Raw genomic sequence first — 58822 nt, forward strand, 5'->3', positions numbered from 1 at the left:
AGGCCCTCGAGTGCAGGTGGGGTGCCCGCTGGCCAAGGGCTCTGCACATCCTGAACCCCAGCAAGTCCTGCTCCTCCGAAAGAAGCTTCCTCCTCCTGGGCCCAGGGGGGCCAAGCTGAAGGGTATTTTCTGAGCTCTCCCTGAACAAGTGTGAGCAAAAGCAGCAGCCAGCCCCTCTCCAACAGGTCCTGATTCGTAGTATCCACGTGAGGTATTTGCAGAAAAGGAAAATCTTAAGCAATGAACACCTGCCGTCTCTTCACTCCTGCCTCGGATGTGCCTCAGTTACAGACCTTGCTTGGGGCCCGCTGCATGCGCAGCTGCAGTCGTCGGAATGAGCTACGGGACTCCGTGGACCTTCTAAAGTCTCAGCAAACACGGGGGGGTGGGGGTGGGGGGTGCCGCTGACCTACAGCACGTGGAAATGTAAACTTCAACGTATTTACAAGCTTCTTTAAAAGACCGAAGAAAAACAGTGCTTTGTATTGCTGGGATTGAGAAGGCTAGTTCGAGCGATCTGGACCGGCTACAGAGTTCAAGCAAACACCCTTCACCATCAGATCCAGTGTTTCCCCACCAGCAGTCTCCAGACAGGGGGGCAAAGTGGTTTTCCCACATTGTGTCTGTCTCTTCCCCCAGCACCTTCCTCAGCCACACGGAGGGCGGCTCTGGGGCTTTGATCCCCTACTCCAGCTCTCACTTCTGAGGTTCCAGGATTAGAGAATCACAAGTCAGTACAATTGGGGCTGGGAAACACTGGCTGGAACTACCAAGACTCTATGTAACTGCTGTCCATTCACAAAGTAGTATCTACACTAAATACAAAATACATTTTCCCCTACATTTTCAACTGATGCTTGCTTTAGATCAGCTCCCTTTGTTTGGACAAGAAAGGAACCTGTCTCCTTGCGAGCGGAATCTAGAATCTATTCAGAAAAATCAACCTCTTCTAAGCAATTTTAGTTTAGGGAAAGGAAGGAAACCCCACCAAGTACATCTCAGGTTGAAAGAGAAGCAAAAAAAAAAAAAAAAAAAAATTGCACTGCACATAATTGTGTGACTAACCTTGATTCCCGGGAAAAAAAGTTTTAAATGCTGGTACATTTGTGCAGGTTGCAGCATTGCTCAATGTACTTTGAGGATTGGCAAAGCCTATCTGATAAGGAAGCATCCTGGTTCTAGCTTATTTTAAAACAAAGTGACAGGACACCAACTGTGACTATAAAACAGATAAAAATAATTCTTTAAAAAGTCATGGAAATATATGTCTTTTCTGACCAGTTTCAGAAATTGCCAGATTATGATCTATAAGAAATAGCTGATAAAATCATACTGAAATCTCATCTAAAAAACTACATTGTTGGGGGAGGAAGAGAAGGGACCTTAAAAAATGTTTATTGCCAAAGTTAATTTTCTATGAGAAAAGTTTAAAAATCATTTAGATCTAACAAACCACACAGCAGCATAAAATGGGCACTTTTGAAAACTTTGAAAAATACTAAAAGTTTTTTTTTTTTTTCAGAGAGGTGGGAAACATGAGTACTCTTACCATGGCAGTGTTATTTTGTCACCGTGACATGCATTACATCTCTTTGTGCTACACATTCACAAAAGTCAACCAAATAAGAGAACTGCCTGTCTGGATTTGCAGCCAAATATAGTGCAATTGCCTGGCAGCCTGTTCTTGCACCAGCACAAGTCTGTAGATATCAAGAAGATGAAGTAGGAAAACTAATAAAACTGTAAAACTTTCAAAAATTAATGCTCATTAAAGGCATTTACAGTGGTGAAGTCAGAAATCTCCATTAAAAAGTCTATGGACCCACAGAATTAGAAAGTTACGCTGAACTGAAGTAGATTGTTTGGTTTTTCTTTCCCACTTATGCATACACCCCACTCAATGGATACAGAAAACAAGGAATAATCTTCTAAGACTAGAGGGATGCGGTGAACACCACAGCTAGCAAAATATTCCATAGAAACCTTTCTCGTAAAGTCCTTAAGGAAGTTCAGGCCGATCAGCCTTTGCAAGATGAGGTAAAAATTCAGTCCAGTGCATCAGAAAAGACAATCTAGGAGTATCTATTACTTTTTAAAAAATGGCTCAATTTTGTTGATGCATCAGACAGTGCTGCGAAGTATAGATTCAGTGCAACTATTCCAAGCTGCTGGTAGAGGACCACCTGAAGTCAACTTGGCTCTCTCAGAGGCGGTAGGCATTTGAAACATTTCGAGGCTGCGTGGGTTGCCAGATTGGTTGAGTTCTTTTTCCGAGACTCTCAGGCAAAATACATCGTGTGCTGGGTATCATGGTGGATCTGCACAGCCTTGGCCAAGGCCTGAGGATCCCGGCCGTTGCTCTGTCCTGACACATGACTGCCTTCCGCGCTATAAAGAGAAGAATGCAAAAAAAACAAAAACAAAAAAAGAAAACAAAAAACCCCAAGTGTAACAAACAAGAGACCACTTCAAATTTCACATATTTCACATAGTACAAACTACTGGATTCGAGATCTCAGGCTCTTTAAAAAATTTGTTGTGTCTCTCTAAACATGAGTTTGCTCAACTGAAAAATGCATACGACTTATTGGATGGGCTGTTGCAGTAAATAAATCAAATGATGTCTACAAAGACCCAAATCCTTAACAGTGCTTATGTTAGGAGTTCTATTTTTATGGGTGGCTAATGCCTACTTGTCCTTTAGGCTACAGTCAAATGGCATTTTCCCCAAAGAAATCTTCCCTGCTTCCCAAGTTCAGGTCACAGCCACCTGAGACATACTTTCAGAGAATCCTCCACTTTTCTTGCATGGTACTCAACGCGTGTGAAATTAAGCTATTAACTGGATGGTTATGTATTTCCCCCCAGGAAGTGTAAACTCCAAGAAAGCAGTGACTTTGTTGGTCTTACCCCTGAGCCCTTAGCACCCAGCACATAGTGTAGTCTCAGTAACCATTGGTTGAATGAATTTCCGTGCCTGGCATAGTGCTGGAACGTTCTACTTTGGCTGTGCAATGTTACTATGCTGTGAGTCTCCCCTCGTCTACTCCTCACTGGTGACATGACTTCGGAGAGGGAACATCTCCTTTGAACTTTGGTCTTTTAAGATAATGGTAATAACTTCTGAACATATGTCCTCAGGCTACTATGATATAAAGGGCTTGGCAAACTGTAAGTCACCATCCCTCTTCTGACTTCAGTGGTTACTTTTGCTGCTTAATTATTTTACTACTTAAATTACTATTGCTCTTACATCTAAGCTCACAAGCTTAGTCATCTTTTACTTCATTCTCTTCTCTCCCACTCATGCCCAGTTAATGGCTAAGGACTGTCTGCTTTATCTCCAAAGCAGCTTTTTACATTTAACAAAGAACAACCTTGCTCTAACATACTTTTTCCAGCTTTAGGCCCGCTCTTCCCCTTTCGTGTGCTCCAGCCAAAGAAAACTTGCTATTGTCTAAACATGTTGCTTGCTTTCTCTTTATGTCCATTGTACCCTCTGCCTGGAAAATCCTTTTCTCTTCTTTCTAGAGCCAAATCCCACCCATCCAGCTATGAAATCTTCTCTAACAACCTTTCTTCTAACGTCCCACTGCACCTTCACCTAGGCCTTGGCCTAATTGTCAGTGCTGTTTGCCCGTATCATTTGCCATTCTGAAACAGAAAATCCCGGGAAATAGGTCTTTCTCATCTTCGTATTTTTAGAACTGAGCACAGTGCTGGGCCCACAGTCAATGCCTAATAAATGTGTTGAATGGATGAAGGTATATTACAGAATGGAAGGTATAAAGCCACAGCTGGGCATTTTCCATAATAGTGTATTTTCAACCCTTACAGAAATAGACTTGCGATGGAATGTCTACTATTTAGCAGCTGAATTCAGACTTGGGGAAGAGCCCAGAAACCGCTACACTTCACAGATGGTCATTTGGAAAAGAAAATTAACGCAGAGAGCTTGTTCAGCTATTTAATAGTGCTCGGTAACAGGTCAAAATGTCTGATGCTTCTGAGATCCCTATTTGGGGGTGACAATCGTCTGGCACCCCTCCTCTCCCACACAGATGCCCCAGATTCACTCCAGTGCATTCCTCCAAAGTGTTCTGAAAGCCAAGTGAACTGTGCAGGACTTCCCCTTGCATGAAGTGGAATCCACAGGCCTGTGACTGCACAGACCAGAGCCAGGGCACTGTGGGGGCCACCTTTGGGGCTGCTCACAACCTGCGCAGAACTGAATGCATTTGGCTCTTTGGGAAAACCACAGGCAACTCCAAATTAGACTTTTTTCCTTGGGCAGACTATATAGATAGGCACACCATGCAAGTATGAGCAGGCCTGAGCACTTCTAGAACCAGAAGTCACATTATAAGCTCTCAAAGGCACATTCAATTTTATTCACTTCTTGAAATTTAAACCCTAAAAGGAAGTTTAGCTCCTCCAAAAACTTCTATATAGTAGCTCTTTTTTTTTTTAACACGTTGCTAATTCAGGCAAAAAGAGATTTCATTGCGGCTGAGAAACTTACCTGTCATGATCTTTATCCACCAGATGATACCTTGCCCTGAATGCTACAAGCCGGGCATAATATGCAGGGGCTGGAATGGAGACCGAGCGTGTGCACCGCACATACGTGTGACATAGCTGGTAAGTTAGTAGCTGGAGCTCATCTGCGGTGAAGCAGTTGTCATCCCACAAGACCTGGTAATGTGAAGGACGGCTGGTTCCCTGGAGAGAGACTTTTTATGATTAATATGTTTCTGACATGGGTTCGCTCTCTGAAAGGAGAGAAACGTTGAAATCTACTCCTTCAATTCAGAAATATTCCTGCCTAGCACACCTACAAGCAGACCGAAAGATAACAGTTCTAGAATACAAGCATTAAATTAACAAAGTGATGCAGAGTGTTGAATAACAAGTCTAGTCAAGCCAGTTGCTGAATTTGCAAACATCTCCTTATCAAGTCAAAGATCTGAACCAGCTTCTAAATTACCTGAATTCCTGCATGACTACAGAGGTAAAAGTCAAACTCTGAAGGATGTGTGATGGTACTGTCCACTGTAGTGCCTGCTGGTACGTTGCCACTTTTCCCCACCTACCAAAAAAAAAGGGGGGGAGGAGGCATAATTAGTCACCAAAATGTCAGACGGGGCTCAGGCCAGGTCATATTTTCCTTTTATTTATTAATTGGTAATAAGTTAGCAAACTGCTCTTAAGTGAAGTTTTGAAAATTAGTTTAATTCAACATGTTGAATTTTTCTGTAATGTTTCTTAGTCCAATCACCTTATTCTTTTTTTTTTCTTAAAGATTTTATTTATTTATTCATGAAAGACACAGAGAGAAAGGCAGAGACACAGGCAGAGGGAGAAGCAGGCTCCATGCAGGGAGCCCGATGCTGGACTTGATCCCAGGACCCCAGGATCACGCCCTGAGCCAAAGGCAGACGCTCAACAACTGAGCCATCCAGCTGCCCCTGATGTTAACCTTAACAAAGCATAATATCTTCAGGTCTTAATCTAATCAGCTATAAAACTAGGTGATGATCATTTACACTTTATTTTTTAAAGATTTTATTTATTTATTTGACAGAGAGAGAGAGCATGAGAGAGAGAGACGGGGGGCAGGGCAGAGGAAGAAGTAGACTCCCCAATGAGCAGGTTGCCCAATGTGGGGTTCGATCCCAGGACCCTGAGATCATGACCTGAGCTGAAGGTGGACGCATAACCCACTGAGCCACTCAGGCGCCCCTCATTTACACTTTTAAAATTCTAAATTGTAAGGTTCACTTGCAGCCAAAATGCTACAATCAAACTTCTAGGAAAGCAGAGAAGGGAACTTCAGAAATGCATTTACAAGGAAAGGAACTACACCTGGCTATTTGGTTCACTTTCTCCTTCTTGTGCTATACAGCAGGGTTCCATATGAGGAAGTTTATTTTGTATAGAGACAGGAATTTGATGGGAGTTTATTTGGATCCATTCTAACTACCATTATGCTCGGCTGACTTGTAGCCAAGGCTACAGGAACCTCTATGAGTACAGAAAAGTCTCATTCCATCAAATTCAAATGTGGACTAGGGGACCTAGCTGGACAAGAGGAAATGTAACTGAGTTATAATAGTTCTGACATTATTTCCCAAAGTGTGTTTTTCAGTAATATGAGTTCCGCAGGATAAGTTTAGATATTTTATGGTCAAAGAGATTTGGGAAATACCGAGTTGAACCTAAGTTAAAAAGGTTTTTCATTGAAAAAAAAAAGTTTTTCTACTCTATGATTTCTCAGAACCTTTATTCGATCATGTATAATCTTTAAGAGGGAGATGGAGTATATAGTATTTTCCAAACTTATTTGACCATAGAATCCTTTTTTTAATATACTAATTAATTAGTTAACTAATTAATTTTTAAAGTAGGCTCTATGCTCAGTGTGGTGCCAACGTAGGGCTTGAACTCACAAGCTTGAAATAAAAACTGGAACTGAGATCAAGAGCTGGACGCTTAACCAACTGAGCCACTAGGCAATTTTATTTTTATTTTTAAGTAATTTCTATGCCCAGTGTGGGGCTTGAGCTCATAACCCAGAGAATCAAGAGTTACCAACTGAGCCAGCCCCATGTCCCAGCATGGAATCCTTTTTATTTTTATTTATTTACTTTTTTAAGATTTTATTTATTCATGAGAGACACAGGCAGAAGGAGAAGCAGGCCCCAGGCAGGGAGCCCGACATGGGACTCGATCCCGGGTCTCCAGGATCACGCTCTGGGCTGAAGGCAGCACTAAACCACTGAGCCACCGGGGCTGCCCTATGGAATCCTTTTTATTTTATTTTTTTTTAAGATTTATTTATTTATTTATGATAGACACACACACACACACACACACACGGAGGCAGAGACACAGGCAGAGGGAGAAGCAGGCTCCAGGCCGGGAGCCCGACATGGGACTCAACCCTGGGATTCCAGGATCGCGCCCTGGGCCGAAGGCAGGCGCTAAACCACTGAGCCACCCGGGGATCCCCTGGAATCCTTTTAAAAACAAATCTCTTAGAATCTATAGGTGAGAACAGATGGAGGCGATGCCTTGAGGAAAAAGGGATTCAGGCACGTTCATTTCAACAATTACTGCTTGAACGCCCATGTGAAGGGCTCTGCGGCAGATGTTGGGGATGAGAGACAGAGGCATGGAGAGAACTAATGAACTTGCACTCCTGTCCTTCATGAACACCATCTACAATGAACTGCAATGCACTGTGATAAGGGCATTATGGAAGGCACTCGAACAAACTGGTGGGAGGAAATAGTTGAACCATCCTTTATAGGATAAGCAGGAGCTGAAAGAGGGGGATGGGATGAAAACCAGAAACACTCCTCAAATCCCCTAAAGATCAAGTCCCGCATCGGGCTCCCCACAGGGAGCCTGCCTCTCCCTCTGCCTGTGTCTCTGCCTCTCTCTGTGTGTCTCTCATGAATAAATAAATAAAATCTAAAAAAAAAGAAAAAGGAAAACTGAGGGAAGAATAGACTTTGGATGAGGATGAAACAAAAAGGAGAAGGTTTAGACGTGTTTTGCTTGAAATGCCTGTGGTAGATTGTAGGACTAGTGCCAAATATTACTGTGCCCCTCCCTGGGGGAGGATTATACATCCCCACCCAATTAACTCAGGAGTGGCCATGTAACTCACTTTGGCTGATCAAGTGTGGCCTGAAATGTGTAACTCCTGGGCACAAGCTTTAAGAGCCAACATAGGGCTTGTGTGGATCCTTCTTTCCCTCTGCCATAATGACTGGTGATGTTCCAGATAGACTCTTCTCTGACAGCCTAGGTTCCAAAAGGAGGACAGCAGGGTCACAGCTGCAGCAGAGCCACAGAGAACATGAGCAAGAAATGTATCTTTGTGAGCCCCTAAGACTTTGGAGGGCCTAGCCTATCTCGCTGATACAATGTCTAACGGAGCATCTGAGTAAATACCTCTGGTAGACAATCAGGGTTGCAGCTCAGGAACTGCACAGAAATGTTTGCAGTTGGGAACACAAATTTAGGACTCTATAAGCAGATCAGTGAATGCAGAAAAGTAGGTGAAACTAGAGAGTTTGAGAAATTCAGAAGAGGAAGAGAAAAGTACGAAATGCCAGGAAATGTCAGCATTTAATGGACAGAGGAGGAGGAAGAGTCAAAGAGAGTCTGATTATAAAGGAGGGTAGTGAATTGGGCAAGTCATATTATTGCTCAGGCAAAGAGGTCAGAGTAAGGACCTGACAAGGTATCACTAGATTCGAAATGAGGTCACTGCCCGAGCAACTTCAGCAGAATCTTTGGAACTGAAGTCAGGCTACAGAGAATTGATGCCAATGGAAAGTCAAGTCATTTTTCTTATAAAAGTTTGGTCGTGAAATAAAAGAAAGAGAAGGTGGCAGGCAGACTGAGGGAGAAACAGGGTAAAGGGAAGCTTACTAGAGGGAGTAGATCTAGGAGGAGTTAAGGGACTTTAGAGGGTAAGGAGAAGGAACTGGAGTTTTGAAAACCAATGGTAATTACTGAAGTGTTCCTTTAGGAGCAAGAGCATAGGGGGAAAGATTAGGCTCTGAGATGTGAGAGGAAGGAGAGGAGAAAACACATTTTACTACACTGGAAAGCAGAGGAGATAGGGGCACCTGGGTGGCTCAGTTGGTTACGCATCCGACTCTTGATTTCGGCTCAGGTCATGATCTCAGGGTCCTGAGATCAAGTCCAGCATCAAGCCCCACGTTCAGCGGGAAGTCAGCTTCCCTCTCTCTCCCCCTCTGCCCCTCCTGCAGCTCGCACTCTCTCTCACACTAAAATAGCTAAATAAATCTTTTAAAAAAAATATAGAAGAGAGGAAGCTGATAAAACTCATGGCTTCTAGGGCAGCCTGGGTGGCTCAGTGGTTTAGCTCCTGCCTTCAGCCCAGGGAGTGATCCTGAGGCCCCAGGATCAAGTCCCACATCGCATGGAGTCTGCATGGAGTCTGCTTCTCCCTCTGCATCCCTGTCTCTGTCTCTTATGAATAAATAAATAAAATCTTAAAAAAAAAACCTCATGGCTTCTAGATGTTGTTTTCTGGGGAAATAGAAGGTTGTTCTATTGCTGGCAAGATAAAGTGTTGCTTTATCAGGCTGAGGAGTTCAGGAGTGAAGGTTTGGAATACATGCTACGGGGAACTGGACAAATGGAGAAACTGCAGCGTCAAAGGCTGCCTGAGATCTGTCATCATGAGTCTGCAATATCAATTCATCGTTCAATGGCTTTCTTCCACAGTAGTGTCCATTGACCTAAGAGTTGAAGCAAAGGAAATGGGTAAGTGGACTGATCCCGAGTTGGAGATTGGCAAGAGGCATGAGTAGAGAACTGGAGATGTTGGTAAGTGTCAAGGGAATGGGGGAGACCAAGGACTGGGATTATCAGCCTCTGGAAGGTTAGGAGTGACAGAGAATGGTAAAGGACAAAATGATGAGGTAGCCTGGGCTTTAGGAAGATAATCCAGTTCCAAGAGCTACATGGACAGCAATTTGATGGAGGGATGGAGAGGTGGCAGAGTGTTCTGTGACCAGAGCTCGGTCAAGAGTTTGGAGAATCTGTATTAGTGGAGGTCTCAGAAGTACTACTGAGTCGGGATTTGGGCAATTCAGAAGACAACACTTGGAACCTGAGCTGACTGGTGGAACCGGAGCCCAAGGAGAAAACCTTAGTGTTCCGAAGTTTCAAAGAGAAACAGCTCAGCCTTGGATTGGAGACAAAAACTAAGGGCGGACTAGAAAATAATGGGAGGGACCCACAAGATGACAAGATTAAACAACAGAAAGAACTGGTACTGGTCTCTTGAGGGTGGATCAGGGAGGGCTTGGAAAAGATGAAATAACGTCATAGAAAATATCATAGAAGCAAAGTCATCCAATATTATATATTTATAATTTAGCAAGGTTACACATAAATCACAGACTATAAATCAATTATACAAAATGCCTCTTAGTCAAATGCTGGGAGTTGAACTCCAAATTAATATTCATTTATTACTTTAATCCTTCTAACAACCCTGTGAGATAGGTATTCTTCTGACTACATTTTACAGATGAGAACATTACAGCTTAGAGAAGTTAACTTGCCTAATGGTTAGTAAGTGTGACATCAAAAGCATTCAGTGTACCTCAAGAATCCCCTGCACTGATCTATGTACCGGTATAAAACCATTTGGAAGAGAAATTCTTCTATATATTCTAGAACCATGTCATAGGCACTGGTAGCAAAAAAGCAGCAAATGATAAATAAAGTTCAAATAGATAAACCACCCGTTTGGAGTCTGCCTGTATCACCATAGTATAATCTTGGCATGTTTGTGGGCCCCCCCCCTTAAAACTCTAGAAGCCAAAAAAAAAAAAAATTCTAGAAGCCAGCACTCTGTCCCGCAAGAGATATACTAACTCTCAAAACCTGTACCATTCAGAAGTGATCATCTATGCTCAACTGGAGTGAGTATATTTATTAAATTATTATTATTATTACACTTCTGGTTTTAGGGAACAAATTGTAGGTAAGCTCATTTGAAAACATATTTGCTTGCACCAGACAGTGAGGGTCCTACGGGTTTCTTACCCTTTCTGTTTTATCTGCACAGAAGAGTCGTGTGTGGTGTCTCTTCTGCACCACGATGTAGGTTATTCCTGGCCGGTAGTCTTCCTCCAAGCTAATACATGCCTTCCGGATGGCTATGAGCTCTGGCCAGGCTACCTAGGAGTCAGAAACAGAATGACATTTAATTGCGAACTCACCTGGCATCTCCCAGATCTGGTTTACCTGGAGTGGCAGCTCCATCAGACACCCAGAAACTCCCCAAGGCAACTGCGGGTAATCTGAGTACCTGCTTCATTTGTCCCTCCGATACCCCTCCTCGGTAGTAGATGATCCGAGTGGGTTTGAAGCGTGTGGATTTGTAGAACTGGATCAGCAGCTCTCGAACCATGTTAGTAAGGTCCTGAATTACCTCCTGGCTATAGAGGAGCTCTTGGGAGATCTCCTGGCGGGAGGTCTGCACCCGGACGGTGGCACAGTACCGGCTGGGGTGGCCGTCCATACTGCCAACAACAGCAGCAATGGAAGGCTTCTTTCCGTCCCCGGCTGGGGGGTGTGTGACATCTGCTCCCAGGAAGATGACAGGCTGCTGGAACACCGAGGGCCTGCTCAGATGGAAGGAGACATTGACACTGACACATGTAGGTGAAAATCTGTATTTTCAAGCTCATCAGATATAATTCTACACCACAGAATAAGGTCTTGTTCACATTGGGTGAGAACTCTGAGGCCCACTGAGTGTCTGTGCCCCTCCTGCAATGAATCGGAATTCACTTAAGAAGTCCACATGGGTGGGGCGCCGGATGGCTCAGTTGGTGGAGTGTCCAACTCTTGGTTTTGGCTCAAGGGACTGGGACCAAGGCCTGTGTTAGGCTTTGTGCTCAGCATGGAGTCTGCTGGAGAGTCTCTCTTTCCCTCTCCTACTGCCTCTCTTCATCTCTCTTTCAAATAAATGATTAAAAAAAAAAACACAAGTCAACATGGTTCTTCTATAATAGGAAGGGAAGAATTTATTTAATTTTTATTTTCTTAAAGATTTTATTTATTTATTCATGAGAGAGACACACAGAGAGAGGCAGAGACACAGGCAGAAGGAGAAGTAGGCTCCATGCAGGGAGCCCGATGTGGGACTCGATCCCAGGACCCCAGGATCACACCCTGCACCAAAGGCAGACGTTCAACCACTGAGCCACCTCAGAAAGGGAAGAATTTAAAAAGAGGACCTGAGCTAAATTTAACAAAATCTCTATGTGTAAAGGGAAGACTTTCCTAGAACAAACTCTCTTGGGATCCTAGGACTGCTACAATGGATACAGTATTGCAGAATTTACAAGGAACGGGGTCAAAACCCCCAATGCTCTTCAAGATGTGAGGCCTAGAGAAGAGAATTGAGTCTGTCCACTTTCCTATTTTACTTTTACCTGTAGTATTCATCCCTTATACCACATATTTTACTCAATTATTATTTTTTTAAAGATTTCATTTATTTATTCATAGAGACACGGAGAGAGAGAGAGGCAGAGACACAGACAGAGAGAGAAGCAGGCTCCATGCAGGGAGCCCGATGTGGGACTCGATCCCGGGTCCCCAGGATCACAGCCTGGGCTGCAGGCAGCGCTAAACCGCTGCACCACCGGGGCTGCCCCTACTCAATTATTTTTTAAAGAATTTATTTATTTATTTATTTATTTATTTATTTATTTATTTATTTATTTATTTTTTATTATTGGAGTTCAATTTGCCAACATATAACAAAACACCCAGTGCTCATCCCGCCAAGTGCCCCCCGCCCCGTGCCCATCACCCAGTCACCCCAACCCCCCGCCCAGCTCCCTTTCCACTACCCCTTGTTAAAGATTTTATTTTTAGTAATCTCTACACCCAATGTGGGGCCCAAACTCACAAGCCCAAGATCAAGAGTCATATACTCCACTGACTGAGCCAGCTAGACACTCCATTTAATTTAACTCGTATTTATTTTCTACACACGTACACACGCACACACACACAAGAATATAAGTTCCACAAGGGCAGGAATTTTGTTTTGTCTTATTCACTGCAGTATCCCAAGTGCCTGGAACACTGACTAGCTCACAGTGGACACTCAGTAAATATTTGTTGAGGGGCACCTGTGTGGCTCGGTCAGTTAAGTGTCTGCCTTCACCTCAGGTCATGATCCCAGGGTCCCGGGATCAAGCTCCGCACTGGACTCCCTGCTCAGGGGGGAGTTTGCTTATCCCTCTGCCTCTCTCCCTGCTTGTGCTTGCTCTCTCTCTCTCTCTCTCTCTCTCTCTCTCAATAAAAATCTTTTATATAAACAAATATTTATTGAAAGAATGAATTCATTTATTTGGCAGTGATTTGTCTAGGAATCAAGGAGAAAAATATCATGTATGCTTCTCTGGTAAATTCTTAACAGTAGGATTTAGAACTGAGTACTGACTCTGAAAACATAATATAAGAGACATCCTAAATCTGAAAACCTCATATGATGGGTACTCAAAAATAGACACCTCCATGAGGGCAGAGGCTGTGTTATATTTCTCTGTATGTATCATGAGGCAACATGGGCCTGGCACACAGCAGTACAGCAGCAAACATAAATCTATAACATACATACACATAAACGGAATAACAGCTTACATATACTATGTACCAGCCACTGTGCTAAGCACTTTCCTTATAGTAACTCATTTAGTCATCACAACAATCCCATGAGGGTGGTACAATTATTATTTCAATTTTTCAGATAGAAAAAAATGAGACATAAGAGATTAAGAAGCTTGCCTAAGCTTACAGTATCTAGGAAGCAGTAAAATAAATAAATAAATAAAAATTTAAAAATTTAAAAAATTAAAAATAAATAAATAAATAAATAAAAATAAAAAAATAAAAAATAAAAATATCCCCAAAACTAGGAAGCAGTAAAGCTGGAATCCAAACCTAGGAAGTCAGACACCAAGGTATGTACTCTAAACTACTATGCTATGTTTCAAATGTTTGGAGTCAAATGAAATGATTTCAGAATTTAGGTCAACTTCCCCTATGGTCTGTATACCTCATCTAGCAATCTTGTAGGAAGGATTTTGTCACCTATAAATTTTATTCAAAATAAATAATTTAATTCAAAAGTAAGTACTGGAATATGACTGTACAAGAGCAAGGCACTCAGTTTCATATTCTTGTCCAGAATAGCAATGATGAACACCACAGCCCTAATAAGCTAAATTTCTCAAATCACTTTCGCATATAGAATTTCACATGAATACACTTTAGAAAAAAAAGAAAAAAGAAAAAAAAAGAAAACACTTTACAGTTAACAAGTCAGATATTATCTCAATAGATAAGGGAAATGCAAATGAATGAAAAGACAACACAAACTAAGAAATGGCCAAGAACTGAACAAGCCTGTCAAAAAAGAGGATATCTGAATAGCCAATAAACATGTGAAATTGTATTCAATATGATGCATTATTGGGGGAATGCAAATTAAAACTACAAGGAGATACTACTGCCCCCAAACAAAATGGCTAAAGTTAAAAGGATTGATACTACCAAGTGTTGGTAAGAATATGAAGAAACTAGAACTCTCCGTGGGAACGTAAACTGGTGCAATCACTCTGGAAAACTTTCTGACTGTATGTATGTACTCTCTCTAATTTAGCAATTCTACTCTTGGATATATACTCAGGAGAAAGAATACTTAAGTCCACCAAAAAACACAGAAAAGCTGTATAATAAATGTACGAAAATATCCATCAATGGTACAATAGTTTAAAATTCGGTGGTATATTCATATAATGAAATAATACACAATGATGAAAAAGAATACACTATACTTAAATACAGTAACACGAATGAATTCCAGACACATAGTGATAGGCAAAAGAAGATGGACACAAAATATTACATGTTATTTGGTTCCATTTATATGAAGTTCAAAAATAGGCAAAACGAATCTATGGTGATAGTGGTTACCTTTGGGGGTTACCTATTGGGAGGGGACACAGGGAAGCCTGACACGGTGCTGGAAACGTTCTAGATCTTCACCTAAGTAGTGGCTACATGAGTGCTTATATACACATAAGAAAAAAGTAATTGAGATCCATGTTTGAGATTTGTGTGCTTTACTATAGGTTACATTACATTTGATCTTAAAGTAGAGAAAAACAGAGTTCAGAATCTTACCTTTGATGAGGTACGAGCACGTTGTTAATTCCTCCGAGCTTTGCATTTATCTTCAGGCAAAGGTTGGAAAGAGTTTGGGGCGAGGTCTTCACCACATTTTTTACTTGGACACATTGTGTGGCCATACCCAGGAGGGTATCTCCAACACGTTTCACCTCCGCTACAAGGATAAATTCATTCATTAATTTAAAAATGTTGAAATATTCTCCTAATTACTAAGAGTAGAGGAAAAAAATCTATCATCTAAAAAATGTGGGGAAAAAAATCCCCACATAAACATTTACAGAATGCCTATACCTACTGTACACTGTGCTAGGTGTGGTTGTGTCACCTGCTAAGCCCCCAGGGCAATTTCCCCTTTTCTTCCCTCCTGCAGGCACTGAAGGTAGCCGACTTCCTTTGCTCTTGGATGCTACCTGCCACCACTAACTCAATCCCTTGAGGTTACTTTTTCCACAGGACTGGTCTGGCAAAGGAATCCATCTCCCTGGCCTTCTCTCTCAGTGTAACACATCAGCTCTTTGACTTCTAAGTATTTCTCTCCCACCCACCTCCTCTTTTTCCTCTAAATGCAAGAGGTAAACAGACAGTAACAAGAGAAATTACTACAGAGGGCAGAGAAGACATCTTATAAAGATCAAACAGCTGGTCTGTAGTTCCCGAATACTTTATTTAGGTGATAGCCAGAAGACCTTTCTATCACTCTTGTTCTACTACATACAAACTAAATAGCTTCATTTCTGGAAGGGGTAGGCTCGCCCACTCTTCCCCGCCCTGATATTCCTAAGTGCTTTTCACCAAACATTCTGAGTCTTCCTGCCTTTGAGGGTTATGGTAGCATCACACCGCTTGCCCCATGCTCATTCCCACTGCATTTCTCGGCCCCCATTCGTGATTCCTGCACAAAAGCTGGGAAGGAGCCAGGTGGCTGGTTGTGGTCAAGAAGCTGCAAATGTTAAGAGCCTTCCAGAGCTCTCTTTTCTCTCTGCCATGGGGCCAGCAACATTCCAAATAGTGATGGCTCTACCAACCTGGGTCTCAGAGTGAAAATGACACGATGGCATCAAACAGAGGCCACAGTCCACCTCAAAGGACACACAGTAGAAGAAAAAAAAATCTTTGATGCTTTGAGCCACTGAGAGTTTGGAGTTGTTTGTGACTACAGCATGACCTAGCTTATCCTTTTCTACTCCTTGAAATCATCCCTCATACAACATTAAAGGGGTCCATACCATACACCGGTGTCTTCCCAGGCAAGATAACCACGATTAGCTGTAGGCCCACATAGGTCATTTTCAGATGTTTGAACATGGGCTCCACGCTGTCTGCACCTTGTGCATACTTGCAGAAACACGGCTGACCCTGGATGGGCATCCCTGCATCCTTAGAGATTTTACGGAGCTGGTCAGTGAAACTCCTGTTAAAATAGAACCAATGGCACAGTGCTTTCATTTCAGAGTATGTGCCTAGCACATATTTTCCACTAAGATACTTCTTTCAGTTCTGTACATTCTTAGCCAAAATTAAAAATAAACAAACAAAAAATCTTTAACTGGTTGCCAAAGATGGGCTGGCAATTACATCACTGTAATTATAATGCACCAGAATCTGTATTAGCAAGCGATCATATCATCATTTTGAAACTTTAAATAGTTATGCCTCAACTGGGCCCCAGGAACTAGGATAGCATTTCTGTTCAAAGATTTTTTTCTTTTTTTTTAAACATTCAAGTCAGTACTTCTGAACTAAAGAAAAGCAAAGTCAAAATCTCAGGTAATGTGTACTTTGGTAAGCCAGGCACAAGAATGGCTGGGTAAGCTTGTGTTCTGAGAATATGGAAACACAAAATTGGTATATTTAGGATTACATTCAAACTTGCAACAGATTTGATTCAATAACAATATCAAAAGAAATCATCACTTTAAAAAAAACAAAATTCATTGTGAAGTTTCACGTTTTGGGTTTGAAAAGTTACTTTAATCTATGCATAAAGCTTTCAGAATAATTTCTTTCATGCATTTGCCAAAATTTTGTAAGATTCCTTTCTTTCATCCAGTTCCCTTCTCCTGCCTTGATTTTTTTCCACCTTTCTCACTAACTTCCTTTCTATAGATAGCTGTATCTTTAAGACACGAACCAATGATCTCAGTCAGTGACCCTGCAGTAAAACAAGCTGACTAGCAAATTATAATGATTAAAAAAATGGACTAGTTTTTATCTTAGCTGAAGAGATACAATTAATACCAAAGGAAGCTTCACTAAGAACTCAAGAGTTTGTCAACTGTCACTGCTTCCGCCTTGTTAATCACAAATTTCTGCTCTAAATATAAGGACATTGAGTCAGATTCTGAATGTCATTCCCAAGTTTGCAATTTACTGTAATACAAGGTCTTTTTCCCTATAGCCAGATGGCATCACTATAGGAGTCAGGGATTTAGTGCCAGTGCACACAGCACATTCATGTAAAGATGGTATTTTCATATCTGGAAGGGATATTACTAAGCTGAAAACATGAAGATACTCACTTTAGTAAATCTTCCCTACATTGTTTCTGAGGCGCAAAACAAGCAACTGCCCAAACTTTAATTTCAATGCCAGCATAAAACTGCTTTCCTCGCATGTCCCAGACACCCTGGTTGGGTGTGGCTACCGTTTTATTCTTTAAAAAAAAAAAAAAGAAAAAGAAAAAAAGAAAAGAAACAAAAGAAAAGAGAAAAGACATTACAATCTAAGGCCATTTTACTGTTGAGGAGGGGATAAACAAAACTCTATTTGGTATTAGCCAAAAGACAAAAAGCAATAATGAGCCAAACTATGGGTAAATTCGGTGTGGTGTAAAGGAGAAACCCTGGATGATTGTCTTTTCGATTGTAAGGAGCGTGCTGAACAGAGTAAGACGCTTACCCGGCCTCCGTACTGCAGCATTGGTGCTGGGAGTACCCTGCCTGTCAGCTCTGTCATTTCATTGTGGACAACAATACCAAATTCTTTAAGGTATGGATCCGGTCCACCCACCATGCTGTTACTCTTCACCTAAAGAACAGGAAAGCCTGCGTATATAAAAACCAAAGAGTAACTGTGTCCCACCAGGAGTTTTCCACTGTCTCGTTTTCTCATCTGAAAGTGAGCTGATCATGAAGACCAGGCCTTACTGACCAGTCTGCTGATTTCTTCCTGTCTGTCAGGAGCAGATCTGGCTGTAGCTTTGATCATCGTGGAAGTCTGATTGTCTGTGAGTTTCTTGATGCATCGCTGTCCTGCCACGATATTACAGACCTGCAGAGAAGCAAAGGGAAATTTATTTGTGTGATGAGTTTCAATACTGTAAGCCTTGGTTGAACTGTACCTTCCATTCCCCCAAAACACGAAAATGCTATTACCTAATGGAGCTATCTGCCTAAAATATCTTATTTATTTTTTTTGAAGATTTATTTATTCATTAGAGAGAGAGAGGGGGAGAGTGTGCATACACACACAAACATGCAAGTGGGAGGTAGCAGCAGAGGGAGAGGGAGAGAGGCAGACTCCCTGCTGAGCCAAGAGCCCAGGGCAGGCTCGATCCCACAAACCCAAGATCATTACCTCATCTGAAACCAGGTCAGATACTCAATGGACTGAGCCACCCAGGTGCTCCTGCCCAAAATATTTTAGAAATTCATACTAAATTCCTACCACTAGTTAGAACAGGATTTTTTTTTTATTTTTTTGGATTTTTTAAAATTCATTCAAGAGATTGGCAGATCTCCCAAAACAAAGTTTAGTTTAGCTTACCTCAAGTGGCAAATATGTATGTTTTTGTTCTTGTCCCACTTGGAGACAGGGAAGATGCGGGTATTTCAGCTGCAGACTATACTTCTGCTTAAAATATTGAGCTACTGTACATTCCATAGCTTGACCATTTTCCAGTTGTAAGGGAAAACTATGGGAGAGAATATCTTTTTAGAAATGTCTTCAGAAAAAAAAAAAAAAGAAATGTCTTCAGGTTCTTTTTTTTTTTTAGGTTCCTTTCTTCTTAAATAAGCAAACAAACACCTAACATTTTCTACCTTGATCATTAAAAAACAAAGGTCAATCTTTATTTGACCAGTTTCACTTAAGTCATTTTAGTATTTAACGAGAACAGTGATTCTTGGAATTTCCATCTTTGTGGACGCTAGGATGAGAAAAATTTTATATTAAAACTTAAAAAGTTAAAAGGAGAACCAGAAAATACAAACTCAGTAGAGGCCAGTGAACACCTACAGATACATATATGATCTCTTGCTGGCTTCTTATTAAATGATTAAAATCAAATAATGACTTGGGATCATCCACACAGGAGTTTTATTTGCTTAAGAGAGCTTTTTGTAAAATGAGTGTAACACAGTTATTGGGACTGCATTTCCAGATTCCTAACCAGGACAAATATATGTGGATTTGGAGGCAACAAGGCCAAATACATGAAACTGAGTCTGTGCCAGGATATTTGATATAAATTGGGGAGCATGATTTAAGAGATTCTCTGTCTTTGGCTCTTTCAGGTGGGTAATTATCTCAGATACTTGGTATAATAATAATAACTTTAATCTGCTTTCTTAACTGTTACAGTCCCACAATATAACAATGCAGCAAGGATCATTTATGTAATATTTAAATACACAGGCTTTTTTTTTTAAGATTTTGTTTATTTACTCATGAGAGACACACACAGAGAGAGGCAGAGACACAGGCAGAGGCAGAAGCAGGCTCCACGCAGGGAGCCCGACGTGGGACTCGATCCCGGGTCTCCAGGATCACGCCCTGGGCCGAAGGCAGCGCTAAACCACTGAGCCACCCGGGCTGCCCAATATACGTGCTTTTAATTTTCATGCAAAGATTATATAAATCTGTAATTATTCTTACAAGGCTATGTGAAGTAATTAATGAAAAAGATACAGTTCTTTTTTTTAATTTTTTTAAGGTTTTTTTTTTAATTTTTATTTATTTATGATAGTCACACACACACACACACACAGAGAGAGAGAGAGAGAGAGAGAGAGAGAGAGAGAGGCAGAGACATAGGCAGAGGGAGAAACAGGCTCCATGCACCAGGAGCCCGACGTGGGATTCGATCCCGGGTCTCCAGGATCGTGCCCTGGGCCAAAGGCAGGCGCTAAACTGCTGCGCCACCCAGGGATCCCAAGATACAGTTCTTGAAACAAAAACTAAACTTCTCAATAGTGACTTCATAAGGTTTCAGTAACTTTTTTCCCCCTAGAGAACGAAGTCAATATTATGATATGAAAAATACATGGACTATCACTTTATAACTCTTAAGAAATTCATATCAGGTACATATGGATTCATACAAAAGAATTTATTCAAATCATACTGAATGCCACATTTATCCAGAGGTCACCCAAAAACTTCTATCTAGAACAAAGCCCTCCCAGGGATTTTGATGTACACTAAGTTTAAAAATTGAGAACCACGGATCTAAAGCAAAAACTAGAATATAAACAAACAAATAAAAAGCTTCTGACTAAGCAAAATAATATAAAGTTTATATATTTAAGTTCATGCTCTTTACTTGGAGGGGCCAATATTTATTTATGTCAGAAATCAGTTTAAAGACCTTGTTTACAAGAACAAAACTTACATATACAGTAAATTAAAAGCATTTTCATATATATTTTCTCATTATGCATAGTTCACAGTGGATCAGAAGTTAGGTGGCTAGAGAAATAAGACTGGAAAATGGAAATGAGTAGCTGCTGGAGGCATGCCATACATACTGGCAGCTGGAAGAAGTGGCAGCTAGCCACAAAAAAAGAGAAAAATCCAAACAAAACACAAAGCAATATCTTCTCATGACAGCCTTATATGACTTACAGGACTTAACAGATCCCATGGGACATGCATAATGATGACTCTACATTGTTATATAAAAGTTGATCTGTGGTTGGCATCCTCCATTTAAGAAGTGAAATGAATCAAAGGCAAGAAATAGGTTTTTTAAATGTCCCTATCAAAAATATTTAAAACGTTTTTTAAAGCTTGGGTACTTAAAAGTGATGACCTCAGTGAAACTTGCAATACGGGCTACCATTTTCTCTAATGATTAGAGCTACTTCCTCTGTTTCCAAAAATATAACGGTACCATTTTAGATGTGGTTAACATACGTTTGATGACTGGCTGGCCGTCTAGTCACATTACAAACTCGATATTTTCGTTTCATTTGTCCACAGTGGGTCACCTCAACTTTAAGACCTGAAATTAAAAAAAAAAAGTCAAAACATCAGGTATTAATTAAAATCATAGTGATGAAAACAGGCTCGAATGTTGTTTTCGGAAAGGCATGGCATTGTCACAGGATGAAAGTTTCAAGGATATGGGAACAATTTCATCATGTAGAGGCAAAGTCTCAGCTAAGAAGAAAATCTTAGAACCCAGAGGACTTAGGATGTGCAACCTACATTATTAATTCATTCAATAAATATCTACCAAACACCAACTATTCTAGTATTTAGTATTGGGTCTAGAGACAGCCCTAATGAAGCTCATGTTGTAGTGAGAGAAGGTACCTAATAATAAGAAGAAAATAAATTTTAAAGGTGAATGAACTTGTGTTATTTTATTAAAATGGAAGTTCAAAAGAATATAATTAAATAATAAATAAATAATAAATAAATAAAATAAAATAAATAAATAAAATAATAAAATAAATGGAAGTTTTTAAGTGGGTAGGGGTAAGAGTGCCTGATGTGTGCCAGCTACTGGGCAAGAAGCCTTGTATATCTCACTGCATTTAATTCTCACAACAAACTTAAAGATACATATTATTATCTTTACCTTAGAGATGAATAAATTAAGACTCATAATGGTTAAGGGACTAACTCGAGGTCCCACTCATAGAACTGGTTGGGATGGGACGGAAACCCAGGTGTGTCAGACTCCAAAACCCTGCTCCTTGCACCATGCTGAGCTGCCTTTCTGAGGCTGCTATAATGTAAATACCTACCTCTGATTTCTTTGGTAAACTTGACACGCTGGGAATCTGTTAGCGGTTTGGTCTGTTCATTGATGTTCTGAATGTCTAAAACCTCACACATGAACTCAATGATAGGCTGAGCCCGGTAGAAAGCAGTTGCAGACACTAACAAACAGAGAGGAAGGGTACTTAGCTTCAGTTCAGAGAAAGGGAAAGCACCACAAAAACCAGCCAAAAGGAAAAAGAGTAAAAAGAGAATTCTATTGTACCGTCAATATTGAGCATCATATTCCACATAGCAGGTCTCACAGACTGATGAAAGCCAAACCAGACCTCTCTGCCCCCTCCCAGAGGGTGGTAATAACCTTCGGGAGGTGAGAAAAAAGAACGACCCACCGGAGTGTACCTGAAGGAATGAGTTGGCATGTTTCACGATCAAAAAGCCGAAAGGTCTTTCATTTTACTCTCAATTTTCTAAACAAACTTGAAACTAAGTTTGAACTGTGATTTATGCAGAAACTTCTCAATGGCACCAATGCAACCTACCAAATAAATTAATCAATCTGACATTTGTGGGAATGAACTCAAACTTAGGTACTAACCTCATGGAGGGAAGGTGTCTTGTGATAACATCAAGTGCTTGTACTGAGTCATCTGGGACTTCATTCAAGTGCCCAGCCAAAGCTTCTAAAAGCAACTGAAGGCTTACAACTGATACCCACTGAACAGACACTTTAAAGGTTTGGTCTTTACCCTCACCTGGAAGGGTCACTTCCATATCAACCTAAAGGGAAAAAAATTGTATTTACATACACATATTTACAGAGAATGAAAGAAAGCTCCCAGGAGTATTCAACATTGTATATTCATAAGGATATTTATCTTAGTACTTGCTGTAATTGCAAAACATTGGAAACAACATAAGTGTCCATCAATAGAAGAATAATTTAATATGAACTATTACATAATAGTTTGGATATAAGATGAATGCTACAACATGGATGAACCTTTGAAAATATTATGCTAAGTGAAAAAAGCCAGACACAGAGGGACAAATATTGTATGATTCCACTTATATGAAGTACTTAGAATAGTCAAATTTATAGGGTCAGAAAGGGCAGAGGAAAGGGAGAGGGAGAGAATCTTAATCAGCCTCCATGCTCAGTGGGAGCCCGACACGGGGCTCGATCTCACAACCCTGAGGTCATGACCTAAGCCCAAAACAAGAGATAGACGCTAAACCCACTGAGCCTCACAGATGCCCCAAGACCTAAGGTAGAATAGTGGATACCAGGACATGGGGGAAGGCAAGAGGAGAACTTATTGCCTAATGGATATGTACTTTCAGTCTGGGATGATAAAAATGTTTTGGAGAACTATAGTGGTTACAATTGCACAACAGTGTGAATACGCTAAATGCCACTGAATTGTACATTTAAAATATTTTATTTATTTATTCATGAGAGATACAGAGAGAGGTGGAGACATAGCAGAGAGAGAAGCAGGCTCCCTGTGGGGACCCTGATGCAGGACTCGATCCCAGCACCCAAGGATCAGACCTTGAGCCAAAGGCAGACATTCAACCACTGAAACACCCAGGTGCCCCATTATTTTTTTAAATATTTTTAAAATTTTAAAAAAATATTTTTAAAATTTATTTATTCATGAGAGACAGAGAGAGAAGCAGAGATATAGTCAGAGGCAGAAGCAGGCTCCTCACAGGGAGCCTAACGTGGGACTTGATCCCGGGACCCAAGGATTACGACCTGAGCCGAAGGCAGATGCTCAATCACTGAGCCACCCAGGCACCCCCAAATTGTACACTTAAACTTAAAAATGGTTAAAACAGTAAATTTTATGTTGTACATACTTAACCACAATAAAAAAGAATTTGAATAATAAGGTACATTGAAATGTAGAGAAATGGAAAAATTTCCCAGACATATTATTAAATGAGAAAGTAAATCATAGAATGATATGCAAGCAAATAAGAATATACATAAGCATATGTATAAATAGCTGATGCACATAAAAATATCTGAAGGATACATACCAAATGATTAGAGTAGTTTCCTCTAAAAAAGGAAAATGGGATGGGGGGGTGCAGGGAGGTAGGGAGGCAGGAAATCACAGTATTTCTAGATGTCTAAGTAAGTTTATAATGAGTATATATTTACATATTTCTTTTTTAATTTAAAAACTAAATTTGTAAAAATAAGTTATTGTGAATATCTTCATAAGTGGGTGTTAGATAATTTTCTATAATTTATAAAAGCTCCATTGTTTATTTTTATTTATTTTTTTGCTCCATTGTTGAGATTCACATAGCACATAGATTAGCAACGTGACAAGCCTGAAATATCTGTAATCAACCTAATCTAATTCTAATAATCAGAGTTAACTTAAATTCTAATGTTTATCTCTTTTTTTTAAGATTTTATTTATTTATTTATTCATGAAAGACAGAGAGAGAGAGAGGCAGAGACACTGCAGAGGGAGAAGCAGGCTCCATGCAGGGAGCCTGATGCAGGACTCGATCCCGGGACTCCAGGATCACGCCCTGGACTGAAGGCAGGTGCTAAACTGCTGAGCCACCCAGGGATTCCCACTAATGCTCATCTCATCTTCAATTATGGATTCACTAAGGGGACAGGGGCATATGGATGCAATAACAAATCTATCATCACTGTGTGAAACAACTCTAAGAATTAAGTTGTCTTTAGAAAGGGAAACATTGGGCAGCCCGGGTGGCTCAGCGGTTTAGCGCCGCCTTCAGCCCAGGGCGTGATCCTGGAGACCCAGGATTGAGTCCCGTGTCGGGCTCCCTGCATGGAGCCTGCTTCTCCCTCTGTCTGGGTCTCTGCCTCTCTCTATGTCTAATAAATAAATAAAATCTTTAAAAAAAAAAAGAAAGGGAAACATTTCTGTCCTAAGCAAATGACCTAAGTCTAATAAGCGTTCCTGGCTATTAACACTTACCCTGTCCCGTCCAATTGGCAGTGGGTGTGCTGTGTACATGTTTCTTTTGCCATCATAGCCAGGCTGCCGATCACCAAATATCTGCATCTTGAAGTGCCGCACCATTGTATCTACTACCTCTCTTAACAGTAATGGAGAGAGTGGCAGTTAGCTTTGGGAAATGGTGAGCAGTAAGGAAACTATCATGATCCCCTCCATCACCTACACGGAGTTCAAAACTACTCAGAAAAAGCAAAAGTCACACTTGGCTTCAGTAATTGAAAAAACAGTCAACAGTGGTCAACTAAAGAAAGATAGCAACCCCTGAACAAAAGCAGCTACGCGATGGTAAGAAAAGCAGGGAATAAAGAGAGCATAAAATGTATGGCATCTTCTCAAACTCTTGCCTTTCATAATCCTCTCCTATGACAAATGTAGCCTTATGAGAATAATCTATCTTAGGTATCTAACTTTAGCATGAATATTCACAATTGAACCACGATAAATTTGTTAGCGAATAAACATCGTCACTCAAATATCAGGGTTTCAGGAAAAAAAAGTAGGCAGAAATTCAGAAATGGTGAGGGCCAATGAATCTAAGATATATTCAAAGGAATAAGTCAACCCCCTTTGCCCTAATGCTGGCAGTTTATTATTCTTTATATGGTCTTGTTTTATTCCAAAGTGCTCCTGAGCAGTGTAGAGAAGAAAATGTAAAATATCTTCATTCCATAAAGATTGCCAATGTAGTTCCTTCCTTTTTAGAATTTTTCACTCAATCAAGCACGCATAGCATTACCTAAGTGTTCTTGTAACTACGTCAGACCACACCATATGCAGGCTCTGAACTAAAGGCAGTTGTAGGGTAACTAGAGTATACAGTTCAAGGTGCACAGATCTGAGTCTGTGAGATTTTGGAATGCTAGAGTCAATGAAAACTCTGCATCTTACCAATGTCTACATTGTGGGAACTGTATCTTAAAAGCCAAAATCTATCACCACTAGCTAAGACATTAATGTTCTGCAGATAAGATCTGCGGAAAAGATACACATTCATAAAATAAATCAAGCAACTGAAAAAAACTGGTGGAGAAATGTAGTATCATATATTACCAATTTTTTAAAAGCTAACTGAAGACAATACATTTTCATATTGGAGGAGTAATTTCTCATCTTACATTCCTTTTTTTAATCTTACATTCTTAAATTATAACCATAAGTAAGTTTATAGTGAAGAGATATTTCGCCTCTATTCTCAGTTAATCTTTGTGAGACCAACGGGCTGATGGTAAGTGCCTTCATATTAAAAGGGGAAAAAAAATTCAGAATAGGCAAGTCATTTTCCCCTTTTCACACAGCGATTAAAGTGCCAGAGCTACATGACCTTTGACAAGGTACTGAATCTTCCACGTATCTGTTTCTTTTCATTTGTAAAATTATAATAATCCTAACACCTACCACAAAAAGTTTGTTGCGTTAAGTGAATAATGACACACAGAATATTTAGAACAGTGCGTGTCATACAATAAACCTACTGACTCTGGTGTGCTCATGGATATGACTCCAGAATTTTCCTCTTTCCTGAATTATATCAAATTTTTCCTCTTTACTGGATTATTTCCTTCAGCATACGGATGTGTTATAATTTCTCTCACCTTCAAAATAATTAAACTTCCCTGACCTGACTTCTTCCTCATTTGAACATCCCACTTCTCTGTTCCCCTTTTGTGTCAAAATCCCTTTAAAGGAGTTGTCTCTAACTGCTCTTTTCCTGTCTCTCTTAAACCTTCTCCACCTTCCCTCCACCAAAACTACTCTTACCAAGGTCTCCAGCGAGCCCCACAATACTAAATTCAGTGCTCCTTGAATACTAGATGATAAATTCTTCCAACTTAAAACATCTTTCCTTGCCTCCTTGCTCTGTCTTGGTCTCCCCTATCCCAATGGCCTCCCCATGCCAGTCTCCTGGCTAATACTTCCTCATCACCCCAATATTAAAATACTGCAGTGCCCCAGGACTCAGTCTTGGGAGTCTTTTTTTTCCTAACCACATACAATCTTACCCAGCTCATGGCTTTACCACCAACATGGTGATGACTCTCAAATATCTGTCTCTAGCCTAGACCTCTCCCCTGAATCCAACCTCATCTATTCAACTTCCCACTCAACATCTCCACTAGGATGTCTAATAGATATCTCAGCCCTAACGTGTCCAAAACAGGTCTCCTGATCTGCCAGCCTTGTTGACTTCTCCCAGAGTTTTCCCCATCCCAATAAATGGCAACTCCATTTTTCCACTTACATAGGACAAAAACCTGGGATCCATCTTGACTCATTTCTTCCCTCATACCCTATGTTCCATCCATCAGCACATCTTGTTGACACTACCTCCAAAAATTATTAAAAGTACTTCAGTGGCTCACCCTACCCTCATTCTCTATCTTCTTTCCCTGATTTATTTTTCTTCATAGCACTTATCCCCAACTAACATGTAATATGTTTTAGGTGATTATTCATTTATTTTCGGTCTTCTCCCCTACTAGAATATAAGCTCCTCAAGGATAGAAACTTTTGCCTTTTTTATTCACATTGAACAATGATGTATCCAGCACCCTGCTAAAATCTGTGGAGGATAACCAAGTATTATACAACAAAGCTGCTATCAAGAAACTTACCATCTTAGAGACAAAACAAAACCTACGTGTTGAAAAAATTTATAGAATATACATGATAAATAAGTTATATATGCATTTAAATGTATAAAAGTCTACTTTTTCTAATCCTTACCTGTTGACTCTCCGAGGCCTTTTTTCTGGTTTAATATCCACATCATAGTGATATACATCTATTTTAGGAATCTGAACCTGAAAATGGTTGGCTAACAGTCGAATTGGTTTTCCAACAGTTCCAAGGCCAGGACGACGAGGTGGCTGAAACAGGCTGGTTGGAGGTCCTGAAGAGATTGAAAGACATTTGATGTGCTATTTGGCCATAAAGGATAATATTCCCTCATGATCATGATGATGATAACAATAATAGATACAATTATTGAGATCTGATTAGTCACTGAACATACCCTGATATAAAGAGTTTGTGATATCTCTTAACCTAAGGTGTTCTAGATTTCCAAATATTTTTGCCATACAGATATCATTTTGAATCTGGGGGACATCAAAATTATATATACAATATGATGAACTCCTCTCAGATGTAGGGTCCTGTAGAAAACCTCTTACGAGCATCAGTAGATCTCTAGCTAGGCTTACAAAATAATATGTATTTTTTAAAAGATTTTATTTTTAAGTAATATGTACACTCAATGTGGGGCTCAAACTTACAACTCTGAGATCAAGAGTTGCATGCTATACCGACTGGGCCAGCTGGGCACCACCAAATTACATGCATTTTAAAATAGAACCATCTCTAAGCTCTAGGGACGATCGCCATGCTCAGGCTTGAGAAGATCCATTAATCCTTCACAAACTAGCCTATATTATAATTTGTACAGGCAGGAGGAGATTAACAGCAGCTATATTTATTAATTTACTTGCTAATTAGATAGTGAAACAATGCCAATAATGTCAGACTTTATTGTTTATGATCTAATGTTTTTAGAATCTGGACAATGTGACATTTCTTGATCATAATGTCTAGTTTACTTACTCAACATTTATTCACTTATTATATGCCTAGCCTGTGCTGTAGATTCAGGAACTTCTGAAGAGCTTCTGCCCTCAAAGAACTTATAGTCTACACCAGTGGTTCTTAACCTGGGGGACATACCGTCCCCCAGGAAACATCTGACAAATGTCTGGAGACATTTTTGGCTGTCACCAGAGGGTGCTATTGACATATAAAAGGTAGGGACCAGGGCTACAGCTAACCATCCTACAATGAACAGGACAGCTCCCTACAAAGAAGTAGCCATCCAAAGTATCAATAGTGTTGAACGTAAGAAACCCTGATCTAGATACAGCAGCAATTCCAAATTATTCCATTGATGGTTCATAAAATATTCTACAAAAAGACAGGATTTCATAAGCCAAAGATACTGTGTATTATCTCTCCTCAAAATTCCAATGTACATTATTACATTAAATTCTCTAATGAGCTTTATAATACATAAATCTGTTTAACTAATCATTTACCCAACTAATTTTTTCCCCTAAACACACATACACTCTCTTTCTCAAATCAAGTATCTACCAATATTCAGCAGATAAGGAATTTGAGGAAACACAGACTGGGAAATACTTAACTATAGAAAAACCTTACTTCATCTTTCTTATGAAGTAGACACTGGCCTAAAAAATAAACATCTTTTCTGCTACAAATAGGTGTTGAGTAAAATGGGCTGTGATTACAAAAGAAAGTTATAGCAGGTTCTTATTGCTATGGCATTTCACCAAGAACAAAGACAATTCACTAAGTAGAGAAAACTTTGAAGCAAGAAGCTATTCTGGTCCAACATCACTTAAGAAAATCAAAGCAAACACTTTAATGAAATGTGTGTTGACAGATCTCCATGTACTAAGTCTTAAAGTTATTGAAAATCTCACTACTAAATTCATTGTTCATTCTTCCCCCTAAATTCTACTCATCCTTCAGAACTCAGATTAGGTGTGACTTCCTTTGGATAGCATTTCTGGAATTCCCCAGACTGGAAGGTGCATCCTTGATGTACCCAAGACCCTCTGTATAAGGGAGCACTTAGCACAAGTACATGGAAACATTTTAATTATTGTCTCATCCACTAGACTGTATATTCTTAGAAGAAATGGATCTCCAGTTCATCGTTATCTCCTCAATACCTCATTCAATAACTAGCACATTGTAGGAATTCAATAAATGTTGAACTAAGCAATACAAGCATAGTTCATTTAATTGCACTTTGCTTTATCGGGCTTTGCAGATATTATTTTTTTTTTAACAAATTGGAGGTTTGTGGCAACCCTGCATTGAGCAGGACCACTGCGCTATTTTCATACAGCATTTGTTCACTTCATGTCTCTGTACCACATTCTGGTAATTCTCACAATACTTGAAACTTTTCCATTATACTTGTTATGGTGATCTGAGATCAGTGGTCTTTGAGTTGCCATTGTAATTGTTTTGGGGTGCCACAAACTGTACTCGTATAAGACAGCAAACTTAATCCACAAATGTTGTATGTTCTGACCGCTCCAGTGCCTGGCCATTCCCCTGTCTCTCTTCCTCTCCTCAAGCATGAGATTCCCTAGTCTCTGAGACACCACAATACTGAAATTAGGCCAACTGATAACCCTGCAATGGCCTTTAAGTGTTCAAGTGAAAGGAAGAGTCACGTCTCTCACTTTCAATCGAAAGCTAGAAATGATTAAGCTTAGTGAGGAAGGCACGTTAAAGCCATGATGGACCAAAAGTAGGCCTCCTGCGCCAGTCAGTCAAGTTGTGAACGTAATGGAAAAGTTCCTGAAGGAAGTTAAGAATGCTATTACAGCGAACACATTAATGATAAGAAAGCAAAACAATCTTATTGCTGATAAGGAGAAAGTCTCAGTGGTCTGGAGAGATCAAAGAAGCCACAAAATTCCCTTAAGTCAAAGCTTAACCCAGAGCAAAACTCTCTCTTCAATTCTATGAAGGCTGAGAGGTGAGGAAGCTGCAGAAGAAAAGTTTGAAACTAGGGACACCTGGGTGGCTTAGTCAGTTGGGTGTCTGACTCTTGATTTCGGCTCAGGTCATGATCTCGGGGTTGTGAGGTTGAGCCCCCATCCATTCCTCCCGCGCCCCCCCATTAAGTTCCATGCTGTGTGGGGCCTGCTTGAGATTCTCTCTCTCCCTTTCTCTCTGCTCCCGCACACACACACTCTCAAAATATTTTTTTAAAGATTTTATTTATTTATTCATGAGAGACAGAGAGAGAGAGAGAGAGAGAGAGAGAGAGAGAGAGGCAGAGACACAGGCAGAGGGAGAAGCAGTCTCCATGCAGGGAGCCCGATGTGGGACTCAATACAGGGTCTCCAGGGTCATACCCTGGGCTGAAGGCAGCACTAAACTTCTGAGCCACCTGGGCTGCCCTCAAAATATTTTTTGAAAAGAAACAAAAAATTGAAGCTAGAAGAGGTTAGTTCATGAAGTTTAAGGAAAGAAGCCATCTCTAGAACATAAAAGTACAAGGTGGAGCAGCAGGTGCTGATACAGAATCTACAGCAAGTTATCCAAAAGGTCTAGTTAAGATAAATTAATGAAGGTGGCTACAGACTTTCAATGTGGTTGAAACAGCCTTATATTGAAAGAAGAGACCATCTAGGACTTTCATAGCTGGAGAGAAGAAGTCAATGCTTGGCTTCAAAGCTTCAAAGGACAGATCAGTTCTTGTGAATGGCTAATGTAGCTGGTGAATTTAAGTTCAAGCCAATCTTCATTCTGAAAATCCTAGGGTCCTTAAGAATTATGCTAAATCTACTGTCTGGGCTCTACAAATGAAACAACAAAGCCTGGATGACAGCATATCTGTTTATGATTATTTTTTAAAGATTTTATTTATTTATTAATGAGAGAGAGAGAGAGAGAGAGGCAGAGACACAGGCAGAGGGAGAAGCAGGCTCCATGCGGGTAGCCTGATGTAGGATTCGATCCTGGGACCCCGGGGTCATGCCCTGAGCCGAAGACAGACGCTCAACCACTGAGCCACCCGGGCGTCCCATATAACATGGTTTATTAAATGCTTTAAGCCCACTGTTGAGATTTACTGCTCAGAAAAAAAAAAGATTCCTTCTAAAATATTACTGCTCATGAACAATGCACCTGATGACCCAGGAGCTCTGACAGAGGTGAACAACAAGATTAGTGTGGTTTTCATGCCTGCTAATACAACGTCCATTCTGCAGCCCATAAATCAAGGAGTAATTTCGACTTTTAAGACTTTGAGAAACACATTTTGAAAAGCTATAGCTGTCATAGATAGTGATTCCTCTGATGGATCTGGTCAAAGTGAATTGAACACCTTCTGGAGGGACATCTGGGTGGCTCCGTGGTTGAGCGTCTGCCTTTGGCTCAGGGCGTAATCCCAGGGTCCTGGGATCGGGTCCCACATCCGGCTCCTCGCAGGGAGCCTGCTTCTCCCTCTGCCTGTGTCTCTGCCTCTCTCTGTGTGTCTCTCATGACTAAATAAATAAAATCTTTAAAAAAAGAAAAAGGAAAAGAAAACCTTTTGGAAAGGATTCACCATTCTAGATACTATGAAAAATGTTCATGATTCATGGGAAGTGGTCAAAATACCTACACCAACAGGAGTTTGGAAGAAGTCAATTCTAAGGCTCCTGGATGACTGAGAGGGGTTCAAGACTTCAGGGGAGGAAGTAACTGCAGATGTGGTGCCAACACCCAGAGAACTGGAATTAGAAGTAGAGCCTGAGGATATGACTAAATTGCTGCAATCTCATGATAAAACCTTAAGGGATGAAGAGCTGCTTCTGTGGATGAGCAAAGAATGTGGTTTCTTGAGATGGAGTCTATTCCTGGTGAAGATGCTGTGAAGATTGTTGAAGTGATAACAAAAGACCTAGACCGCACAAACTTAGTTGACAAAGTGGTGGCAGGGTTTGAGAGGATTGACTCCGATTGTGAAAGAAGTTCTATTGTGGGTAAAATGCTATCAAACATCACCGCATGCTGCAGGGAAATCATTCATGAAAGGAAGAGTCGATTGATGTGGCAACCTTCATCGTGATCTCATTTTAAGAGTTGCCATAGCCACCTCAAACTTAGCAACATCACCCTCATCTGTCAGCAGCCATCAACATCAAAGCAAGAGCCCCCATCATCAACAAAGAGGTTATAACTTACTGAAAGCTCAGATGACAGCTAGCACTTTTTTGCAATAAATCATTTTTTAATTAAGGGATGTACATTTTTTAGACATAATACTATTGTACATTGAGACTACAGCATATTGTAAACATAACTTTTACATGCACTGAGAAACCGAAAAATTCACTGGACTTGCTTTATTGTGGTGGTCTGGAACCGAACCCACAATATCTCCCAGTATGCCTGTACCATCATCTTTTTAGCAGCCCCAGATAAAAACTAAACAGAAACCCAGTCATTCTTAAAACCCAAGAATTGACTATCATTTTTCACTAAAGCAAAAGGCACGCAATTTACACTAGAAATATGATTGCTTGGGGTTGAGCTCCACTTCTGGTGTAGAAGGGATCTGCTGTAGGTGTGGTAAGACATTTCAAAACAAGGTAAGAGGTAAATCATAAATAATATCAGAGGTGACAGTCATACCAAATTAACCCCAATTAAATCATCTAAACAAGTCAGCCCTGCATGGTCTTGGGTACGTTTAGGCAATCATTGTATCATAAATCCAGCTTTATGATAGAAATTCAGAAACAGAAATTTGGAGCAGATGACTTGCCCAAGGACATAGGGCTTTGATTTTAAATTGTGACTAGAATTTAGGTTTCCTGATTCCCAGCCCAGTGCTTTTTTTTTCCCCCAATGTACTTCATAATCCTTTGGTACTTGACACCAAGGGGACAGAAGCAGAGGAAATGAAAGAAGTAGTATCAAAGGTGAGTGGTCTGGTAAGAGAGAAAAATTAGAAGGTGAGTGGTTATTTCTTTGAATAATAAATTAATGAATTAGGAGATTTAGAAAAACCTTCATCTAAAATGTTCCTCATCTATAAAATATGGGAGGTGTGGTAGGAACAGCAGCTATTTCCTAAAGCAATTGTGAGGATCCCATGAGATACTGTGAGCATCCATTAAGCTTAACACGGTGCCTCATAATAGTATGTGCTGAATAAACGTCAGCTCTCACGATTGCATAAATGTTAGAGTCAGTGCTCAGAGGTCCCTGGGCCTTTCTCCAAAATTTGGTGAGAAAGTCAGAAAATTACATCTTCCACAAAGGAAACAAATATTACTTAACAGGCTGGATGAAGTCAGCCTTAAATGAAGAGGAGGGCAAGACTAGGGGTCAGATGACCCAGACTCATCTGCATCTCACCACTCAACCTTGAGACCCTGACAAAGTCACTAAAGCTCTGGGAATCTCTTTTACTCATCTGGAATCTGGGGCTGGAGCTGCCTTGCTTATCTCACAGAAGATCAAATGAGCTAAGAGCTATGAAAGCGCTGTAAAAAAAAAAGAGTTATCATTAATATAGCCAGAATAAATGATAATCTAAATGTATTTCTAAGTTACTATTGTCAGAAACCAAAATAGAGAAAGCACATCGAGACTAAGAATATTTCAGTGATTATTCAAGTGAGGAGGGCACAAAGCACCAGAGCTGTGTGTGCTTCAACAAAGCTGGAATCCTTCTCTAAGTTCTAAAACAGCCTGGATAAAATATCCCACAAGACTACCGACTCCCTTTGCTCCAATTCTATGCTCATCAAGAAACTTATTATTAATTGGGTTTCCGAGGTTGTGTGACACCTGAAAAGGGGCTTGCTAGACAGCAAACAAGAAAATGTTCTGGTCAACAGAAAAGATCTATGTGACATTTTGATTTATACACTTGTGTCTTAACACTGTGGTTAGTGAGAATTAATTTTCCACAATCCTGAGCGAGCTAAGTTCAAATCTGCAAATGCTAAAATCAAACCAAAAAAAAAAAAAAAAAAAAGAAAAGAAGTCTCTAGGATGGTTCTAACTCTACCAGGTTAATCTTTTCCACGAAATACAGTTTGTGTACACAGTTACAGAGTGTCTTCCAGCATCAGCTCGTAAGTGCAACAGTTGCTTCAATTATGAATTACTAACCGGGAGGGAAAAAGAAACATTTGTTGAATATCTACAATGCATTAGTGTCCACAATAAGACTCCTCACATACATTATCTCATTTCATTCTCACAACAATCTTGCAGCACATAATTATTATTACCCTCATTTTATAGATGAGGAAACGAAAGTTCAAAGGAATTAAGTAACTTGCCCAAGGTTATACAACTATTAAACTACTAGATTGAACAGAAAAGTCTGTTACATTCCTAAAAACAGGATCATGCCTTTGGCTGGGGGACACTGCAGAAGTAACCCAGCCTAATACTGGGATTGAGGTTTATCAAATATTACCAATGTCACAAAACCAATTTATTTTTTAAAAAGGCATACGAGGGCAGCCCCGGTGGCTCAGTGGTTTAGTGCCTGCCTTCAGCCCAGGGCGTGACCCTGGAGTCCGGGGATCGAGTCCCACATCCGGCTCCCCGCATGGAGCCTGCTTCTCCCTCTGCCTGTGTCTCTGCCTCTCTCTGTGTCTCTCATGAATAAATAAATAAAATCTTTTTTTTAAAGGCATATGAAATTTGATGGTGGGGGCCTTTAAAAATACTTTAAGCAGCAAATTAAGGTGGGCTTCCATCATTCAGTTATGTAAGCAAGTTCTAAGTAAAAACAGACCTGCAAGGTCTCCAAACTCAAATGGTAAACTGAATTTTCTATGCACTCAAAAAAAAAAAAAAAAACATTAAACGCCCTACCACTAAATCCGCTATGTAGATAAGGTTTGATATTAAAGCTAATTGCATCGTAGCCTCTAAAGCCTGCCCCGCTTAGCCGAGGCATTAGAAACCTGTTGGGGTTTGAGGAGGGGGCCCCAGGTTCCCCATCCGCAGGGCATTTCTTGGAGCCTGCAACTGGGCGGCCTGGAGACGGTGCACAGAGGTGCTTCCTGAAGATGGGGAATCACGTTGCCAAAGCACTTTCTCCTTCCTCTAATCCTCACGGCCACGTCTCTAACCCAGTTAGGGCACTTGGGAGCCCTGGAGCCCGCCGGGCCCGCGCCCACCGCCCGGCTCCCTCGGGGGCTGCCGCGCAGGCTGCAGGGGCGCGGGACCCGGGCTCCCGAGGCTCCGGGGCCTTCGAGAGGCGGGGGGTTCTCTGCCCCCTGGCCTTTGGGGGGGCACGAGAAGTGTTTGCGGGCAAGTTCCGCTTCCCTGTCGGAGGGCTCGGGACGGCGCACCGGCGCCAAGGAAGCCACGGGGGTGTGGGGTGGGGATGGGGGTGGGGTGAGGGCGCCCGAGCAGCGCGGCGGCGGGAGGGGACCCTCGCGGGCAGGGCCAGGCCGCGCACCTGGCGCCCCCCCCAGGCCCCGACCCGCCCGCCTCGGCCTGGGGCGCCCCGCTGCTCCGCGACGCCGCCACGGCGGGCACCACCGGGCCCGCGCCCCCGCCCCGCGCCGCCCGGGCCTCCCCACCGAGCGCGCTCCTCACCGGGTCCCAGCGCGTCCATGGCGGCGGCGGGGGCCGCCTCGCCCCGCTCCCCGGCGCCCCCCGCCCCGGGCCCCGCCGCCGCCGCCGCCGCCGCCGCCGCGTAACGCTTGCTCTCCGGAATAGTGGCGCTGGGGGGGCGCCGCGGGGACGCGGGCCGGGCGGGGCGGGGCGGGGCGGGGCGGCGGGGCCCGGCTCCCGCGGCTCTTCCGGCCTCCGCGACAACAAAAACAATCCCGGCCGCCGCCGCCAGCGGGAGCGGGGGCGGGGGCGGGGGCGGGGGCGGGGGCGGGGGCGGGGGCGGGGGCCGGGCGAGCGCGCACCCGCCGGGCGGGGAGGGGCGCAGGGCGCGCGCGGCCCGGGGTCCCGGCTCGCGGAGGGGGCGTGCGCGGCCCCGGGGGGCGGGGCGGGGCGGGGGGCCCGGCCCCGGGGACGCGTCGGGGGCGCGCGCGGGTGGTACTGCCCGGTGGCCCGGCGCGCGGGGCCCAGGGCCTCCCCGTCCTCCCTCCCGCCCGGCGCCCCTGCCTTCTCCCGCGTGCCTACCGTCCCGGGACCGGGGCCGCCAGGGTCACCGCAAGGCTTCCCCCGCAAGGCTCACCCAGCGGCCCTGCCCGCCCCGGGAGCGCGCCCCGTGCCGCGGGAGCCCCTGGGCTCGGCAAGGGACCGGCCACCTGGGAAGGCCAAGGCTTGCTTTGGCACGGGAGGGGCTCGCGCCTGGGGCTCTAAGCCCGACGTGCAGTTGGAGAGCCCAGCTCTGCAGGCGGAGAAGCAGTTTCTTTTTCTTTTTAAGAGCTTTTATTTATTTTTTAAGATTTTATTTATTTATTCATGAGAGACACAGAGGCAGAGACACAGGCGGAGGGAGAAGCAGGCTCCATGCGGGGAGCCCGACGGGGGACTCGATCCTGGGTCACCCGGGCTGCCCACATTTCTCTTTCTTTCTTTCTTTCTTTCTTTCTTTCTTTCTTTCTTTCTTTCTTTCTTTCTTTCTTTCTTCTTTCTTTCTCTTTTTTTTTAAGATTTTAGTTATCAGAGACAGATAGAGAGAGAGAGGCAGAGAGAGAAGCAGGCTCCATGCAGGACTCGATCCCAGGTCTCCAGGATCATGCCCTGGGCGGAAGGCAGCGCTAAACCGCTGAGCCCCGCCCCCCCGGGCTGCCCGAAGAAGCAGTTTCTAATCAGCTACCCAGGGAGCCTTCCACCCGCCCCACAGGTTAAAAAGGCACAATGTGTATGTGTTGTTGTATTTGGCCGGCGGAGCCATCACAAAGTACCACACACTGGCGGACTGAACAACAGAAATTAATTTTCTGGAAGTTCTGGAAGTTAGACATCTAAGATCAAGAATTGGCTTCTTCCGAGATCTCTTTTTTTGCTCGTCCATGGCTGTCTTTTCGCTGTGTCTTCACATGATCGTCCCTCTGTCCACATCTGTGCCAAAATGTTCTCTTCCTATCATGACACCAGTCATGTTGGTTGAGCGCCCAATTTACAGACGTCATTTTAATTTGATCGCCCCTTTAGAGACTCCGTGTCCAAGTACAGTCACATTCTGAGATAGTGGGGGTAAGGGTTGCAACACCCGAATTTCGTATGTTCAGCACGTAACATGTATAATAAGATACTCATTTGAGCATCTACCTACCACGCGCAGCCAGAGAGCCAGGTCAGTTTTGCACGTCCGGATGACAAATGTTAGGGGCCCACCATGGCCAGGCATTGTATTCGAGGCTTCACATGTCATTTAATCCTCACGACTACTAAAAGGTGGGTTTATAAAAAGGATTTTATTGATTTATTCATGAGAGACACAGAGAGAGGCAGAGACACAGGCAGAGGGAGAAGCAGGCCTGAGCTGAAGACAAGACGCTCAACCACTGAGCCCTCCGGGTGCCCCAACGTAGATATTTTTTAAGGCAACTGAAGCTCAGGGAAGCTAAGGAAGTCAGGCTGTGTGTCTTATGATACTGCAGTGAAGGATGGAAAGAATTGGAGTTCTAAATCCTGCATCCCAGTTCTGGCTGCTTCCATCCCCAACTGCCTATGGAAGTGGGACTTATAGGGACCGATGCTGCATTCTGGGTGCTCTCTGCAGCACCGCGCCACTTCTCTGCTAAGGCAGCTGTTAACTAGGAACAGCAGGAGGGCACAGCTAGCTCGGAGAGGAGGAAGTAGCCACTAGATGAGCAGACTGGTGTGCACCTAAGAGGATAAGAAAAACCAACTCGAGGTCAGGCTTTGAGTTAAACCTAGTAGCTGCCTGCCTCCTTCTCTACCCCAGGCCAAGTCCCTTCCGTAGTGTAAGCAGTCAGTGCCTGTGGCCTCCAGCCTGAGTGGAGGCTGACATTCCCTCTTGCACTTCCTAACAAATTTCCCCCATGTTCTATTTGGTACCCTGAGCAAAGATGATAGCTTGTTTCCTGCACCAAAAATAGCCTCAGAAACCAGAGTGTGAAGTGTATTTACCCTGTATCTTGGGCCAGGACTGCAAAGCCTCAGGCCCCGTCTCTCACTCTCATTCTGGATGCTCTGATCCTCTACATTCTCCTTCCCAAGTTCACTCTGGCGCCCCCCCCGCCCCCCTCCCAATGACCCTTCTGACTGAGCCCTCCCAAACAAAAGCCCTATAGTCAGGAAACTCTCCGAAGCCCTTTCAGCAACCCCCCCACACACACTTCCTGCTGTGGCTGAGAAGTAGCCCTGGCCCTATTACCACTTCCCCCCCAGCTCTCCCCAACGATGGCAGCTCACCCTTCCACACCCCGCACAGCCACGGGACAGGGGGTGGTGGCTAGAGAATTAGCAATAGAGTTGCCCCCATTGCCCCAAACCTTGAGTTCTCATTCTCATATTAAAACCACTTGCTGGGGTCACCTGGGGGGCTCAGCAGTTGAGCGTCTGCCTTCAGCCCAGGGCGTGACCCTAGGGTCCTGGGATCGAGTCCCTCTTCGGGCTCCCGGCAGGGAGCCTGCTTCTCCCTCCGCCTGTGTCTCTGCCTCTCTGTGTGTCTCTCATGAACAAATAAATAAAATCTAAAAAATAAAAATAAAAAAAATAAAATCACCTGCCATCTGGCCAAACCACCAGAGGGCCTCCCTTGGTGGTATAATTAACTCAGCCCCTGGTCTTATGTCTCAGCCCAGGCTTAGCTCCCAAACATTATAAATCCTTGAATGGATTTATTCGGGTATCCAGGTTTGCATGTCTGTTGCTTAACACATGTGGCACCAAATGACTCCTCAAGGAAATTTCTGGGATGAAGGAATGAATGAATGAATGAGCAAGTAATGTGTGAATAGTGGGAGCCAGAAATGGTGCAATGGAGGAGCCAAGGTGAAAACCTCTGGGCGAACTTCCAGCTTCTCCAGAGCACAGACTTGCAAATCCCACGATCCTGGGTTCCAATCTCCGTTCTACAGCACACTAGCTCCAAGCACCCGGGACAAGTCCCTTCACCGACTGCTGAAGGAGTCAGTAGGGAGGAAGCTAAATCACATATGTGCAAGCTCCAGTGTCTGGCCCAATAGGCACTAATTTTCCTCCTTCTTTCCCTGGGCTAAAAGCTGCTCCCCTGCCACTGTCTTACTTTCTTTGAAAGACAGCGAACCCAAAATCTCAGCTCAGTCCAGGAGGGGGAGCAGAACCATCAGGGACTGAGCATGTTTACACATCCTGTGCCTGAGCCACCTGAGGACAGGGACTTGGCTCACCAACCGGGGGGGGGGGGCGGACATGCTCAGTCAAGGTTTATAATGAAACTAAACCTCTCAAATGTGTCAATGCTCCCCTGAGACCAGACCAAGCCAGAGGGAGCCTCGCTAGTGGGTGGACACGCTGCCAAGAGGCCGGGCTCCAGCCACCAGCGCTGTCTGCGACGCTCCAGCCCTTGTCTGGGCCCCTGGCCTCTGTTGATGTTTTGACTCCCCAGCCTCTCCTCACACTGCCTCACACAAGTCTGGAGCTTAGAAGTTGGGGAGGAGCTTCTTGGCAGTTGATCGGTTGGGCAAAGGGTTTTCACTCTTTTTTAGCTGGGGAACCCCTCATTCAGACAGAAATCTTAAGTGGGAGCTGAAGCGGAGCCACCTGGCCGAGGAGGACACGGACCTTCTTTGGACACTATCGAACCAGACTACCTTGCCAAGAGACACCACCTGGCATCCTAATGGGATTTCTGCCCACCTGCTCCTCCTCTACTGGCAGCCCTGCTCTTTTGCATTTTTTAATTGAGATAAAATTCACAGATGATAAAATTCACCATTTTAATGTGTAAAATTTCAGTGGTTTTTAGTGCATTCGCAAGGCTGTGCAATCATCACTGTTATCCAATTCCAGCATGTTTTTTTTAAAATATTTTATTTATTCATGAGAGACACAAAGAGAGAGGCAGAGACACAGGCAGAGGGAGAAGCAGGCTCCATGCAGGGAGCCCAAGTGGCACTCGATCCCGGGTCTCCAGGATCATGACCTGAGCTGAAGGTAGACGCTCAACCACTGAGCCACCCAGGTGGCCCTCTTTTGGATCTAGTTTCTTTCTTACCACAGTGTTTTCAAGGTGTATCCGCGTAGCATGCATCAATACTTCATTGCTTTTTTTTTTCTTTTTTAAAGTAGATTCCATGCCCAGCATGGAGCCCAACAGAGGGATTGAACTCAAGACCTGAGCTGAGATCAAGAGCTGGATGCTTAACTGACTGAGCCATCCAGGCGCCCCCACCACTCCATTGCCTTTAATACTGAATAATATTCCATTATATGTATACACCGTATTTTGTTGACCGACCTTTGGATTGTTTCCATTTTTTGGCTACAATAATGCTGCTATGATCTCTGTGTGCAAGTTTTTGTGTGGGTACATATAAGTTTTGTGTGAATATGGAACTTTTCAGGTCTTCCGGGTATATACCTAGAAGTAGAACTGCCAGGTTATATGATAACTCTATGTTTACCTTTTTGAGGAAATGTTTTCCACAGCGGCTACACTATTTTACATTCCCATCAGCAATTTGTGAGGGCTCTAATTTCTCCACATCCTTGCCAATATTTATTTTATTTCAGGTTTTTAAAATTTTTTAAAGATTTTATTTATTTATTCATTCACGAGAGACACAGAGAGAGAGGCAGAGACACAGGCAGAGGGAGAAGCAGGCTCCACGCAGGGAGCCAGACGTGGGACTCGATCCCAGGTCCCCAGGATCAGGCCCTGGGCTGAAGGCGGCGCTAAACCTCTGGGCCACCCGGGCTGCCCTATTTCAGGTTTTTAAAAAAATTATACCTATCCTAATGGGTATGAGGTGGTAGGTATCTCATTGTGTATTTGATTTGCAGTTCCCTAAGGACAGATGGTGCTGAGCATCTATTTATGTACTTATTGTCCATTTGTATGACTTCTTTGGAGAAATGTTGATTCAAGTCTTCTATTTTTTTTAAGATTTATTTATTCATTTGAGGGATCCCTGGGTGGCACAGCGGTTTAGCGCCTGCCTTTGGCCCAGGGCGCGGTCCTGGAGACCTGGGATCAGATCCCACATCGGGCTCCCAGTGCATGGAGCCTGCTTCTCCCTCTGCCTGTGTCTCTGCCTCTCTCTCTGTGTGTGTGACTATCATAAATAAATAAAAATTTAAAAAAAGATTTATTTATTCATTTGAGTGGACAGCGGCAGAGGGAGTGGGAGAGAAAGCCTCAAGCAGATTCCCTGCTGAGTGCAGAGACCGTGAGGCTTGATACCAGGACTCTGAGTCCATGACCAGAGCCAAAATCAAGAATTGGATACTCAATCGACTGAGCTCCTGAAGCACAAAAGTTTTTAGTTTAGACAGAGTCTAATTTTTCTCTGATTGCTTGAGCTTTTTTGTTATCATATCCAAGAAAACTAATCCAAAGTCATAAAGATTCATTCCTATGCATTTAAACATTTTATACTTTTAGCTCTTACATTTAGGTCTTTGATGTATTTGGAGTCTACTTTTATATATGATGGGAGGTAGGGTTTAGATTCATTCTTTTGGATGTAGATACACAGTTGTCCAAGGACCAGTTTTTTAATTTTTTTTTATTTTTAAAGATGTTATTTATTTATTCATGAGAGGCACAGAGAGAGGCAGAGACACAGGCAGAGGGAGAAGCAGGCTCCATGCAGGGAGCCCGACGAGGGACTCGATCCCGGGTCTCCAGGATCACACCCTGGGCTAAAGGCAGTGCTAAACCGCTGAACCATCCGGGCTGCCCCCCCCCTTTTTTTAAAGATTTTATTTATTTACACCATTTGTTTAAGACTTCTTTCCCCCATGGTCTACAACCCCTGTCACAATCAATCAACTGCAAATGTAAGGGTTTATTCTTGGACTCTCAATTCTATTGTGCGGATCTTTGTCTTTCCTTATGCTGGTATCACACTGTCTTGATTATTATAGCTTTGTAGTTTCGAGATCAGGAAGTGTCAATTCTCCAACTTTGTTCTTCTTTTTCAAGGTTGTTTTGGTTATTCTGGGTCTCTTGCATTTCCAGATGAAATTTAGGATCAGTTTGTTCACATCTGCAAAAAAAAAAAAAAAAAAGCAGTTGGAATTTTTTTTTTAAGCAGTTGGAATTTTGATAGGAATTGTATTCAATCTGTAGATTAATTTGGGGATTATTGCCATTTTAACAGAATTAAATATTAGAATCCATAAATGTAGGATATGTTTTCATTTCTTTAGGTCTTTAATTTTTTCAATAATGTTTTGCAGTTTTCAGGGTGCAAAGTTTATACTTCTTTGGTTAAATTTATTCTTGAGTATTTTATCCTTTTTGGTGCTAGTAACAGTGGAATTATCTTCTTAATTTTGTTTTTCGATTGTTCATTGCTAATATGTAAAAATACAATTTTTTTATATTTATCTTGTATCTACAGCCTTACTGAATCTGTTTATTACCTGTAGCAGTTAAGTTTTTTTTGTTTGTGGGTTTTTTAGCATCTTTATATATAAGATCATGTTAGCTGCAAATAGAGATAGTTTTAACTTTTTCTTTTCCAATATGGATGCTTTTTCTTTTATATTCTTGCTCAATGCCCTAAACCTCCAGTACAATGTTGAATAGAAATGACTCTCTCTCTCTCTTTAAGAAGTAGCCCTTTTTTAACAAACTAATGGTTACCAGAGGGGAGGTGGGTGGGGGGATTGGGAGATTGGGTGTAATAGGTGATGGGGATCAAGGAGTGCACTCGCTATGAGAAGCACCTGGTGTTGTATGAAAGTGTGGAATCACTATATTGTACACCTAAAGCTAACTAACTGGAATTTTAATTAAAACTTTAAGAAGGGGTGTTTTCTTCTGGTGGAGTCAAGATGGAGGAGTATATGTGAGAGCCTTGACCTTGAGAATTGTGGATGGGCTTTTACCATGGGTAGCATAGGTGGTGGTTTCTTTCAAGCACTCAAAGATTTTCACAATTCTCCAGTGGGAGTAAACCCCAGACTATGAGAGAGTTTGACAGCTATTAAAACCAGGGCTCCGCAGTTGGGAGGTAGCTTTGCAGTTGAGGAGATTTATTTTTCGTGACTGACTGCAGTGTGGTTCAAGTGAGAGGGAAAGAAGATCCCTGGAACTCCATCACAAGTGGTGCCTTACCAGGACCAGTGGCCATGGTTGGGTCAGCCGCGATGGGTGGTGTCCTCCTAGCTTTAACTGAAGGAGCTGGCATCTTGTTGACAAGATTTGCCTCTGCACAATTTCCCAATGGTCCTCAGTTTGCGGAAGACCCCTCTTTGTTGCCTTCAGCACAGTTACCATCCTCACCTTTTGGAGACTATCAACATTATCAATAGGACCACTTTCCCAGAATTTCTTTAACAGAGGAGCTGTAGGTCAAGAAGGGATTTCAGAAGGTCTGTTTTTAAAACCATAGGCGGGACAGCTATGGCCACATAGGCTTTGAAGAGACAGCTCTTTTTGTTATTTAAAGGAACGTGGTAGGGTCAGATGTTAAACAATAATACATTTATTTATTTATTTATTCATTCATATTTGGATTGCATTTGTGATAAAAAATAAATATCTAATATCTTTAAAAGAAAAATAATAAATGCTTAGAAGATGAAGGATCAGAGGGCAAACAACAATGAAACATGACCAATCATTTCCGTGGGGACTTCTCTGCCTGGTTTTGTGTGTTCTGTTAGTCAAACAATAAAATACCTCCTGGAACTTAAAAAAAAAAAAAAAAAGTTCCTCTTTTGTATTTTGCAAGCAGGCAGGTTTCTACATATTCATGATCTAGGGCCAGGAACAGAGAGACTTAGCAACTCTATTTGATTTTGCCATCTCTGAGATGGCAGAGCTACTAAGGAGGGCAGTGCGTGAGGCTTTGACAACAAATCAACTAATATGTTTGTTTTTACTTTCAGCATTTGTTTCTACTACACTTTTTAACTGGGACAATTGATTTTTTTTTTCTCTCCTTCAAGATGAAATAAAAGGAATGAATTAGGGAATGAGATAAATCTAGATTTTAATTCCAATTCTATAGTGTGATTTATTTATGCCAAGCCCTGGGCTAGGTAATCGGGATCCAAGGGTGAGCCAGAGAAGTGGGGTTCCTCTCCTCATGCAGTTCAGTCTTGAAGTGAGACATAATAAACAAAAAGTGAGTCAAAAGAATAAGATAATTACGAATCATGATGAGAGTTGTAGACAATTCTAGGGGTGAAAAAGCAGGAAGGGATAGCCTCTCTGATATGCTGACATTTGAACTGAGAACTTCTGGTGGCTTTAAAACATGGCCACGGGGCTTCTGAGTGGCTTAGCTGGTTAAGTGTCCAATTCTGGATTTTGACTCAGGTCATGACCTCAGGGTCATGAGCCCTGCCTAGGGCTCCATGCTCAGTGGGGAGTCTGCTTCTCTCTCCTCCCTCTTCCTCTGCTCCTCCTCCCACTTACCCTCTCTCTAAAATAAATAAATAAAATCTTAAAAAACAAACAAAAAACTTGGCCACAAATTCTCTGACCTTTCACCCATTAAGAGGTGGGGTCTGTGTCCTCTCCCTTTCAATATATGTGGGCTTGCAACCACTTTGATCAGTAGACAACTTCAGAATTGATACCATGTGGCTTCCATGGCTAGGTCATAAAAGGTCATGTAGTTTTTACCTTGCTTGCTGGAACCTTCTCTCTCATAGCCCAGAGCTGCCATACCAGAAGTCTGACAACCTTGAGGCCATCACATCAGAGAGGCCATATGTAGGTGCTCTGTTTCAGCTAAGACCAACTTTTTACCTATTCCTGCTGAAGTGCCAGACACTTAGTAAAAAATCTTCCAGATGATTCCAGGGACCAGCCATATGAGTCACTCCCCTCGATTTGAGTCTTGCTAGTCAAGGTTCCAGACAGTACAGAACAAAGACAACTATTTCATTAGTATTATTTTTTTAAAGTAAATTTTATGTCCAATATGGGTCTTGAAATCATGACCTCGAGATCGAGAGTCACATGCTCTACTGACTGAGCCAGCCAGGTGTCCCTCCACTATTATTTTTTCTGAATTAAAAAAAAAAAACTTTATTTATTTATTTATTTGAGACACACAGAGAGAAGCAGAGACACAGGCAGAGGGAGAAGCAGGCTCCATGCAGGGAGCCCGATGTGGGATTCGATCCTGGGTCTCCAGGATCACGACCTGAGCCGAAGGCAGAAGCTCAACCACTGAGCCACCCAGGTGCCCCTATTTTTTCTGAATTCTTGACCCACAGAATTCATAGGCATTTAAAAATGTTGTTTTTTAAATTGAGATATAATTCACAAATGACATTATATTAGTTTTAGGTGTATAAAATGTGTTCAATATTAGTATATATTGCAAAATAATCACTACAATAAGTCTAGTTAACATCTGTGACCGTACATTGTTAAAAATTATTTTCTTGTGATGAGGACTTTTAAAATACACTCTCTTAGCAACTTTCAAATATACTATATAATATTATTAACTACAGGCGCCACACTGTACATTATATTCTCCGGACTTATTTTTTTATTTTTTTTATTTTTTTTGACTTATTTGTTTTATAACTGGAAGTTTGGACCTTTTGGCCCCCTTTTCCCATTTCACACACACACACACACACACACACACACACACACACACTCCACTTCTGGCAAACACCAGTCTATTCTCTGTCTCTGAGTTTCTTTCTTATTTTTGTTCATCTGCCTGCTTTAGATTCCATATATAAGTCAAATTATAAAGTTTTTCTCTGACTTATTTCACTTAGTGTGATGCCCTCAAGTTCCATCCATGTTGCAAGTAGCAAGATTTTTTATACACTGGGGATGCCTGGGGGACTCAGTGGTTGAGCATCTGCCTTTGGCTCCAGGATCGAGTCCCAAATCAGGCTCCCTGCATGGAGCCTGCTTCTCCCTCTGCCTATGTCTCTGCCTTTCATGAATAAATAAATAAAATCTTAAAAAAAAAAAAAAGATTGGGCAGCCCCAGTGGCACAGCAGTTTAGCGTCGCCTGCAGCCCAGGGCGTGATCCTGGAGACCCTGGATCGAATCCCACGTTGGGCTCTCTGTATGATGCCTGCTTGTGTCTCTGCCTCTCTCTCTCTGTCTCTATGAATAAATAAATAAAATCTTTTAAAAAAAGTATTAATAAATAAATAAATAAATATTTTTATACACTGAATAATATTCCAGTATATATATTCTGTATATAAATATATATAATGAATCACATATGTTTATATATTATATATGAATTATATCCATTGTGTGTATACATAATTACATATATAACGAAATATATATTTATATATTATTATAGATAATGAAATAAATACATAAATATATAATGAAAAAGATAATGGATGCAATGCAAAGTATCCATTCTTCCATCAGTGGGCACTTAGGTTGCTTCCATATCTTGAATATAATTAATAATGCTGCAATGAATATGGGGTATGTGCATGTGTGTGTATATCTTTTTGTTTTTGTTTTTATTTTTATTTATTTTTTTTTAAATCTTTTTATTTTTATTTTTATTTATGATAGTCACAGAGAGAGAGAGAGGAGAGAGAGAAGCAGGCTCCATGCATCGGGAGCCCGATGTGGGATTCGATCCCGGGTCGCCAGGATCGCGCCCTGGGCCAAAGGCAGGCGCCAAACCGCTGCGCCACCCAGGGATCCCCTTGTTTTTGTTTTTAAAGATTATTTATTTATTCATGAGCGAGAGAGAGAGAGAGAGAGAGAGAGAGAGTTTCACTGAGCCCTTCGGGCTGCCTGTATATCTTTTTGAGTTAGTGTTTTCACTTTCTTCAGATAAATACCCAAACGTAGAATTGTTGGATCATATGGTATTTCTATTTTTAATTTTTTGTTAAAGATTGTATTTATTTATTCATGAGAGACAGAGAGAGAGAGAGAGGCAGAGACACAAGCAGAGGGAGAAGCAGGCTCCATGCAGGGAGCCCGAGGTGGGACCCCATCCCGGGTCCCCAGCATCAGGCCCTGGGCTGAAGGCAGCGTTAAACTACTGAGCCACCCAGGCTGCCCTCTATTTTTAATTTTTTGAGGAAACTCATTACTGTTTTCCACAGTGGCTGCACCGTTTTGCATTCCCACTAACAGTGCACAAGGGTTCCCTTTTCTCCACATCCTCACCAACACTTGTTATGGAATGGTTCTTTCCTTATGCCATTGACTTCTGGGGTTATCTGATACCCAGCAATAGAGAAGTATAACAGCAGGAGAGAAGTTTCTTTTCCTTTCCTTTCTCAATTCTGAATCTCACTCCTACAAGTAAAAATGAGTGAAGACATGATGTAAGGGTTGTATGGAGAAGGAGGAAAAGGAAGGCAATAAAGAGAATCAGATCAGGGGAAATAGGGAATCCCTGGGTTGCTCAGTGGTTTGGCACCTGCCTTCAGCCTAGGGCGTGATCCTGGAGACCCAGGATCGAGTCCAATGTCGGGCTCCCTGCATGGAGCCTGCTTCTCCCTCTGCCTGTGTCTGTCTCTCATAAATAAATGAATAAAATTTTTTAAAAAGATTGGGGGAAATATAAAATGTGGAGGACAAAGTCGAGGAAGAACAAAGGGGAAAGAGGAAGAGCATGAGGAAGAAAAAGAATAGGAGAATGAGGAGTCCCTACAATATCAAAGTAACGTGCATTGGGGTGGAGGGAGAAGACAATTAGATTCTCTTCTTGAAGTTGTAGCTAGTAGGAAATATTGAAGGCAGGAACCCTGCCTCATTTGTTTCTGTGTCCCTAATATTTAGCACATGGCATAGGGCCTTTGTACTCGCAGGCTGGGACAGCTAACTAAAGCATCTACACATGGCCTCTCTACCACGGTGACCCCAGGATAATCAGACTTCCTACACGGTGCTCAGAGTTCCCAGAAAGTGTTCCTGTGAGCAAAGTGGAAGCTGCATGGCCTTTTATGACTTGGCCTCAGAAGCTATTTAGTATTGGTCCTATCATATTCTGTTAGCCAAAAGTGGCCACAACCCACGCATATTCAAAGTGAGGAGATGTAAATCCTACCTCTTTGTGTGTGTGTGCGTGTGTGTGTGTGTGTGTGTGTGAGAGAGAGAGAGAGAGAGAGAGAGAGCGAGAGCAAGAGAGTGTGACAGTGAGTGGATGGGGGAGGGACAGAGGGAGAGAGAGAATCCCAAGCAGACTCCATGCCCAGCACAGAGCCCGATGTAGGGCTCTATCTCACAACCCTGAGATCATGACCTGAGCCAAAATCAAGAGTCAGACGCTTAACCCACTGAGCCACCCAGGTGTCCTAGATCTTATTTAAAAAAAAAAAAACTGAGAGAGGAACATCAAAAGTTTTATTTTGGATCTGTTTAGTTTGAAATTCCAATTAGCAATCTGAGAGGGGCTGCCAAAGAGGCAATAGTATATTTAAGTCTAGAGGTTAGAGGCCTTGTCTGGGCTGAAGATACAAAATTGGAAGCCAAAAAATAAAAATATAAAAAAGCTGGGAGCCAAGTTAAAGAGTATTATTCACTGGACATTTGTAAAGATGACAGGACAGGTTTTATTCAAAACTATTGCATCAGGTGAGAGAGTCTGAGCTCAAATTTAAAGACAGCCAAGACAACTTGGATTTTATAGCCAATGAGAGTGAGGGGGGTCAATTAGTGGAAAATTATGAGGAGACATCAAGGGTAGGGGGATTCTCACTAAACTGGCTTAACAGGATGCTTGCTAAAGACAAACCAAGGACTTGGGCAGCCCGGTGGTTCAGCGGTTTAGTGCCACCTTTGGCCCAGGGTGTGATCCTGGAGTCCCGGGATCGAGTCCCATGTCGGGCTCCCTGCAGGGAGCCTGCTTCTCCCTCTGCCTGTGTCTCTGCTTCTCTCTTTCTGTGTGTATCTCATGAATAAATAAATAAAATCTTTAAAAAATAAAAGAAAAAAAAATAAAGGTTGGAGATGAGAACTTGATCTGGCGTCAAGGGTGGGAGGATTCTCACTAAACTGATTAGCAACATTCTTGCTAAAACGAGGTAGGCAGGCTGAGGACAGGGCACAAGGATTAGGACAGGCCTAATCAAAAGAGGCCTTAGAGGAGTCTATCTAAAACTTGGTCAAAGTGAGAATCTTTGTCACCCATCAGGTGTTGAAAACCAAACAACTGGAGGGGTGCCTAGCTGGCTCAGTGGGTGGAGCATACAACTCTTGATTGGGGGTTCTCGAGTTCAAGAGCCATGTTGGGTATAGAGAAAAAGAAGGAAAGAGAGAAAAAGAGAAAGAAAGAAAGAAAGAAAGAAAGAAAGAAAGAAAGAAAGAAAAAAAAGACAAGACAAGACAGGGTCCCTGGGTGGCTAAGTTGGTTGAGAGACCAACTCTTGGTTTCAGCTCAGGTCATGATCTCAAGGTCCTGGGATTGAGCCCCTGTCAGGCTCTGGGCTCAATGGGAAGTCTACTTGAGATTCTCTCACTCTCTTGCCCTTTGCCCCTCCCCGCACTTGTGCTCTAAGAAAGAAAGAACAAAAGAAACAAACAAACAAACAAACAAAAAAAGAAAACTAAATCACTAGAGTTGGATGAGATCACCAAAGGAGTGAGAAGACAAGAAGGCAAAGAATGGAGTCCTTGTCACTCCAATATTTGGAGGTGGGCTTAACAAGAAGCCAGTAAAGGAGACTGAAAAGCTTCAGCCAATGAGGTAGAAGAAAATGAGGAGAGTGGTGTATTATCAAAGCTAATAGAAATAAGTGTTTCAAGAAGGAAGTGGTTAACCGTGTTGAAAGCTTCATAGAGGTCAAGTAAGATGAGAAGAACAGAGAAGTGCACCTGGCAAACTAGAGGTCAATGGTAAGTTTGACAAGAGCAATTTCCATGAAGAGGTTAAACGTTTGGTTGGATCATGATGAAAGGTTAAGAAGCAGAAAGCAGGTATAGACGATCTTTCCATACGTTTTGCTATGAGTAGGAGTAGGTGGAACGTCAGCTGAAGAGAGATATGCTGTCTAGGGAGAATTCTGTGTATGTGTGTTTAAAGATGAGAGATCCCAAGGCATGTGATCTTGGTGATGGGAATGGCCTGGTACTGAAGGAGAAACTGATGGTACAGCAGAGAGAAGGAATTTGATTCTTGGGAAGACAATGTGGGATAAGAGTGTAGACCCAGGTGAGGAAGCAGGGAATACGGGTGTTGATGCAGATCAGAAAAGTTGGTAGATTCGATGGGAGGAAGATGAGTCTGAGTGCTCTCTACTTGTCAAAATGAGTTCTAGATAGCAAGTGAAGGGGGTGGAGTATGTTGGAGGCTCGCAGGGAGCAGAAGAGGTCATACTGGCCAGTGGGAAAACAAAGCTATACCGGGGGGATTATAGCAGCATTACTGGGCAGCACTGAGTCCCCTTTAAGGTTTGTAGTCAGAAATTCCAGTTGTGTGATTTTCTCCAGCCATGTCCAGCTGCTCAGGTAGACAGGGACTACTCAGTTAACGGAGTGTAGGAAGATGTGGAGTACTGTCAGTGAGTTTAATGAAGAGAAAGTGACAGGAGCATTATGGGGATTTATAATATTGTGATTGCAGTGATGTACCGTGGACTCTAGACTGGGAAAGAAAAAAATGAGAACATGAGGAGAGTGGGATAATTAGTGAAAAGTGATGATGTTGATGGATTAGGGGACTCCATGAGGTTCTGATTTAACACTAGAGCTGTTGATTTCATTCCCTAGAGTAGCAGAATAAAGGAGAAAAGTCCTACAACTATCCCAATAGATGCTGCAAAAGCATTCAGTAAAAGCCCACACTCCTGTGAACACACACGAACACACACACACACGACTATTAGTAAGCTGGGAATAGAAGGAAATTTTCTAAGTGAGTTAATATATGAAGCACTTTCAACAGTAACACAAATATATAGTAACTTTTGCTGTATATTTCCATAATGTGATTAAAAGTATCTACCAGAAACCAAAGGCAAATGTTGCATATATAGTGCAGGTTGCCCAGAAGGGGATGCCCACACTATGACCCCTATAAAGGCAATCATCCAGAGTTAAATATGGAAATATTATATGCTGGTGTAGTCTATTAAATTAAGTAGTTTATATTAAATGCAGCTGCATCCTATTAAGTTGAACATGTTACTGTAATATGCACAAACTGCTATGCATGCAAAGAATGGGTATAAAAAGTAACTGGGAAAGTATTTCAGCAGGTCTTTGGTCTCTGCCTCTCTTTGTGTCTCTCATGAATAAATAAATTTTAAAAAATCTTTTTTAAGAAGAAAAGATGAGGTATAAATATTGGGGAAGGGGATCCCTGGGTGGCTCAGCAGTTTAGCGCCTGCCTTTGGCCCAGTGAGCAATCCTGGAGACCCGGGATCGAATCCCACATCGGGCTCCCGGTGCATGGAGCCTGCTTCTCTCTCTGCCTCTCTCTCTCTCTCTCTCTCTCTGACTATCATAAATAAATAAATTTTAAAAAAATAAAATAAATAAATATTGGGGAAAAAAGACACAACACAAAGCATTATTTGAAGAAGAAAGTGCCTACAAAATCTAAATGAACCAACGAAAATTATTAGAATGAATGAAAGTTAATAAAATGGTTATATATAAAATTATCATATAGAAATCAATAGCTTTCCTGTAGACCAGCAATGACTTATTAGAATATGTCACAGAGGGGCACCTGGGTGGCTCAGTCAGTTAAGCATCTGCCTTTGGCTTGGGTCGTGATCCCAGGGTCCTGTATTAAGGCCCGCATTGGGTTCCTTGCTCAGCAGGGAGACTTCTTCTCCCTCTCCCTCTGCCTCCTGCTCCCTCTGCTTGTGCTCTCTCTCTCTGTCTGTCAAATAAATAAATAAAGTTTTAAGAAAAAAAAGAATATGTCACGGAAGAGAATCAATTCACAATTGCTGCAAAATCTATAAAAAAACCAAGAAATAAATTTAGCAAGAAATGTGAATGTCTTATATGAATAAAATTATGAAATTTTACTCTAAGATGTAAAAGAATATCTATATAAATAAAGACAGGTTGGAGACCATTTATTTTAAGGATCCCATTGCCACACAAATTGATCTTTTTAAAAATGAAATTTGGCAGGTTGATCTAAACATGTGAGAGTAGCCAAAAATGTTCACCATATAGGAGCAAGGACCTACCCTATTAGATATCAAAATGTGCTATGAAGCTATAATTATTCAAATAGAATATTATTAGCCCAAGAATAGATGAATATTTTTAAAAGAATAAAATATTTAAGACCAGATTTTCTCCCCCCATTTATTTATTGGAATTTAGTATATGAAAGAGATGGCATTTCAAATTAGAGGGGAAAATAATGTCTGTAACAGGTGTCGTTGGGACAACTGGCTATTCGTTTGGGAATAATAATAGATTCCAACCATTCCTCACACCATGCACAAAAATAAATTCCAGCATGATTAAAATAAATAAACTCCAAACACAAAATAATACGAGAAACTTTATTTTTTTTTAATTTTTTATTTATTTATAATAGTCACAGAGAGAGAGAGGCAGAGACACAGGCAGAGGGAGAAGCAGGCTCCATGCACCGGGAGCCCGACGTGGGATTCGATCCAGGGTCTCCAGGATCGCGCCCCGGGCCAAAGGCAGGCGCCAAACCTCTGCGCCACCCAGGGATCCCATATGAGAAACTTTAGAATATTTCCAAATTTGGGGGCACTTGGATGGCTCAGGCATTTAGGCGTCTGACTCTTGTTTTCAGCTTGAGTCATGATCTCAGGGTCCCGGGATCGAGCCCCACGTCAGGCTCCATGCTCAGTGCAGAGTCTACTTACCTTCCCCTCCCTCTGCCCCTCTCCTCACTCTCTCTTTCTAAAATAAATAAATAATTCTTTTTTTAAAAAGAGTATTTCCAAATTTTGAGGGGGTAGGAAGGCATTCCTAAACAATATACAAAATTTAGAAAACATACAGAAAAAGACTGACGGATTTAATAACATGGAAAACTAAAACCTCTCACAAAAAACACCATAAAATTAACCATAAAGGTCTCCTATGAACGCAACGTAAAAAACCAACAATACAGTAGAAAAATTAGCAATTCACAGAAGAAATAGAAATGCTAACAAATATAAGAACATGAGCAATCATCAGCAATGAGAAAAGCAAAGTACAAAAATGAGATATTTTAAACATTCCTAACTTGAAAAATATCTTAAAAATTGATTACATCCATTTGGTAAGAGTGAGGGAAATTACTATTCTCCAACAGTGTTGGTGGGGTTGTAAATTGGGACATCTTTGGAAGGTAGCCAGGCAGTGTCTACTAAAAATTTTATTATGCCTTCCCTCAAACCCTTAATTCCATTCTTGGTCTCTGTTTTGAGAAACTTGAACTTCTGTACACACGTACAAGAATGTTTGTTCATTACAGCGTTGATTGCAGCAGGAAAAAATAGAAACAACCCTAACATCCACCAAAGGGAATTGTTAAAAAGTGGGTTACATTTCTATTATAGAGTAATAAGCAGTAATTAAAATGTATGAGATACATCTGTATGTATTGGCATGGGAAGATCTCTAAAAATATATTTTTACCATGAAAAAATCAAATTGCAGAGTAAGATGCACAATATCATCTCATTAATGTAAAATATAGCATGTACTTGTATATGTACAGCTATAAATGCATAGAAAAAAGTCAGGGGTTATTTATACACATAAAATATTAATAGTGTTACCTCTAATGAAGGAATTAGGAGGCAGCTAAGAGAACTATACATTTTATTCTATTCATTTTCATAGAATGTTTAAAATAAAGGTATTGTATTCATATAAGTATTTGCATAACACTAACATAAAGAGTTAAAAAATGAAAGATAATTATAGAAAGTTTGGAACATAAATAGAAACATCATCTCATCTAAAATCAGAATGGAAATTTTATTAAAGCAGTGTATGCCCATTGTTTAGATGTTCCATATCTCTACATCTCAAGAGTCTTCCTCCCCAAAGGCAACCATTTTCAATTTTTGGGGGGTGTTTCTTTGGATATTTACTGCTGTATTTTGAGGTAATATGCTTATAATAGTGTCCAATTAATCACTAAAACAGTGTAATGACTATTGTGGAAGATGTGAATTTAATACTGTTATCTACACCCCCATCCCTCCTTTCATTTTTCCCAATATAGTTTATATTACATTGTTTGTTAAAATTTTGCCTTATTTTTTACTATGGAATAAAACATCCAAGACACCTCTCTCTCTCTCTCTCTCTCACCAACAATTGGAATTTTGTACTTGAAAAAGATGGCATTTCAAACTAGAGGGGCTGGGGGATGAGGGAAATAGGGAGAGGTTAGCAAACTTACAGCCATAAAATGAATAAGGTCTAATGAACTAATGTACGACATGGTGATTACACTTGATAACATGGTTATATAATTAAAACTTGCTAATGGAGTGCCTGGGGGGCTCGGTAGGCTGAGTGTCCGACTTTTTATTTCAGCTCAGGTCAGCATCTCAGGATCGTGAGATTGAGCCCCAGGTTGGGCTTCACACTGGGCCTGGATGTGGAGCCTGCTTGGGGATCTCTCTCCCCCTCTCCCTCTGCCCCTCACCATGCCTCCTCTAAAAAAAATAAAACTTGCTAAGAGAGTAGATCTTAAATGTTCTCTCATATACATGCAAATACATATGTGAGGTGATGGATCTGTTAATTAACTATATGGCAGAAATCTGGGGCGCCTGGGTGGCTCAGTGGTCGAGCGTCTGCCTTCGGATCAGGGTGTGATCCCAGGATCCTGGGATCGAGTCCTGCATTGGGCTTTCCGAAGGGACCCTGCTTCTCCCTCTGCCTGTGTCTTCACCTCTCTCTCTCTGTGTCTCATGAATAAATAAATAAGATCTTAAAAAAAAAAAAAGGGCTGCCTGGGTGGCTTAGAGGTTAAGCGTCTGCCTTTGGCTCAGGGCGTGGCCCCGGGGCCCTGGGATCGAGTCCCATGTTGGGCTCCCTGCATGGAGCCTGCTTCTCCCCCTGCCTATGTCTCTGCCTCTCTCTTTCTGTGTCTTTCATGAATAAATAAATAAAATCTTTTAAAAAATAAAAATAACAAGGCAAGTATTAACTCTAATAAGAACAAAAAAGTTAAGCCGGAAAGGAAATATAATCATAGCAGGTGGTAGCTGTGGATTCTGGATGCGTTTTGAAGACAAAATTGCTAATCAACTGAATGACTGAATGTGGGGTATAAAAGAAGGAGAAGCGTTAAGTAGAATTCCAAAGTTTCAGTGCTGTTAGTACCCGAGGTGTCTGCATCTCTGTGCCTGAGGCCTTTCCCAGAAGTGAAAAAGAAAAGCCAGCCTAACAATTCCTCCCTGAGACTAGAAGTGCTGGGAACTTAACCCCCCCTGTGGAAAGCTATGTCAATCAGTAATTCGCAGGAGTTGGTGTATGGCCTCCTTTGTCCCTCAGGCGGGGTAATTCTGACACATGTGTTTTACACCATTTCCTGCAAGATTAAGCTCCAGCCAATCAGTGGTGGCTGGCTCAACAACACATCCTCATTGGCCACCTTCTCTTCCACGTATCACTTCCCCACTCTCCTCCTAGTGGCTCCTGCTTCTGTAAAATAAACCCTTTGTATCTGAATCCTTATCTCAGAGTCTGCTCTTAGGGGAGATTCCAACTAACACACAAGGTTTTCAGCTTGAGCTGGGAAAGATATTTATTAATATTTATCTGATGAATGGACATTTACTAAGATGAGGAAGACTTTGGCAGGTGCAGATTCTTGGGGTGAAAACCAGTAGTACATTTTGAACCCATTAGTTTTGAGGTGCCTGTTAGGTCACCAAGTGGAGAGGTTGAGTAGACATGGAGATACGCAGTTTGGAGTCAGGGAAGAGATTGGTCTAGAGACACATATTTGGGAGTCAACAGTATTTGAATATTGTTTAAAGCCACGAGTGAGTGTAGATGGAGAAGAAAAGAGATTCTGGGATTGATAGGGCTGTGGGCACTGTAACATTTAAAGGTCAAGGAAATGAGGAATATCCAGCAAAGGAGATTGAGAAGAAATGGTCAAAGAGGTAGGAGGGGAAGAAGGGTGTGTGAAATCCCAGAAATGAAAGGAGGCAAGTGTTATATTAATATTAATCCTCCCTTTTTTTATATCAGTCCCTTATTTTTGTTTGTTTTAGTCTCCTTCACTTATTTTGGGGGCTTTCATCAAATGTCTGCTGTCTGTTGTCCACTCATCTTGAAGACTCAGGTATTAAAAGGTTTATTTGAATTCTGTATCTGGGGCACCTGGGTGGCTCAGCGGTTGAGCCTCTGCCTTCAGCTTCAGGATGTGATCCCGGAGTCCCAGGATCGAGTCCCGCATCGGGCTCTGCTCGAGGAGTCTCCTTCTCCCTCTGCCTGTGTCTCTGCCTCTCTGTGTGTCTCTCATGAAGAAATAAATAAAATCTTAAAAAAAAAAAAAGAAAGAATTCTGTATTTCCATGTGGAGTTTGGTGGCTTTTTTTTTTTTTTTTTTTTTTGGTGGTGGCTTTCATAGTAGCAGCTACAACGTTAGGTCTCTGGGCTGTTCAGTCTCTCCAGAGAAAATGTCCCCATTTTCATACCTTGGGAGGGATTAACCTAGTCACCAAATAAAGAGACTGGGAGACATGGGGTGAGAACAGACGGAGTCTATAGACTTCCAATGGTATATAGACTTGCAATGAATTTTCTTTTTTCTAGTGAGGCAGTCCTCTGGTTCAATTGCTCCCCAGACTAAACCTCTAGATGCCCGCTGGGGAGGGGCAGTCACCTCACAGATGCAAGATTGTAGCTGGACCTGAAGGGCTAATGGGTCACAGAGGATTCATCCAATCCTCTTGTTTTCAACCGATTCTTCTCCCTGGTCTTCGTGCCTGGGTTTCTGGGTCCCCTAGTACTTGAGCTTCGCTGGATTTCTGTGGCAGGAAATGCCTTCCTTGCTTCTCATTAGCACCACCTCTGCAGACACTTGGTATGCAGCTTTCTCAGCCCTGCTAATTTTGCCACTTGGCTTTCCATCTTCTTATCCTCTGATGCCTCCTCTCCCACTCTTTTTATCCTTGTGGGTTTATTCTGGTTTTATTCACTTGCTGTCATTTTTGTGGGGCTCCAAGAAGGAGAAGAGATAAACATATGTATTCAAACTACCAGTTCTCCTTCTCAACAACAGTATTGTGAGATCATCAAATGTATAGCAATTTTCTAGGTTCTGGAACCAGAATTTCAGGAGAGATGTGAGTTTTTCCCTGGAGAAGCCACATTCCTTAGAGTTCTTGGTGCCTCTGGTCTTCCAGAGTATGTCTTGTTTTCTTTTTTTCCAGAGGTTAGAACTAGGCCAGACATATTTCTACCTGGTCCATCCATCTATTTTCCAACTACCTGACTATAGGGGCACTTCCTACTTGCCAAGAGGCTAATTCAGACTGACTCCTCCATGTTGTCAAGCCTTCAATGTCCATCATAAGCACATGAGAGGAATATGTATATAATTATCTTAAATCTTAAAGGTGGTGGTAGTCATAAAAAAGGATTCTCCAAGTCATATAGGGAAAATATTTGGAAACTTTGGGCACAGAGTAGGTCAGGGTGATTTGGGCCACAAATTTAGTTTATATTATTGCCCACGTAATATGGGCTTAGGCTTAGACTAGTCTCTCTATATCCATTACATCATTCCATTTGATTGTTGAATGGTAGTGAAAGGAATTAGCACTTATTTAGTGCCTACTGCATACCAGTCAGAGAGTTAGGGGTCTGAAGATATATCATTTCATTTGATCATCATTTCATTTGAGGAAGATTGAATCTGAGAATAAGTAGCTGTGGCTTCCCTGCAGTTCCATGGCTGATAACTGGGAGAGCCAGTACTGGAATGAGGATCTCTCTGATGCCAGCACCCAGGCTTGTTCCCTCTGACTCCTGCCTTACTTACCTGGGCAATGGCAACAATCTCGTCAGTGGTATTCCTGTCTCCAGTCTTTCTCTCCTCAGCCCATTCTCTAGACTGTAGCAAGCTGAACTTCCTAAAACACAGTCTACCTTGACTTAACATTGGTTGGCTTCTCTTTGATAATGCGGGTCCAAACTGTTTGGTATTTGATGGTGGCAAGAATCCATTTGTTATGTGACCTTAAGCAAGTCATCTTCTGTTGCATATCGACCCAAGCCAATTTGCTCACTTATTAATTATATTCTGTTAATAAACTATTAATTATTGAGTGGGGGTTTCTTGAAGGGGTTGTTATTGCAAAGATGAGGGACAGATATCAGTAGCCTTCACCAGTAAGAGACGCCCACATGTTCCTTCCTCAAACCTTACCACCAAGTGGTGTGTTACAATGCAAGCAAGTCTCATACTGAAATCCACCACATGCTCAAATATTTATTAATAAGCAGGTAAAACCAGTTATACAACTTGTTACCTCATTGAAGTCCTAG

The 58822-nt window shown here is 41.9% G+C and overlaps 1 protein-coding gene and 1 pseudogene across 1 annotated transcript; one reads left to right on the forward strand and one right to left on the reverse strand.

The window, feature by feature from the left end:
• Positions 1-1482: 1482 nt before the first annotated feature.
• LOC129520638 (protein argonaute-4) lies at positions 1483-35962 on the reverse strand. The gene is made up of 18 exons (XM_055341754.1): positions 35895-35962; positions 27462-27627; positions 24696-24816; positions 22319-22500; positions 21986-22122; positions 21747-21881; positions 20908-20995; positions 18538-18685; positions 17923-18042; positions 17671-17799; positions 17292-17425; positions 15999-16183; positions 14767-14926; positions 10868-11183; positions 10603-10737; positions 4988-5089; positions 4523-4722; positions 1483-2388 (listed from the first exon to the last, which is right to left on the reverse strand). Exons 1-18 carry the CDS (start codon positions 35911-35913, stop codon positions 2280-2282), a joined length of 2586 nt encoding a protein of 861 aa, XP_055197729.1. The 5' UTR covers positions 35914-35962; the 3' UTR covers positions 1483-2279.
• Positions 35963-43073: 7111 nt separating this feature from the next.
• On the forward strand, positions 43074-43697 carry LOC129520468 (mitochondrial import inner membrane translocase subunit Tim17-A-like; annotated as a pseudogene).
• Positions 43698-58822: the final 15125 nt, after the last annotated feature.

Source organism: Nyctereutes procyonoides, unplaced genomic scaffold (genome assembly GCF_905146905.1).
Source record: "Nyctereutes procyonoides isolate TBG_1078 unplaced genomic scaffold, NYPRO_anot_genome, whole genome shotgun sequence".
Classification (NCBI taxonomy): Eukaryota; Metazoa; Chordata; class Mammalia; order Carnivora; family Canidae; genus Nyctereutes; species Nyctereutes procyonoides.

Bases quoted from the DNA above. Each gene is read 5' to 3' on its own strand.
- LOC129520638 (XM_055341754.1), bottom strand. The intron at 24,817-27,461 runs GTAAGGATTAGA...ATTACTGTTAAG, and splicing joins AGGCCTCGGAGAGTCAACAG to AGAGGTAGTAGATACAATGG. The intron at 22,123-22,318 runs GTTAGTACCTAA...TCATTCCTTCAG, and splicing joins AGACACCTTCCCTCCATGAG to GTACACTCCGGTGGGTCGTT.